The sequence below is a fragment of the Phoenix dactylifera genome, chromosome 17, assembly GCF_051530095.1.
Source record: "Phoenix dactylifera cultivar Ajwa chromosome 17, Ajwa_hap1_PhDact_Kaust_v1.1, whole genome shotgun sequence".
Classification (NCBI taxonomy): domain Eukaryota; kingdom Viridiplantae; phylum Streptophyta; class Magnoliopsida; order Arecales; family Arecaceae; genus Phoenix; species Phoenix dactylifera.
This window is the reverse complement of record NC_143206.1, coordinates 11815355-11876302: the sequence shown is the minus strand read 5'-3', so window position 1 is coordinate 11876302 and position 60948 is coordinate 11815355. Positions and strand designations below refer to the sequence as shown.

At 36.3% G+C, this 60948-nt stretch overlaps 4 protein-coding genes and 2 non-coding genes across 12 annotated transcripts; 3 read left to right on the top strand and 3 right to left on the bottom strand.

The window, feature by feature from the left end:
* Positions 1-265: 265 nt before the first annotated feature.
* Positions 266-18072, bottom strand: LOC103711717 (kinase family with ARM repeat domain-containing protein). Of its 5 annotated transcripts, none has more exons than XR_015974362.2 (12): positions 17899-18072; positions 17653-17742; positions 17069-17121; positions 16757-16832; positions 14608-14669; positions 14454-14532; positions 14301-14360; positions 12552-14180; positions 11169-12038; positions 9835-10970; positions 9689-9761; positions 266-315 (listed from the first exon to the last, which is right to left on the bottom strand). XR_015974362.2 is itself a non-coding variant. In XM_008797973.6 (11 exons), exons 1-10 carry the CDS (start codon positions 17944-17946, stop codon positions 9849-9851), a joined length of 4089 nt encoding a protein of 1362 aa, XP_008796195.2. In that variant the 5' UTR covers positions 17947-18072; the 3' UTR covers positions 9321-9761; positions 9835-9848. The 5 variants fall into 5 exon arrangements, 1 of the variants encoding a protein (XP_008796195.2); XR_016398881.1 differs by lacking the exon at positions 266-315 and adding an exon at positions 332-350; XR_604818.5 differs by lacking the exon at positions 266-315 and adding an exon at positions 711-824.
* Positions 18073-25201: 7129 nt separating this feature from the next.
* On the top strand, positions 25202-30695 carry LOC103711716 (superoxide dismutase [Cu-Zn]). Of its 3 annotated transcripts, none has more exons than XM_008797971.6 (8): positions 25202-25310; positions 26409-26496; positions 26618-26719; positions 26835-26930; positions 27169-27200; positions 27276-27351; positions 30245-30298; positions 30474-30695. In XM_008797971.6, the coding sequence occupies exons 2-8, from the start codon at positions 26421-26423 to the stop codon at positions 30494-30496; spliced, it is 459 nt and encodes a 152-aa protein (XP_008796193.2). In that variant the 5' UTR covers positions 25202-25310; positions 26409-26420; the 3' UTR covers positions 30497-30695. The 3 variants fall into 3 exon arrangements, with proteins under 3 accessions (XP_008796193.2, XP_008796194.2, XP_088569891.2); XM_008797972.6 differs by having other exon boundaries at positions 25211-25310; positions 26376-26496; XM_088713765.2 differs by having other exon boundaries at positions 25211-25310; positions 25487-26496.
* Positions 30696-34356: 3661 nt separating this feature from the next.
* On the top strand, positions 34357-36610 carry LOC103711715 (polyubiquitin). Its single transcript, XM_088713764.2, has 2 exons — positions 34357-34483; positions 35478-36610. Exon 2 carries the CDS (start codon positions 35478-35480, stop codon positions 36408-36410), a length of 933 nt encoding a protein of 310 aa, XP_088569890.2. The 5' UTR covers positions 34357-34483; the 3' UTR covers positions 36411-36610.
* A 2284-nt stretch (positions 36611-38894) lies between these two features.
* Positions 38895-38966, top strand: TRNAP-AGG (transfer RNA proline (anticodon AGG)). The gene has a single exon. It is a non-coding gene; the product is annotated as a tRNA-Pro (tRNA).
* Positions 38967-40423: 1457 nt separating this feature from the next.
* On the bottom strand, positions 40424-40495 carry TRNAP-UGG (transfer RNA proline (anticodon UGG)). The gene has a single exon. It is a non-coding gene; the product is annotated as a tRNA-Pro (tRNA).
* A 1331-nt stretch (positions 40496-41826) lies between these two features.
* On the bottom strand, positions 41827-51614 carry LOC103711714 (RING/U-box superfamily protein). The gene is made up of 8 exons (XM_008797967.5): positions 51472-51614; positions 47382-47813; positions 46900-47020; positions 46442-46751; positions 46156-46228; positions 43560-43650; positions 43396-43475; positions 41827-42148 (listed from the first exon to the last, which is right to left on the bottom strand). The coding sequence occupies exons 1-8, from the start codon at positions 51541-51543 to the stop codon at positions 42005-42007; spliced, it is 1323 nt and encodes a 440-aa protein (XP_008796189.2). The 5' UTR covers positions 51544-51614; the 3' UTR covers positions 41827-42004.
* Positions 51615-60948: the final 9334 nt, after the last annotated feature.

Below are 60948 nucleotides of genomic sequence, written 5' to 3'. Positions count from 1 at the left end.
TATTTCTTTATCATTTTTCCAATCGAGATGCTTAAGTTTAAAGAAAAATTCTCACAGTTTTTGTGAACATTAAATTGATGATAAGCATTTCCCCCCACAACTTGGTCGTTCTAATGCGATGCCTACAATTTTCCTTTAGGGCAGAGTTAGAAATGTTTGATATCAACACATAAGATAATCTTTAAAAATCCTTATGGATAATCACTTATTAATATTTTTTTCCATCATGAAGTGAAACCATGTTTGCGGAATTGCTTTTCCTCTGCAATGCTGTGTAAAGGTGAATGGGTTTGCATGACACCTATCTTCTCCATCCTACAAGATGCAAGAGACCGTTCAGAACCAGCAATCTACATGCAACACACAGCGACCTCTTTAACTATTGTCAAAATTATATTACTTTTGCCATAAACAAAAGCACTTGAAAAAACAATATCATTTCGCATCAAATTGAATTCTCCTGACCAGGGAATTTAACCAAAAAAGAAACAAGCATTTATTAGAAAATAAGATACTGTTTTCGCTCACAGTTTCATTCAAAGTAATCAGTATTTTCCAGTCAGGTAGAGCCAAATGGAACATAAGGAGATAACAGCAGAGGTGAACCTTAATTTGCTGATGTGATCCAATACCAAATTTATGATGGAGGGTGGCTTCCCAATTCGATAGCCAACATACGATTCCATAATGTAACTTTGTCAGAAAAATCTGGCGAGGTTTCTCAGATATCCTCTCATTAAAGGTGTAACGCTCATATCACCATGGAAAATCTCTCAAGAGGCTCAACATAGACAACAAGGTCAAGCTGCAGAATCTGGCTATACCTGCAGTTAAATAGAGGTAGTGTCTCGAGATTTTGATCGAGTGAAACTTCCATGCTATTAGAAACAGACAAGGCAAGAAGTAGATGGAGACATAATGGTTAGCCGAAACAATAAAATCCATAAAACAAGGGGTAATTTGCATGTTAATCATGCCTGAACCCCCAATTTTAAGTAGGGCACTAAGCTTATTGTCATAACCTGGGAACTTGAAGACCCTGTAATATGTCTTCCAAACAGAAAGGTATGTCATACGACCACTATTGGTCAGCAGCCAACACAAGACAATCAATTTCATAGGTAAGTCATTACCAGAGTAACAAATCCTGGTCACAGATCAGGCCAGGAAATGTCCTGATAGGACGAATCAAACACGAAGCACAAGCTATCAAAATATCAAATAAAGAAACAACAGATTCATAAAACTGTGATATCCCACCAAAAAACATGATCCTATGGTAATGAGTAGGGGTGCGCAGGGGTTTGGGTCAAACTGAGAACCAAACCAAACAGAGTCAGTTTTCTTGGGCCGTTTCGGCTCAAGTTTCTAGGATCAAGCCAATTCTGGTTCCAATTTTTAAGAAAATTGATTATATCATTTTGGGTTTGGGTCAAGTGTTCGAGTAAAACGAAACCAACCAACCCAATCCAAAAATACACTAAGGCACACGCACGTACTAATATATATATATATATATATATATATATATATATATATATATATATATATATATATAAAGTTATTTTATAATAATATATTAATTGAAGATAGTATGATATTATATGATATATGATTGATTTTCATAGATTCATTGCTCATAGTTTTGGTTAAATATTGCTTTTTTGAATAGTGTATTGATTTATTATGGTTGTAATTTATAATATGTTACATTCTAAAGTTATAAATCTAATTAATTTTGTTCTTGTAAGATACCTTTGATTATATTATATATTGCTTTTTTTGTAATTTAACTTCTATTATTCATTTATATTGTTGAATAAAATCAATAGTTTATTTACTATTTTCTGAAAAAGGGATAATCCGAGAAGCAGGATATGCTGAACCGGTACCGGAAGTCGTACCGATCGGCGACCAGACTGGTCCAACTCATTCGGTACCGTCTCAGTACCGGGCCCGTACCGAGAGAGCCCAGCCGAAGCCGGAGAAGTTGAAAAGAAACAGCGAGCGAGCGGGAGAGGGAGGGAGAAGGAGGGCTGTGGACTCCCACGGAGAGGGCGGCGAAGGCCGCAAGGGCGCAGTGGAGGCCGAGGCCGCGTCTCCTGTTTCTTTCGAAACAGGGGACGTGGCCGCAAAAAAAAAATGTGGAGTTTTTTAAGTGAATCGGTAGAGGGTTTGTCGACTTCACTTAAAAATCCCAAAATTTAAAAGTTTAAAAATTTTCAAGTGAAGTCGGCCAGTGGTTTGCCGACTTTACTTAAAAAATTTTATTTTTTTCTGCGGCTGCAGCCTCCGCCGGGCCCCCGCGACCCTCCGCAGGCGTCCGCAGCGGCTGCTTCTCCCTCTCGCCCTCGCTCGCTCGCTATTTCTCCCTTTCTTTTCTGGCTCCGGTGCGTACTAGTTTCTACGGCGGAACCGTACCGGTAGGCTACCAGATAGATCCGGTAAGGGCTGAACCGGCCGGTACAATTTGGTTCAGCATACCATGCCGAGAAGTGACCTGAACCAACCAAATTTTGTTTGGGTAAGGTGGATTATTAGTTCCCACATTGGCTGTTCAATTCCAATTTCAAAATTAAGAACCTATTGAAATTAGACCGATCGTACATTAGCCTATAACAAGAACCAACACAATCCATGTGCACCCCTAGTAACAAGTGAGCCATTTTGAATGTAAGTTCATCTGAACGTCACACCATGAAATGGTAATGTAGCCCACAAATAAGGAAAGCAACCACTCTGCTTTCCTCGGATCCAATTGTTCCTTAAATCTCATCAAGTGCTTTTCCATTTATCTTAAACACAAGCAGATAAGAAAATTAAAGACGAAGCTAGGGAAATGGATTGTCAAACCAAGGACAACGCAATGATTGCTTCATCATTTAATTTCCAGCATCTATAATGCAGATAATTGATATAGTCAGTTGATTGATATAGTTAGTTGACATGCGCTAATGCTTTAGAGGAAGATATTAATATCATAACGGTAATAAATAGGGTTCTATGAAATTACAAATATATTTCATGGTTCAGAAGAATATGGATTTGGAATTGTTCGAAAAAATGAATCAAAAATATAATTTAAAAAGTGAATGGATGAAGATGATATAATGTAGATAAGAGAGGACAAGCCGATGAAGAAGCCATCCCACAGACATAATAGCAGAAACAATACTCCAACTTCTATATAAAGTACTACAGACTGCACATACAATTTTATCTGCAACCAGGTTACTGAAACTCAGACACGACAGATTTCAGACTTGAGTCACTGAAAATCAAATATAGGAGTTTAATCTTCCCTAAAGAACATCTCTCTCAATAAATCTTTTGTAAGGAACATACATATAAAGTGCTTGAAAGAAGTACTTGGAGGCAGTTGCCAGCCTTCCACAAATGGATATCTGATCTGAAACTCCATTTACTAGCTCTATGTTAATGTATTTTCCAGAAGTGAGCAGAGACCCTAGTAAGCCTTAATAATTTCATATTATAGCTTATTTAGGGAGTTCAAGAGACCAAATATCATCCAAATTCCCGTGTAAAATATGCTGCCAGCACTCAAAGTCCCACACAGTATGATTGAAAATGAAATACTTCACTGTAGAGTCTATGCTGAAGAAGTTTCAGTCCTTAGCACAAACGAATATGTTGATAACCATGAACTGTTTATATGTTGATAATATCTTAATTTTTGGTACTAATATGAATATTGTAACTGATATCAAGAATTTTTTATCTAATAATTTTGATATGAAAGATTTAGGTCAGGCAGAGGTAATTCTTGGTAACAGGATAACCAGAATACCTAATGGTATAATCTTTGATCAATCACAATATATTGAGAAAATTTTGAAAAAATTTGATAAGTACAACTGTAAACCAGTGAGTACACCTTATGAGCATGGTTTGAACTTGAAGTGCAACAAAGGTGATCCAGTGGCCCAAGAAAAATATGCTCAAATTATTGGGACACTGATGTATGTTGCAAATATAAGTAGGCCTGACATTTTCTATGCTATATGAAAGCTCAGTAGGTTTAATAGTTGCCCTAGTCTTAGTCACTGGGAAGCACGGGATAGAGTACTTAGATACTTGAGAGATACCATGTCTTATGGTTTACATTACTCAAGATTTCCTGCTGTACTTGAAGGATACAGTGATGCTAGTTGGATCACTGATTCAGTGAACCGAAAAGAAACTAGTGGATACATATTCATGTTGGGTGATGCAGCTGTTGCTTGGAGATCATCCAAACAAACTGTGATCACCAGATCCACTATGGAGGCTGAGATTGTAGCCTTAGATTCTGCAACTCAGAAGCAGAATGGTTTAAGAATCTTATGTCAGAAATTCCTATTATGGAAAAGCCTATACCTGCTATCTCTTTGTTATGTGACAATGAAGCTGCAATTAATACTTGTAGAAATACTGAATATAACAAGAAAAACAGAAAACACATTAGTGTAAGACATAAGACAATTAGATACCTAATTAAAAATGGTATCGTAACTTTGGAATTTGTTAGATCTGAAGGTAATCTAGCAGATCCTTTGACAAAAAGGACTAGCTAGAAGCAAAGTTATAGAAACATCAAGGGGGATGGGACTGAAACTCATAAGGAATCATTGACAATGGCAACCCAACCTATTCTGACTAGAGATCCCAAGACGAAAGGTTCAACGGAAAAAACAAGTTGTTTAATGATTAGTTAGTACTATTATTAAATGACTTTATGTCATTTGGTCTCTTCCTATGATGTAAGTGCTAAACACAGCAGAGATATACGGAAGAGTTTAAAACTCTGAATGAGTCCGAGTCTATGGTAAGGTGCTGTGCTGCAAGCACCCTTGGAGGATTCACCTATGTGAGTGTGACTGTGTGACCGCAGTCTATGGGGATAAGGGTTTAACCCCTAGAACGCTCATGAAACTAAGATATTGGTGCATGAGGCCGAAAAGCACCACCTATGATGAACCCAGTATTTACATTTGTCATGGGTGAAGTATATGGAAATATGAACCAAAGGATTTGGTTCAAAGCTTTTTAGCTACCACTATTCCTTTCAGATATAAGTATATTTTCATTAGGTAAAGGTTCAAAGCCACAAGCTACCTTTATTGAAATCGTGACATGAAAAGCCCGGTATGACTATTTTTTATAAAATCTTGAAAACATTTTAATCAGGTTGGGGATTGTTGGATTAATTAATGATTAAATGTTTTATTTTGTCACCATTCTTTGGTGGTACGGTTGGTTTGTGTGTGGGGTTGTTCTCACAAGGATGTGAGTTCGAGTCCTTCCCGCAGTTTTTGTGTCACCCCTCTTCCCGCATTTTTCCTAAAAGCCTTTGCTGCTTTTACGTCCGTGCAAGGAAGCTTGCACAAACGTAAAAGCAAGTGCTTCCTTTGCTGCTTTTACGTCCGTGCAAGGAAGCTTGCACGAACGTAAAAGCACTTCGCATCCCTCAAGAACGCACCCCACGAGCGCGAATCCTGGGCCTTGCGCGCCTGCACGAACGTAAAAGCGAAGGATCGCGACCGTGGTATCGCGCCTCACGCGACGTCCGTGCAAGGAAGCTTGCACGAACGTAAAAGCAAGTGCTTCCTTTGCTGCTTTTACGTCCGTGCAAGGAAGCTTGCACGAACGTAAAAGCACTTCGCGTCCCTCAAGAACACGCCCCACGAGCGCGAATCCTGGGCCTTGTGCGCCTGCACGAACGTAAAGAGAAGGATCGCGACCGTGGTATCGCGCCTCACGCGAAGAGTCGCGCCCCACAGGCACCCCTTGTGATACGTCTCGTAGAGGTCTATAAATAGACGACCTCTACAGATTAGTAAAATATAAAAACATCAGAAGCAGAGGATTCCTAAACTCTCTTCTTTCTCTACTCTCTCTTCCTACCAGTTAAAATATTTCTTCCAAATTTTTTTAAACGGGCTTGCTGCGTATTGATTCTGGGTTCGAAGCCTTCTTTGATCCGTGCAAATCATCGAGGCAGAAGGAGCGAGAGGCTGTTGTATCTCAGGAGTAGAACGCCATCCAAGCCTAGTGCACTGTAAGGCGGCGAAATCTACTTCAAGGAAAGTGACCAACATACCACGCCTCAGCATCTCGAGTTCCAATTTTCTACTTTTTCTTTTTAATTTTTTGTTTTAGCCTATTACTGCCTATTATTTATTGAAGTAGAATAGTTTAGTTTTATTTCTGCTTCAAATTTATTTGCAACATCTACAACCACACAGCAATACTAATTGGGTTTTCCATAACAGGGAAGGGAAAAAGAGAAGGATAAAAAAAAAGAGGGTGACCAAGATGGCAAAACTCCAAGGAGTTGTCTGATGTACATTAATATACTCAAAGTGGAGTCCCACATGAGAAAGTTGTAATCAATTTAGATAGTGAGTGCTTAGGAAGGACCTATGATATTGATAACAAATTTTGTGAAGAAAATCTAATAAAAAACCTTTTGGGAAGGAAATAATTTCCCTCTGACATGTCAAGACCACCACAGATGTGATGTTTGTTTCCAAATGGGAGAGTTTTGACATTGGTTTTCACAGAGTTTCTCATCATAGTCAAATTCATTATAAGTTTTGCTATAAATAGAAATTGTTTTGGTTGCTTCAGCTGCACGAGACTCAAATTTTGATTCTTAAGCTGATTTGCCTCACTTTTTAAAGTATAACTGCATCTAAGTAGTGTTATGAATTAGATATAAGAACTTTAGGGTATATTGTAATTGCTTTAATAAATACTTTCAAAATTCATAGTTCAAATTGATTCTAGGATTGACATAATCTCTATCCTATAAACTCTATATAGACCATTGTCCAGGTTTTAGACGAATAGAATGAAGAACATTTTTTTAAAGAATTATATGAGTTTTACTAAATATCTCATTTTTTTCTTGAACCCAACTGATCACTAGATGGCTTAACATTGCCTACACTCTTGCATGCATCCAAAAATGACAAAAATTGGCATGTATCCACATGTCAAGCCATTGAAAAAAATTCAAGTAGTTTATTTAACAAAATGTAAGCAATGAAAGATATATACCTCTAAAGCACACTTTAAAACATATAAGGTAGAGATTTGAAAAATGAAAAACTAAGGAAGTTTTTCATGCTTGGGGAATTTTTCATTTTAACTGGAAAAAACCACATCTTGTATAAAAAAAGTCCTCAAATACTAGTTTCTTGTTCTTGCCAAGTCATTTTTGGTCACTTGTTAGAATCTGACTTGGGCGTTCAAGAAACCCTGGTTGGAGTTCACCCAAGGCACTGCTCAAGACCAGGCAATTATTTCCCATTCTTCAAAAAGTGATGTCAGTTCTTCTGTTTACTAGAGCATTATTCTTTGTTTGTCATCTATATGCTTGTTAGATTAAAAATGTTTTCATATACTTCAATAAGAATATAATGGAACCTGTACAGAAGTCAGATTACTCATAGATTATCGTGTATCATCAATGCTCTCACTTATCATTGCCACCACCTCCATCATCATCTCAATCTCCTTATTTTCCATTTTCATCTTCAATTCCCTCCTCTAAATTATCACCCAATCCCACCACCTAGTTTCTTTGTGAGCCTGTTGCACCTATTAACTTCTCCACCTTCCCATTTTGTATATATGACATGGCTACAAATTCCACAACAATTTTTACCACTCTTATTGTCTTTTGAGGGCATACCTCATATAACTATACACACTTACTTTGTATTACAAAGTTAGCTCTATTTTCTCCTTGGATGGCCCTATCAGACCTAAGTTGGCACATATAAATTGCAAACTTACTTTGCCGCAACCATTGAACAATACAAAGTGTTTTTTGTAGCCCAAAATCTTCTCCAGAAAAATGGCATTGAGTGAGACATTAGCCCTAGATAAATACCACAGATAGAAGGTATGACACTCATAGAAGTTATGCAGAAGAGATTAATGCATAAGTATAGAGGTGTATAACCTCATATTCAGCAAATCAATGCAAAATATCAGCAGTCCTACATCAAAAGAACTTATCATGGTTAAATCATGAGCATATACATTTGTGAAAGGTAGGCATACAATATGATGCAATGGCATGCCCAAGCAAGGTGGTTTGCTGGCTTTTACAAAGTGGCGCTCAAAAACACAAGTACACATAGAAAATGGTGAGTACTCATTCTTATCACTTCATCTGCACTAGGAGACTAAAAACAAAGAGGATTTCTACTACAATATAGGGAGGATGACTATGTTTGATTCACAGGGCACTGTCAATTTTTGTTTACTTCTTCAAATCCATAACTCCATGAGATATTATAGGGTCCATAACTTCCTTATTGCTTGTCTCGCATCCACCAAATTTTCTGGTGAAACAAAAATCAAATGAACTATCACTACCTTCTTCCAAATCCATTAATGAACGCTTTTAAATTCCCAATCCCTGACTTCACACTCAAAATATGTGAACTTTCACATGCAATTTTAATCTCATCAGAAGTGTATCTGAATCACAGAGATAGGGATGCTAAGTGCATAATTTGCTCACACAATGAAGGGGTGTTTCAGAAGAGAGAGAAATCACTTGTCAAGATAGGAATATCAGATACTATGTAAATTTTCCATTCAGTTAAGATTGTGATTTGCAGGGAAGAGAGTTGGCACTAGGGCATCACCTTGGCATTAAGTAGGGTTCCCTGTAAATAATGGATATTTGTATGCTCAGAATAATCTGAGACAGTTGTATAAAATAAGGAAAGTTTTCAAGAGGGTGATATAAAATAGTTCTAAATGATAAAAAACCTACTTAAAATTATATTGAAAAACTTTGCAAAGGACACTATACATCCAAATGAGTAGGTGAACAAAGACATTAATATCTAAAACTTGTCTCTACAAGTTGTGCAAAATCTATATAACTCATATCCATTCTCAGCCATCACCTACAAGAACATGAACACTGTTGGGACCATCAAATTTTGCTGTACTTGAACCCCATTGCATATATACTACAGCACAATCTGAGATAGACAGGATGTAGACATAACCGTCACATTTACGCAAATAGTTCAAGCACAAATTAAGAGATAGCTGAAACAATTTCATGAAGGATAGGGCCTCATATAAGTGGAAAATATTGATAAATATTTAATTTTATTTGAACAAACCTGCTGGGAACTTGGACTAACAAAGCTTTCACATGCATGGAAAAAAAGTACAGCATCTAGAGGAATTATTAAAACCTGTCACTTTATTTACCTGTCTACTTCACCACCACTGGGGCATTTTTACAGCACAGAACATAGCATCAGGTCAGTCTTCTAATTATATTAGTAAAAAAGATATATAGATTGCACATTGCCTCTCATGAAACAGCCACATTGTTTCTTTCAATTCCATTACATATGTATTCAGAAAAATTAGGGCAACAATGCAGTGATAGTGGCAAATATATGTTGCTCGATAATACAAAATTACATGCAAACACAGATAATATCAACTAACATCTCCAGATCAACAGTACATTGAACCCAATCTGATTTCCAAACATTATCAGGGCCAGTGCACGGAACTCATTGATAACATTGACACTGTACAATTATAATATAATTAAAGACCGAAAACAGTGTTGCTTGATTAACCAATCAACAAAGAACATAATAGCCATCTGATACATCCATGAGCTTGTTGAACTCACCTGAAACAATGGCCAGGAAGCCAGAAAAGCTCGATAAGAGCAAGATCATTTTTTGTCAAATCTTCCCTGAATTCTGTAAAAGTGGTTACAAATATTAGATTGAACAGTTCATGTATAAAGACAAATCAAAATGTCAGCGACCTTACCAAGATGTATAAGCTCAAACACACCGAGGCAGTCTTTGCAACTCTAAGCCTAAATTTAAAGCAGCCTCTGCAACACCATGAATACTGGAGCTCTTGAGTTTCAAGACAATAGCTTCCATTCGCATGACTGCTGGAATAGATATTGACAGAATCATTGCCTGAGACAGGTATTGTCTACAAGAAAAGGCAAGACCGTACAGAAGACGCAGCAACTGCAAGACAGAGGAATCATAGTGCAATGATTCCAGAAGACTGCAGATTTTGGGAAGGTTTGTTAAAAGGCCCATTGTGGCTTCTCTAGGGGATGCCTTGAGTAGCAAAACCACGCACTCTGATGCCAAATCCATAATTTGTGCATCAGAATTCGCAATTAAATCTAGAAACACACCAATGTTGCTAGCAAAGTCACTGACATCCTTGATGCAGTGCTGCTGATCAACAGCAATACTCATGTCAAAGGCATTGTTGCCTAAGAGAGCTGGTTCTTTACAAAGAGCTATGGCCTTATTGCTACCAATGCCACGTAAAATGAATGCCTTGCAAAGACCCAAGGTGGGTTCAAGAAAATCCTCCATTTCCTTTGCATTCACAAACTCAAGAAGATTTCCAATTTTTCTGACCACTCGCAGATGAGATAGAATTTTAGTCTCCATTTCAGGAGCAGATGCTAGAGCCAGACAGAGCTTCACATTGTTCACATTTGCATTAGAAAGATCACCAAGCAAGAACTCAAAGCACTGCGATACTGTTTTCAAATGCAGAATATCTGAGACTTTAACATAACTAAATTCAATGAGCATGACTAACAGCTTCTGAGCATACATTGGAATGGGATCTTCATCTTCAATCAGTGTTGGGTAAAGAGGAAGAAAGTAGATTCGTGATATTGACCTCAGATCCTCCACTATATGCTCATGATCAGTTACTGTAGTATCACTGAAGATCACAACCATCACATCAAATAATATTTTCAAACATAAGAATCTGGCATCTCCATCTTTATTGCCCTTGTACATAATTGCTAGGCTTCGAAGAATTCGACTAGTAAATACCTTAGGATCATCAAGAATAACATAAGGCTCCTCTGTGACTGATTCAAGCACTCGAAGCAACGTAATTTGGAAATCATCTCTTCCCTGCATTACATTTAAAACATAAGTGAAATTCTGGTGGGCATTTGAAAAATTCTTGGGATTAGAAGCTCATCATAGCTTTTACTGTAATAGGTGCAGAAAAGATGTGATACAAAAATTAATGATAATAATTTGGAATATTGCCTGACAAAATATAGGCTTAAGAAACTGCAAAATCTGCAAGCTTAGTATGATTTGTACCTGAAAAGGTGCCTCTAAAAGTTTGATGATATTTGCCAACTGGAGCAAGACATGACTGCTCACCACCTTATGCTTGAAAGAAGAGCTTCCGAGAAGATGAAGAATAACCGGAAATAGATGAGCACTGTTCTTTGTGCTACCACGTCCAGTGAGAGCAGCAATCGGTCCATGGCGTTTACCTCCCATCATCTGTTGTATGTCTCCAGAAACAGTTTCAAGAATAGATGGTACAGTATTGGCAACTACTTGCACAGAAGCCAAGACACATTTCTGAATGAACCCGCCCTTCTCCTTCCCCAACCTATCAACCGCAGATAGTACCTTAGCATTGCAAAAGAAATGGGGAAGCCATCTACGGCTGTTCTTACATAGAAGTGCCCCAAAGATAAGTGCTTTCCCACGTAAAATTTCACTTCCCTGCTCAATAAGTGATACAAGACCTGGGACCAAGTGCTTTTCTTCCATTAATGATAGTAGATGACGGCCCATGTTTGTTAACGAATGGCTGCTTAGAATTGACATGTTAAGTAGATTTAAGCTAATCTGCTGCTCACGTGGGTTGCCCTTGATGAGCGCAGATGCAGTGTCCTTAAATGACAACCTCTCAAACACTAACTGTATGCACTGTGGGCTGAATCGAGCTAGACGGACTAAACAAGATCCAGCAATAAGCCTTGTGCTCTCCTGTTTCCCTGTTGCTTTATATATATAACAGAGATTTCCAATCACATCCTGGCTAACAAAACGTGATGTCCAGTCCCCTCCTTGACTACATATGTTCTCAATTGTTCTTAAAGCATACAACTGGGCAACATCATCTTCTCCTCTGCGCAAAATTGATGAAACCAAAGTAATCACAGAATTTGGGACCTGTTTAAGCAGCCAGTCTATTAGAGGTAGCCAAAATAATCATCATTCATCATACAAGAACTGGAACTGATAGACAGAGAGTAATCAAAACCCAAAAGCCTAAAGCCTACTAGACATGCATTCTTATTGTCCAAGATGTGAGCTCACAATTAATCTGCAAAGAAAGCGAGGCCCCTATAGCAAGCTGTTACTAGATGATGCAGGAAAGTAAAATTTAAAATATATAATCAATTAAATTAAGATCTAAATGACAATCCTCATCTCCCACAAGACTATTGTTGGATACCTCAGAAGTTCCAAAGCAACCATTTTCAATATGCAGATCATGAACCCAAAAAATCATACATCGAAAAGATAAAATATAAACAACAAGTATTCATTATTGCATGCTTCAGAAAATCTAATTAAAAATCACATAGATCTACAAACTAGACTGGAAATGAAAAAAGGCATTGTCAAAAGATTAGATGACAAGATTAACGATAAATTGCCTCAGCATCAGACATTTCTAACCTGCCAACTGGATGTAGACCGGTTGTCCTTCGACGGAGATTCAAGGGTATTGCTATCTTTCGCATTATTATCAGCCTGAGTAGATATGTAAAAAAGCAGTTCCCCTAAAGCAGCCATGGAGAACCTCCTTATTTTGTCATGTTTGTCCCTTAAGCCATCTGTTAATACATTTACAATTCCAGAATTGGCAAGATCAGCTTCAATAAAAGTGGAATGGCGAATCAACAAACCCATCACTGAAGCAATCTGAACACGCAATGCAGGTAACTTTGAAAGCCGTAGCATTTTTACAAGCAACGACATCACTGGCCCATTGGTTATGATATTCGCAGCATCAGTGTTTCCGCTTAAAATTTCTAAGTATCTGACGGCATTCTGTTTCTCTGAAACCTGAGAGCTTCCACTCAAACTATGAATTATGCGAGAGTTAAGTGCATTCATTTGCTCCGGAGGCAACTTAACATAATCTGCAGCAGGAACAGCTTCAAATGGCAAGGAGGGGATACCATCCAAAGCTTTATCACCTTTTCTACTAGGCATTACAGGTTTGACTGAGAGATCTGATGGATGCCAAAACACTTCTGATAAATCATTGGATGACCTAGATGCCTCTGAATCAGGGGCACTCCCAGAAGCCACTTTCACACGTTGAGCTTTCCTAAGGTTGGCACTGGGTGGGGTAGCAACCACTTCAAGCGGTTCTGAGCATGCATCCTGCTCAACTTTCTTCAGGTCATCAGACCCAACAATAATATTGTCAGGAAGATCATCCAGCAGTTGACTCATTTTTTGCTCTACCTCTTCAACTCTTTCATCAGCATTTTGAGTTCGCAGTTTCTCTGTAGGTGTACAAGCAGGATTCTCAGATGCATCAGATTCATCAGGTGTATCATCTTCAGGATTCTCACTAAAATCTAGTTCCATGTCATTGTTTTCAATTTTCACTTCAGCTTCATTCTCACATGTCTCGGGCAGCGGTCGCCTGTAGTTTTCCTTCTCATTCTCTCTCTGCAAATTCAACTTAGCCATCCTTGACAGCCTAAGAAGATTTACACCTTTTGCAGCATCGACTCTCCGAGAAGCTTTTGTAATTTTTCTGCCACCATGTGCATTCTTGGCTGGTGTCTCGAAAACCCCATTCCCTTTAGTAGAATTTTCGTCATGCTTCAAAACTCCATTTGTATTACTTTCACGGCGTTTGGGAGGAGTTCTCTGTTGGGAAGGTCTATCACCGTTTCGCTCTGAGAGGTATGGTTTAGAAGAAAGTTGAAGCATGTTACTAAAAGCTGGCTGAGAAGGAAGTGGCACTGAAGTGAACTTCGTTCTCCAAAAACTATGCTCACAAAGTTCAGGCCACTGTAACCTTTCAGCTGGATCTTTTATTAGGAGGCATTTAATAAGATTTTCAAAAGATTTGGAAGGGTTATCAGGGAGGGGTGGTGTAGGATCTGAAATTATAGATTTCACCAATTGGGTAAATTCATTTCCTACAAAAGGTGGCCTGCCAGCATAGCATTCATATAAGACACAACCCAGAGCCCAAAAATCAGAAGCATAAGAGTGGACTCCGCCATCCTGAAACAGCTCAGGAGCCATATAGCATGGTGTTCCTCGCTTTGACTGAGGCAACTGATGGACGCAACATTTAGAAAAAACAAAATAAAGATCATTTTCAATTCAGAAAATGTTATTTTGCAAAAGTTGTGTATGCAAGAATAGGTGGTTAAACGAAGGAGTTGAGAAACCAACCATGGCAACAGAGCTCTTCTCTATGTCACTTAATCGCCTTGCTAATCCAAAATCACAAAGCTGAGAATGAAATATATGAAAGAAATGTATGAATATATTAAAAAATAAGTATCTAACATAGAATAATATCATTAGCAAATCAAATTTTAATACCTTCATACGTCCATACTCATCTAGTAAGATGTTTGATGGCTTAACATCACAATAAATGATCCCTTTCGAATGCAAGAACCTAAAAAGTATCAAGATTTAAAATGTTATCGCACAACTAAATTTATAAGTAGCAAAACATGTGTGTAGCATTTACTGAAGAGCTTTGACAAGGTCACACGCCAAGTCATGTACAGAATCTTCAGGAAATCGGCTATCCTGCAGGCAAAGTACACAAGTATGAGCACGATGATTTCAAATATCAAGAAAACAAGGACCAAGCCAAACCACACTTTTATTTCAGGACTAACAATAAAAGTATTATCGGCATCCTAACTCCCAACAGCTAAAGAGATGCCACCAAGTATAACAAAATTGTTTTATCAAGATTGTTGAAATTAATCATTGAGAACAGCAATCAGGTTAAGAAAACTACTAGATGCACAAAATGATAACAAACTATTTAAAAATAATAATAACAAAATATCCGCAAATAATAAAGAAGATGCAACTCATACATATGGATGCTTAATTTTTTCCCTATAGTTCTGTAACATAAAACCCCATTTTGAAACAAACTTGCATAGCATCCCACTCTCCAACAACAAGCACCAATATTTAGTACATTAAAACCTGTGCCTTCGAAAATGGGCATACAACGACAAATTATGCCCTTTATCAACTTTTTTGCAGAAAATATTATATATGTGTTTGTGTGTGTGTGTGAAGAGAGAAGGAGAGAGTTAGGCTAGAATGCTTTCAATATCCTTACCCAACAAATACTTCCTACTGAAGATCAATGGGCCTCACCAAATGAAAATTCATACCATTGATTGTGATCTAACATATCTAAAATGGCTACAAACCAAAAGTCATGCACTTTTGGTGTCTTTTACCCATGCATCAGATAGATGTAAATGGACAATTTTAACAATATAGCACCATATTTTGTTTGATCTACAATCTAGAAGCATCCAAACTAGCTATGTTATGATATGTATATGTTATAAATTTAAACAAATTGTATAGCCTATAATATATTTGCTCACCATCTATATTGCTATCGTTCATTTCACGCTCACTTGATGAATAGGTAAGAGACCTCCAGAACAAATATTTTTTTAGTTCCAAGCAGTGGTCAAAATTCACATGACACTAGATAACAAGCATTGGTGGGTGCAAAGTGGATTTAGGAGAACTTAATTAACAAAGGATCCTTGCTCAAAAACAAGCTACATTGGAACCAATACCTAAATGAATCCCTGAAACCCCAGCAGTCTTAATCACCAAGACTGACACAAAAATACATCCATAAAATTAAAAAAAAAAGGATAAAAATTGTTTAGTCAAATTCAGTCAAGATTCAATATAACAACACTTAGACTTCAAAGCGAAGATCACTATGACCATATAATAGCAGGAACGAATGAAGGATCACATAACATAATAAGTGTCAAGTAATTTCCACTGCAAATCAAAAACTCTGACAAGAAATCATTGAGTCCTCGATAAAAACCAAATTAAAATCATAAATTCTATATCGATACCAATGATCTCTAATGAACACATAGCCTGATATCAATATGCAAAAACTGATGAGCAAGAAAGGAATAAAATAGACAAAACTCAGGAATTCAATCAAAAAGGAGATTCGAATAGATTATAAAGATCACTAATAGTACACATTCGGATCTTTGGAGGTTTTGTCACCTTGAAACTTGATTACTGCATATTAGAGCTCATGCACTGTCTCATTTGACATCAGAATATAAATGTAAGGCTACAAAGGAATCACATTAAGAATACAATGAACCACTATTGGTTGTATGTGTCCCTGTAGCATGTAGAAATTCCACGATACATGTGTCAGTGCATTATTATCTGTGTTTACCAAACGGACTTATTCAATTAACTAAACCTTCATTAGGCTTCATAAAAAGATTGAAAAGTTGATGAAGAACTTGTTCGTGGTGGCATTTTTTGTTTTATGGATCTGTTGTGGTGAATCAAACTGTCTTGTTATTGCTAAACCTAACATTTTTACATGTTTTAAACATAATCAGCAACTTGGTCTACATCCCACTCTAACAAACAACTGTGTTTATCAAATCAGTTTAACCTGAATCTGCACATGTATACTGTGTATAATATACAAATGTTTCGCTTGCTGGAAGATCAGAAAACATGAAGAATATAAATGAGTATGATACATGATGCTGCAGTAGCAGTAAATAGGACCAGAGTCGACCTCCATATAGTGTCAAAATAATTAAAGTATGCATGCATGCAGAAACCTATTTAAGCACCTGCTTCAATAAAGTCATGAGGTCTCCACCAACACAATATTCCAAGACCAGCCATAAGTGGGCAGAGGTCTCATACCTGAAAACAGTGCATGCAGAATTTTATCAATAGTATCGGAGGGATGATAAACATCTTTATTCAACACAGGAAAACAAAGGATTGATGCAGAAGGATTGCAGCAACTTCTATCTTATACTGACAAGTAGGTCAACTATGAATTTTGCCAAAACTAATACAGGTTCCATAAGCAAAAGCACAGTACAAATACTGTGCCCTTTCTTGGGCTTGCCACCTAAAAACTCCTCATGTCTTACCAAGAATAAAATTTCAGCACGTTTGGATGATCTAGAGAGTGAAGCATCCGAACCTGTAAAGATACAAGGGGGAAAAAAATATAGAAACTCAGATCACTAGCACAACCAAAACATTGTGAAAGTAGCAATTACTCATTAAATTAAACATACCTACCAAAGTAGTATAGTATAGATCTAATCCAGGAAATGTTTGATACTATGCGATGTTATGAAACAGGAAAGGCATTAAACCCAAAAAAAAGGTTAGTCAATATTAAAAGTAAAGAGCGTGCATGCTTAAATTGTTTATTTTACTTCGTATCTTGTTAAAGGGTATTTGCTAAACAAGGGATCTTGCATTACATTGATAGAATGGCACAATCAACTCGATAAAGAGATAAAGAGATAAAGGGAACTTCCACGAGAGAGATGAGGGTAAAGGGAGAAGGTTAAGTATGAAAGCAAGAACAATTACCTGATCTGAAATTCTGAATATTTATGAAAAAAATTGCCCTTGAATGCAGATAAGCTTTATTCTATTAGATCAATTCGAACTGAGGAAAGAGATTGGAGTTCAACAACAAGTAGGCAGGCAGTGGACTCACTTCTTGAAGGACCTTCGATCTCTGGGACTTCTCCACGCTCTTGACGGCATAGTACTCAATCGTCTTCTTCTTCCTCCCTTTATAAACCACCTGCCGAACGTTAAAAAAAAAACGAAAATCAGCAACACTTCTCAGACGAAAAGATCAAGAACTCGATCCGAGCTCCCTCGATCGGCTCCCCAAGAAACCCTAGAAATTGTAATCGATCGACGACGCGAGAGAGGGAGAGAGACTGATAAAAATTACCGAGTGCTTTCCGCGGCCGATCGCCTCGTAGACGTGGTAGTTGTTCATCTCGATTAGGGTTTTTCACTCGCCTCTCTCTCTCAACCTCGGAGCTTAGAGAGAGAAATGGAGTAAAGAAGTGGGACTTGGAAAAGGAAGGAGATTGGGTTTGTTGGTTTTAATTTCGGGAGGGTTTTAATTATTGTCTTTGTGGGAAGAGGCGGGAGATCGATAAGGTGGCCGAAATTGAAATCGAAAGCACCGTTGGGCCATGGGTCAACGGTCCACCGAACGGTCCAAGATATGATCGCTTAATATCTGCCGTTCATTCGATGGGGCTTTTAAATGAGATGTCACCTCGACGGATAGGATGGGAGCGGCCGGCCTGATGTCCAATTGTGGCAGGGCTTCAGGGGTGCGTTTTTTTGAAATGGGGTGGTAAATTGATTGCACCTGGGATTAAGCCCAGTGTTTATCTGGCAGAAGCTTGCCTTGGGAAAACGGATCTACATAGATAGGATATATATATATACACACACATATATATACATGTATATACATACATATACATACATGTATGTATATATATTAATAAATATGAATATTAATATGGGTATTAAATAGGTATCATAATTGGTATTCATATTTATTCTAAATATATATAAATATGAACCGTATTCATATTTATTCTGCAAGGATACAAATAAAAGTCAAAAATTAGTTATATGCATATTTTTTCTATCTAAATATGGATGTAAGCCGGATATTATTTAAATATAAATCTTACTTTTAGTGAAATATATTAATTATATAATTATTAGGATGGAATCATAATTTATTATGCAGATCACATGCAACATATAATAAGGATCTAAGCCATAAATTTTAAATTTATATGGAGATGGACTTGATTAAGAGTCCAAGTCATTGGTCCAACCAAATTTTTATTAAAATATTAAAAATAAAATAATAATAATATTATTATATAAAAAATTAACATTTTTTACATCAAATACTGTTATCGCGCTTTAATTACAGCATAGTAAAAATAATAATGAATTATTTATTTTTAGATAGTGTGTAAGAAAAATCATATATAAATGCAGAAACATATGAATAAATTTGGTATTGAATTATTTCATTGATGAATAATAAATGTTTTTATAATAAATAAATCATTTGAATTATTTTATATTGAATAAATACTTTGAATTAATATTGAAATATTGACCAATTTGTTAGTCAGTTGAATTCACATGTATAACTTGCATAAACGTGATAGCTGAAGGAGAAATTAAAATCTCTTGAACTGTCTCGTGAATTGATTATATCATAGAGAATAAGATAAATTGTACTTATTTTCCATTTTTATTTTATATAAAAGGATTTATTTTTATAAAAAATGATCAAAATATTGATATTGGTATAGACATCTAGTGATTATTTAATGACCTTAATATATATGATTAAGAAAAATAAAGTTTCTAATATTAAACAAAAATACATGAACCCGATGACTAAGCACTTGCATGCAAGTCATTAGCCACGGGCTCAAATTCCAGGAGTCGCATTTTTATTTCAATATATATTTTTACAATTGGAATCCTTAATTGGCCTATTTACAATCTCTTTAGCCTCGGAATCAAGCCCGACATGCTCCTTCAAAGTAATAGATTGTTCATGCCTAGTAGCTGAACAAAACAACCAATAGAAATGAGTACTATCACGATTTTCCCCTAATTTAGAATAGCAAAAAATATGTTCTCAAGGATTTAAACGTCAAGACTTAGCTCAAATGGTGTTACCTATGGCCTCTGAGATTGTAGATCAAGGTTTGATGTTCTCAAGGATTTTTTTAATAAAAAAAACGTATAGAAGAAATAATCCACTAAGTGCCTATTTAATTAGATCATTAGGTGCTTACTTGGATGGTACCAACTATTGCCATTCAGGCAAGGGGGGGTGGGGTTTGATTTTGCAAAGTAATCTCCAAGGTCTGTCAAAATGAAATGGCAATGACTCATCTCGGGCAAGAACCAACTACTAAGCAGTGGTTCGGCCTCTATTCCATCAGTTATGGTGAGGAAAAAGGGAAGGCATACCTTTTGATAAAATCCTTCTTATTTTGGTAGGCGTTTGTGATAGATAAAACTACTTTTGCTATTCTGGGTTTTGAAAGTCTTAGAGAAAATCTCATTTCTGCATGTGTCGTAGTTAACTTCCGAAATCAAGGCACGAGATATGCATAGGATTCCAAAAGGTGGGGATTAACCCTTCCTCTCTATTCCAAAAATAATTATGAGACATTCAAATCAAAGATCCATATTGTTGATTCTAATTTATACTACCAAGAATATATAGAAGAATAAAAAGAAAAATATATGTTATGATGGTCTCTAACTTATATATAAAAAATGAATGGTAAAATTATACGAGTTTATGGTTTGCTACGATCTGAATATTGAATTCATTGATTATATATATACATATTTTAGTACATATATATCATGATCAACATGATAGATTTTTGATTTAAATACTTTATTATATATTTTTAATCTAAATGCTTTATCATATATTTTATCACACTAGTATAGTGGAGACCATCCATTTTTGTATCCATGTAATGCAAAAGCCAGAGGCTACCGAAATATATAATTTTTAATTTTTAGATATTTTTAGTATTATAAATCATGATCGATAGTATGAATCATTGGCTTGGATGCCCATCTTTAATTTTAGATTTTAGAGAAATAGATATTCTTTCATCTCAGGATGATATAGTCCATTGTACACATGCATATGTATATATGTGCATATATATTTGGGCAGCTTTTGCCAATGTACTTACTTATCCGAGACATGCACAAATCTTGAGGCAATGCAGATTGGTAGGGATCCATACACACCTTTCATCGCCAATTTGATTAATCTATTTACAAAAATCAAGAGCAATACTATAGCATTTCCCCTAATATACATATATATACATGTATATACATACATATACATACATGTATGTATATATATTAATAAATATGAATATTAATATGGGTATTAAATAGGTATCATAATTGGTATTCATATTTATTCTAAATATATATAAATATGAACCGTATTCATATTTATTCTGCAAGGATACAAATAAAAGTCAAAAATTAGTTATATGCATATTTTTTCTATCTAAATATGGATGTAAGCCGGATATTATTTAAATATAAATCTTACTTTTAGTGAAATATATTAATTATATAATTATTAGGATGGAATCATAATTTATTATGCAGATCACATGCAACATATAATAAGGATCTAAGCCATAAATTTTAAATTTATATGGAGATGGACTTGATTAAGAGTCCAAGTCATTGGTCCAACCAAATTTTTATTAAAATATTAAAAATAAAATAATAATATTATTATTATATAAAAAATTAACATTTTTTACATCAAATACTGTTATCGCGCTTTAATTACAGCATAGTAAAAATAATAATGAATTATTTATTTTTAGATAGTGTGTAAGAAAAATCATATATAAATGCAGAAACATATGAATAAATTTGGTATTGAATTATTTCATTGATGAATAATAAATGTTTTTATAATAAATAAATCATTTGAATTATTTTATATTGAATAAATACTTTGAATTAATATTGAAATATTGACCAATTTGTTAGTCAGTTGAATTCACATGTATAACTTGCATAAACGTGATAGCTGATGGAGAAATTAAAATCTCTTGAACTGTCTCGTGAATTGATTATATCATAGAGAATAAGATAAATTGTACTTATTTTCCATTTTTATTTTATATAAAAGGATTTATTTTTATAAAAAATGATCAAAATATTGATATTGGTATAGACATCTAGTGATTATTTAATGACCTTAATATATATGATTAAGAAAAATAAAGTTTCTAATATTAAACAAAAATACATGAACCCGATGACTAAGCACTTGCATGCAAGTCATTAGCCACGGGCTCAAATTCCAGGAGTCGCATTTTTATTTCAATATATATTTTTACAATTGGAATCCTTAATTGGCCTATTTACAATCTCTTTAGCCTCGGAATCAAGCCCGACATGCTCCTTCAAAGTAATAGATTGTTCATGCCTAGTAGCTGAACAAAACAACCAATAGAAATGAGTACTATCACGATTTTCCCCTAATTTAGAATAGCAAAAAATATGTTCTCAAGGATTTAAACGTCAAGACTTAGCTCAAATGGTGTTACCTATGGCCTCTGAGATTGTAGATCAAGGTTTGATGTTCTCAAGGATTTTTTTAATAAAAAAAACGTATAGAAGAAATAATCCACTAAGTGCCTATTTAATTAGATCATTAGGTGCTTACTTGGATGGTACCAACTATTGCCATTCAGGCAAGGGGGGGTGGGGTTTGATTTTGCAAAGTAATCTCCAAGGTCTGTCAAAATGAAATGGCAATGACTCATCTCGGGCAAGAACCAACTACTAAGCAGTGGTTCGGCCTCTATTCCATCAGTTATGGTGAGGAAAAAGGGAAGGCATACCTTTTGATAAAATCCTTCTTATTTTGGTAGGCGCTTGTGATAGATAAAACTACTTTTGCTATTCTGGGTTTTGAAAGTCTTAGAGAAAATCTCATTTCTGCATGTGTCGTAGTTAACTTCCGAAATCAAGGCACGAGATATGCATAGGATTCCAAAAGGTGGGGATTAACCCTTCCTCTCTATTCCAAAAATAATTATGAGACATTCAAATCAAAGATCCATATTGTTGATTCTAATTTATACTACCAAGAATATATAGAAGAATAAAAAGAAAAATATATGTTATGATGGTCTCTAACTTATATATAAAAAATGAATGGTAAAATTATACGAGTTTATGGTTTGCTACGATCTGAATATTGAATTCATTGATTATATATATACATATTTTAGTACATATATATCATGATCAACATGATAGATTTTTGATTTAAATACTTTATTATATATTTTTAATCTAAATGCTTTATCATATATTTTATCACACTAGTATAGTGGAGACCATCCATTTTTGTATCCATGTAATGCAAAAGCCAGAGGCTACCGAAATATATAATTTTTAATTTTTAGATATTTTTAGTATTATAAATCATGATCGATAGTATGAATCATTGGCTTGGATGCCCATCTTTAATTTTAGATTTTAGAGAAATAGATATTCTTTCATCTCAGGAGGATATAGTCGTGTATATACGTACATATATATTTGGGCAGCTTTTGCCAATGTACTTACTTATCCGAGACATGCACAAATCTTGAGGCAATGCAGATTGGTAGGGATCCATACACACCTTTCATCGCCAATTTGATTAATCTATTTACAAAAATCAAGAGCAATACTATAGCATTTCCCCTAATCAAAAAGATATGTATTTCAAAAATAAAAATATAAATTATGAATTTGTTTGTTATTTATGGTTGCTAAATTCTAATGGGGTAGATAGAATTTCAATTTGCACCAACACTCGCATCCCTACGTCATTGCGAGCCACTCACTTTTGTTCTTAAATTAGGAAATCCCAATCTTGAGAGGTATGGTTACCTCCTCCAAAGTAATGAAGCCAAACAGTTAGACAACAGAAGAATACTTTCAATTTATATTATTTCTCAAACTTAAAAAAAATGATGCCATCAAGCTAAAATTTGAAGATAAGTGGCTAATCCCCTAACTTTTTATTATCTACTCATCCCACATCCCCACTGTCTTACTCAAGTGGCAAGGGCTAATACCATCCAAACAAGATCTTGGGCTAAATTCATCAAATAAAAATATTAAGAAGAGAGGACAAAAATATTAATATAATAGCAGAGTGGTGCTATGGTGTACCTCTTCATACATGCAAAAAAAAAAAAAAAAATTCAAAATAGCATAAAAATGATTAATATTACTTACAAAAGTTAATGCAATGAATAGGGATGGTTGAATGATGTGTTATACCAATTTATAAATTCAATCTTTCTCCTTATGCACTAATAGACATCCCTAGCATTCTTTTCATAAAAATAATTTTATTATTAACCTAATTTACATTTCTTCTTATGCATACTCGGAAAGGCTTAAAGTCTAAATCTGCATGTCTACATTTCTGAGCTTTTATGGTTTTCCTAATGGTGGTTGTGCTCAAAATGCTAAAAAAACAAATTTTAGATGTAGCCATTGCACCAATCATGTAAAAAATTTTTGCATCTTGCATCCATTCATTGATTTATGGTGAATCATCAATTACTTCTCATATGTATTGCATATAGTGTCTTATTTTTATAAAAATAAAATAATATTTTTTTTATTTTTAATACTATATTTATTTTTTGCATTAAAGTTGGCAACTCGGTATCTACAATGCATGTGTGAGGAAAGGACTTGAATTATGAATGTTAATATTATTCATATAATATATATAAACTATAAAATTAATATGATTTTAGTAAAAAAATTATATAACTGAATATCAACGTTCTAATAATGAAAAATTCAAAAATTAAATATTTATCTGATATTAAATGGCCTAATTATTTTGTGATTGAAGAGAGATGACTGAATCAAGTGTCAAGAAAAGAAAGGCAGAGAAAATATAGTGAATATGCTATTTTATTTATTCCTTTGAAAATATTGTTAGGTTGCATTTCTATCTTAGCCAACTCTTGAATAACTAGAGACCGAAAATCTTGAAAAAAATCTGAAAAAAATAAATTGAAAAACAAGATTTATAAAGTAATATATAAAATTTAGAATTACTATTTTTTAGTGTAACCTAAATAAAGAAATAAACAAAATGAATCAGATAAGAATAAAAAACTCCTAATGTTATTTTTTTCGTGCTACTATAATAAAAAATTATAAAAGTTGTAGTTTGTGATCTAGGTATATTCTTAAACATGCTTGTAGGGGTGTGTACCAATTAGATCGGATTAGTTTGGAGCTATACTCAAAATTAAATTGGTCCTCTAAAATTGAAACTGAAATGAGATAAATAAACTATAAAATTTGCTCGAAACCAATCCAAAAATTTGGATTTGGTTTGGTTCATTGACTTGATGTTTAGTAGGCTAGGCTAAATACACTGTATTAAGTGTAAACATAAAAAAATTTATTTTATATAGAGTTGGTATTTAGTGGGTTGGACTAAATTTAAATATAAAATTTTATTATATATATAAAATTACTGTACTGGTATCTTAGTCGCCATTACTGTACTGCGGGTGCAGCGAATCTTTCTCACCTGCGGTGACCATAACCCAAAATCGTCGGTCCTATCCACTACATATACGGTTTGGTGGGCTGGTCAACATACCTTCCCTCCGCCCGAACCGGAGAAGAAAAGGAGTCCTCAGTCCTCTCTGTCGTCCCTCTCCCATTCTTGTTCTCTTCTCCTCAGAGGGGTCGCCTGAGGTAAGTTCATCGTTTTAGGGTAAAGTACATCCATATTAGTGTTTTAATCCCGCGATCGATTGCTCGGGAACAGTGACTTGGATGCTCTGTTTCTCGTTCGGCTGGATATTGATTTTATGGTGTCTAATTCTTTGATCTGATCTGATGCTTCTTTTATCTTATGATTTTGGCTCTAGCTTGAGTTGGGATGCTTCATGACGATTTGATGGCCACAGATTTGATTTCATCGGATTATAGCCGCCCAAACCAATATGGATCGGGTTCAAAGCTGCTATCTTTTTATTTGATGCACATGGATCTCGGATCTTTTTGTTTTTGTTTTTGTTTTTTTTTTCTGTTAAATTTATTTTTTGTTATTTTTTTGTTCTAATCTGTAGATATTTAACTATTCAAATCCTATGCGATGTTTGTATAAAGGATTATGCGATTTTTGGTATTACGTGAATGAATCTCCCACTTTCAACTACATATAATCTAGATTCTTGGCTGCTTCACAGCGTATTTAGTCTAGACTTCTTGAGCGCCACTTTGTACTGTGTATGGCATAGAGTTTAGACTTAGTGTGTGCCACTTGCGCTGTATTTATTCTAGACTTCTCGCATGCCCCTTCGGACTGCATTTAGGCCAGACATCTTGCGTGCTACTTCATGTGAGGATGTTGATGTGAAAATGGTGTACCTTGCGTCTCCATCTGGAGTGTAAAGCATGGTTGTGTCCTCCATCTTGAGTGTAAATTTTGTGCTGAACAGAGAATCACACTAATGTTAGGGCTGACTTCACTGTTCACTCTGCTGTTGAAGTTGCATGTTCAACACTGTGGTCAATTTTGTGGACATTGAATTAGCTTTCAACATTGCCTTGCTGCAAGGTCAATTCTGTTTCTTAGGAGATTGCATCATCTTATATGTTCAGATTTTGTCAAAATTTTATGCGTTTCATCTTATGCTTGTAGATTTGTTTCCCAGACATAGGAAGCATATTTATCTTTGTTTATGCTTTGCTCATTTGGTTTGTCAGAGTTTCTCCCTTATGCTCATCATTTTCATAATCTTGTCTTAAATGAAGATATCGTTTCATTTTTGGGCGTTTTATCCATAGATCACATAAAAAATGGTGAAGGCCGTAGCTGTACTTGGTGGCAGTGAGGGTGTCAAGGGCACTGTTTACTTCACCCAAGAAGGAGATGGTACATTTAACAATAAGCTAGTATATGCTGGTGTTTTCTCATATTATGTGTAAAAATTGAGACAAAATTATAAGTTATCCTAGTTGTCATACATGTTGATATGATTTTGTTCATGTTCTAGGTCCAACCACAGTGACTGGAAGCCTCTCTGGCCTCCAACCTGGGCTTCATGGCTTTCATGTTCATGCCCTTGGCGACACTACAAATGGCTGCATGTCCACTGGTATCTATCTTTGTTCAGGGACAGCTTCTCATGAAATTTAATTAAGGACATTTGTAGAAATATTCATTTTGTTGGTCATTGTATTAATTTATTTTTTGAATTTTACTTAATTCAGGACCACATTTCAATCCTGCTGGAAAAGAACATGGGGCACCTGAAGATGAGATCCGCCATGCTGGTGATCTGGGAAATGTGATTGCTGGCGATGATGGTACCATTTTTTTTTTTTTTATGTTTTTGGCTAACTTTTTGCTTAGTTCAAGCAACATGGGGCACCTGAAGGTTATCATTCTTCATAACATTCCGAGTTGACACAGGCAACAATCATGGCAGTACATGAACACGTTTTTTATCCTTTGGCTCATTTATTGGTCTTGCTAGCCTATCTGCTGTCTATTGAATAATTTTATCCTTAACCTCTTTATGATGGTTTCTTTTTATTGTTTCAGGTACTGTTAGTTTTACCATTACTGACAGCCAGGTGAGTTAATTATACAACTCTCTTTTTTGTTTATTAAATGCTTTTGGAGGTTCTTAACTGTTTTTCTCATTGCAGCTTCCGCTCTCCGGGCCAAATTCAATTATTGGAAGGGCTGTAGTGGTCCATGGTGATCCTGATGATCTTGGAAAGGGTAATTAGTATTATTTTTTTGAAACTTTTTTTACTTATAATAGTCTTGCATTTCTCACATTTATTCTATTACCTGACTAAGTTTTAAGTACAACTGTATTTTTTCTGCTAATCATCCATAACTATAGTAGCATGGATGGGCTCAAAAATAGTGAAAATCTGCCTTGCTTTTGGCTCATCATTAAGTGTTGGTTTTTCTAGCTTCTTGTAACATCATGAAGATGGAGCAACACTTTTTTTTTTTTTTTGATAAATGGTTTTAGTCTGTGCTGTCTTAAATCCCGCATTATACATACATATTGCACATACTCTTCATTGCTTGAGAATGTTTGCAATCATTGGCTCTGGGGATATTTGGAAATGGCTGGAGGGAGATAGCTTCACAATTTGACTTACAATTTCATGATTACACCAGGAGAGGTGCTATGATGCCAAGCCAAATGTGAAATTGGAATGCAATGGATGCTTGGTCATGGCACAGAATCAGCAGAAATACTAAGCATAAAATGTCATGACAGATTTTGGCACTCCTTCTGTTATGTCAGGATGATACCACTAGAAATGACATGGCATGTGGCATTGCTCATCTGAGTGACTTAAACTTTGCTCCAGAGAGTAGCAAGTCTGAGAAGTGCCGAAGAAGGGATGTTTTTGAGTATTTCTGCAATTAAGCGTACATATATGGTAGAAATATGCCTTTTCATATTGCTTTCTGTTATAAGAGTAGTTCAACCAAATAATGGGTTCATGATTGTAGTGATTCATTCCAAATTCATTTACACATGCCTTTTCCCAAAGACCACTTAACTCATGTATTTGTAAGACAACCATCATAATACATGTTTAGTGTGATATCTTTGAGAAGCCACAATTTTTCCCCATTGACACCCACACTTCTTTGGATTCCAAGCTTATAAAATCTCCAAAATTTTCAAATCAAAAGTGGTTAGATATGTTTTCTGTCCATCATCACTTCAAAGAGTTCATTCATTCTCTGGAGTTGGCACCCAATGACATAGCCTTTCACGCCACAATGACTATCTTTCATATCCAAAGTTGAGAAATGTTAAGTGCAGCTTGATCACAGTGTCTAGTGCTTATCTGAAGTTATTACCCTTTCAAAATTTATATTTATACCCATGAAAAGTAAAGAAAAGAGGAATAAATTATCTTAACCTTTGTAATGTATGTCTGAGTGGTGGATAACCTGCAATCCACAAACACAGTTCCAATTATTACCACATTTTGCCCTGCAACCTTATATCCGATTCCATCTCCATATTCATTTTCATCACAGTTTTTTTTCTCATGAGGCTCACAACTGTGGTCCTGTTTTATTTGGCATGGTGTCTGACATTGGTATTCCTACTTTTGCTCTTTCACATGTTAAGAAAACTTGAAGTCCATGTATGTATTAAGAGTGCTTTGTCATACTTTTGAGATATAGGTATATCTGACAGTCTTTGTTAGGCACATGAGGTGCTAGTTCTCATCACATGCCAGGTGCGTGAATTCAAGAGGTGAGAGTATATGATTGGAGATTGTAATTCCATCAGGATTTTTGACTGTGAGACTTTTCATCTAAAATTGATACCACTCAAGTCAAGGGTAATACATCTGCTTTTTTTCCCCTCGTTTTCCTTTTTTTTTGGGGGCCTCAAGAGGGGTATCTAAAGAAGAGTGTATTTAAAGAGTTGTGGCTCACATGCCTTACAGATTTTTAGCCACACATGGGTTGCATTATATATAGTGAACTCTAACGCATATATCCCGATGCTTCTGAGAAGCTTCTAGGACTAAGAGATTCATGATGAGGGTATTTGTGATTTATGATTAATGTAGACAACTTGCTCCATCGTATTTTGAATATATTATGGATTTATGCAGTTTGACACATGAAAGAACCTTTATTTCATGAACTTTTTTGCTTAGGCACATCAAGTGCTCCAGGACTATTCTGTTTCCATCCTTATGCTCTGCTTTCTTTTGCTGTGACTTACTTGTAAGACCACATATTGCAGTTACATTTTTATCTTTATGGAACAAAATTCTTACATTGGCTCTTTTATTATGGAACAAAATGTTCCTCTACTATTAATGCCTCTGAAACATATCTTAAGCTCAATGGATTGTTCATGACCCAAGAATTCATACTTCTGTTCTTCCTTTTTAGAGCTATTTGCCTTGCGATTGAATTATCGATGAGTTAACACCTAGCCTTAAGAGTAACCCAACTAGGATGATAAATTCAAAATCAAACTATTAGAACTTATTATAATTGATCTGAACTCCACTAATTTGATAATCAGACTTTGATTCTTGATTCAAAAAACCATCACAGCAAAAATAGCAAAAACTATAAAATCGAATCTGCAGGGGCTGGAGTTAGCTCTAAAATGAGGTTATGCAACTTAAGAGAGTATTTTTGTTGGATTTGACCGAAAAATTGAATTATAAAGACATGATACAAAGCAAACACAATGAGATTACTTGCTAATGCTAAAAGTCAAGCAATTAAACATATTCCACTATTCTTTACAGTTCTTTGATGTGTGCTTTGGACTCTATTCACATTCAAAAGCAAAATTTTCTGCTCGAGTGTCTTCTTCTTTAGAGTGGATACATCTTGAGTGTTGCATGTAAATTTGCAAGGGTCATCCACGTCATACTGCCATCTGAGAACGTAGCCTTCTTCAATCATTGTTATGAAGATTTTCTTTCTTCTCAACTGGTTTCTATTGACCAATGGAACCTCATATTATTCTGTGTGAATGTTAAAATACTGGCTAGTCTTGAGTTTATACAATGATCAGAGTTTTGTAGTTTTTTTTTTGTCTTTTTTTGTCCACACTATAGGAAGAAATATCTTAAACAAACTCTTGATGCTGTTTTAGGTGGACACGAGCTTAGCAAGAGTACTGGAAATGCTGGTGGAAGAGTTGCTTGTGGTGGGTCTCTTGGTTACTTGCACATTTGTGGCATTTACTTCTATCGTGCTTCATTTCTCCATTTTTTAAGATTCTTTTATGCGTTTTCCTAAATATTTTCTTTTCTTCTGATTGATTGAAAGGGCCTGTCATCTGGATGGTGCCTAATGGTGTTCCTCTTAAACTTTTTTTACAGGCATTATTGGACTGCAGGCGTAAATGTCTGGTTCTGGATTTCCATAGTCGGTTTGAGTTGGAACAGTCTTACCATGTACTTGAAGCACTAGCTGAGTCTCTCACATGCTGAGAACATATACTTATGTTGAATAAGAAACCTTATCTGGGTGTTTTAGTATCTTTAAGCAGTTGCTACCATGGACCTTTTTCAAGTATTTTATTCTTGATCGTTCCTCTCTTACCCTTTTCCTCCTGCTGATGGTATAAAATTCTGCTTAATGTTTCAAAAATGAGCATGGAATTTTTGCTTTGGTATTTGAATAGAGCTCTACATGCTTATCTCAAAAGAGATGAAAAAACAGTGGCTACCTACCTATAGGGCTCATGGGAAGGCCTCTAATTTGTCGCTCTTCGTATGGATTTGCTGAAGGATTGAGGTTCCTTCTGTAATTCTGCGGTACAAGGAGATTACAGCCTCCCCAGCTGCTGTCTTGTATTGGATGAACACTGCGATGCATGAAGAAGAGCATATTGATAGAGGACCACTGCAGGAAGAAGAGGAAGAAGAAGAGACAAGGAGGAAGAAGAAGAAGAAGAAAGGGAGGCTAAATTTTATTCAATTTTTCAATGCCGTAATTCATGAGAGGGATGACCTTTATATAGGCCTTACATCAGGTCAATCAATTAATGATATACCAAACTTGGATCCTTACATCAACTCAATCAATTGATTAAGTCAATTGATTGATTACATACCAAAATCGATCCAATTACTCGATTCAATTACATGACTTAATAGCTAACCCAACTGACATGTTTAATAATAAACAACTGACCAAATTGCCTTGACTAAAAGTAAATGACTAAATTGACTCGATCAAACAAAAGCAAATTGCAGAAAATAAAAATGATGCAGACTATATTGGATCCAATTTGGAGCCCGACTCAATTTGGTGGCTCAAGATCATCTTCCAGCCACAATGAAGTCAATTCATGGTGCGAACGTGAGCAAGTGGCTCTAATGGTGCGATCGTCTGAACGAATGTCTCTGATGTTCCCATCACATATTGTTTGAAAAGGTGACATCTTTCATAGCTTTGATCTACTAGATCTCACACTTTCTATATTTCTAATCATTTTTCATTTGGGCATCTATTTTTATGCGGATTGCATTGCTATGTTATATTTGATATGGTTAATAAATTCTATCTTCCTATTTGTTCGATCAGTGGCCCAAATGAAACATTTCTGTTGATTCAATTCATTGGCCTCTTTACTTTGCACTGATAGAAATGAGGGCTTGTGTGCGTGACTAAGTGACAAAGCTGTCAAATAGTTCTTGGTATATCTTGCTCTTATTTCGAGTCATAGATGCGGTAAGCTTTCAAATCAGATGTAATCAAGGCTCAAAATGACTAATTTTTGCTGCGCACGAACCGATCCGCGGGCTGAAGGCAGGGGGCTTCCCTTTTCATCTACTTTTTGCCAATTTATCCTTTCAAGACGGTATAAAGTTCTTTTGAAATCTTTTAATTTTATGTCTTATTTTATGTTTGACTTTAGCTCCAGCTTGATAAGGGTTTAAATAATTGTTTTATGATCAAGGTTTTAAATTCCAACCAGCTGAGCTATCAACAACTCATAGTCATGGATCTATTGCATACTTGATCCAGATCCATTGGCTTACAAGCTAGGATGGTTTCACAAAGATAGATCACTGACTTTTTTTTTTTCATGCAAAGTATGGGCTTATTGAAAATTTAGGCAATCTAAATTTATAGTACTCCTAAAAATAAATAGTTTCAATTTTGGTTGTACCTAGAGAAATATCTAAGCTAACCGTCCGATGAATTATATTTCTTTGATTATATCTTTTATTGGATAATGAAATTTTCTTATTAACTCATTTGCTTTATATTGATAAGTGTGAATAATCCGTTATTTATATCATTATTTTTTGTTTATATTGCAACCGATCATCATAATTTTCGTTAACTCCTATTCATCAAGTTAGTTGCATATTCCTTTAACGCCTTCTCATAACCTAAATATTTCATTTCATTATTGCATATTAATTTTATTTAAATATATTTATAAATATAAAGTTACTTCATTAATTTTTGCTTATGTTCATTTATTTAAAGCAGCCATCCATTTAAATAAAAAAAGTTTTTTTTTCTTAATTTAAATTAGCACATTCCTCTTTCTACCATTTGTTCTACCAAAGTGATAATAAGAGATGATTTCATTAATTAGTTAGGTTTAATGGATCAGGTAAAAGAAATGTGGAGGAAGAGAGAAGATAAAGGATCACATATTTGCGATCATTTATTTTGCATTAATTAATATAAAAATAGTGAAATGTGAATTTTTACATGATCTTCATATGTAATAATATGTGCGACGTGAAATTCTAGTACATTCGAAACCAACCAAATAATATGATAGAATAGATTTGCCATCCATGAAGCCGACGACCCCTGCCCTACTCTGAGCTCGATAATTTACCTAATATATAATCTATAAAATAATCTTAATAACCCTCACACTTGGTATAATGCTAATCAGATCTTGACATTAAATCACACATGGAAGGTTTCAAGAATATGAAATAAACTAAATATTTCAAATAATAGTATCTGTCTAAGATCCAGGCCCAATTCCAATCCAACCCAAAGTTGAACCCAAACCACCTATTCCCTATCTGACCCGTTCTCTATCTGATTTTATTCGACTTGGACTCGATCCAATTATTGGATGAAACAGGGTTGTTATAACTGCAATAGGTATAAAAGTTTGTTCCAAAATTATCCAGAAGCTTCTACTTACTTCCAAAGGAATCGCTCTCCAACTGGAATCTTCCAACGGGTATAATGCTAATCATATCTTGACATTAAGTCACAAATGGAAGGTGTTGATGGAAACTGGACCCGGGGGTGACTGCGAAACGAGAAGGAGGAGCTCCGGCAGGGGATGCGGTGGTGGACAGCTTTCTCCGGTGGTTGGGATTTCCGGTGCCGGCCCTCCGATGCTTAAGTCAGAGGGTTTTTTTGGTAGAGCAAGCAGAGAGGTTACATAAAAGAAAGATCTCTCTTCAGAAGGAAGAAGTCCTCATTTTTATAAGAGGAGTGTATGAATTATCTGTGACGTGACTGTGCAAATTAATGAGTTACCGTAGTGATTGGACGTGATCGTGTGAATTAATGAGTTACCGTAGACGATCCAAAATTTTGGACTGGCTGGTGGTTCGTTGAGATCGTGCGCATTTAATCGTTGGCAGTCGTTGAGGCGGAGATCGCGGGATTGGACTCCAGATGAGGAAGAGGGGGATTTGATTTTCGGTGGAGCGGAGGGGTCTGCTTCTTCCTTTGACTGGATCTTCTTTGGGCTTGAGGTTGATCGAGCTCAACTTAATCGAGACCAAAGCTGCAAGCTTTGAGGCCGGGCGTCTTGGGGCCGGGCGCCTTGGGGTCGGATGCCTTGAGGGTTACCGCCGTCGTGCTCGCCATCAAGTGCCGACGATATATCCACGTGTTTTGAGCAATCAATTTTTTCCCCAAAAGAAGGTTTCAAGAAGATGAAATAAACTAAATATTTTAAATAATAGTATTTGTCTAAGATCCAGACCCAATTTCAATCCAACCCAAAATCGAACCTAACCACCTATTCCCTATCTGATTTTACTCAACTTGGACTCGATCCAATTATTGGATGAAACAGGGTTGTTATAACTGCAAATCTGCAATAGGTATGAAAGCCTGTTCCAAAATGATCCAGAAGCGTCTACTTACCTCCAAAAGAGTCGCTCTCCAACTAGAATCTTCCAACAAAAAAGTCTCCGAGTCCAACCGTCCAGGGGAAGGAAAAGGTTGCAAATACACGTGTCAGAAGATCATCGCTCCGATCCGACGGTCAGCCGTTGTCGGTGGCTCCAGGGAGCGCCTATAAATTGCGAGGTCTCTGGTTTCCTCTTACGCCATCGATCAAAAATCTCTTCGAGTTGAAGCGATAGAAGCGCGAGAGACCAAGGTAAGCCTCCTCTTCTCCTGATCTCTCCTTTGTGAGTTGAGATGTGTAATGATCTTGGGATTTGATTGGATTGGTTAGGTCTTTTAGTGTCTCGATGATTCGTTGTGGTCGTTTCTTTCTGCCAAAATAAACAAAGATAATCTGATAATTGGTTTTTCTTGTAGAACATGATGTTTTATTGGATTGCTGGTGTTCTCTTGGATTTTTAAGGTTTTGGTTGTTTTCTTGTAGTCGTTTCTATCTGCCGGAAGAAACCAAAAGTAACCAAGATTCCGTTTTGATATGATAACGTTTTAGGAGAACATGAATCTAGATTAATTTTTGTATCTTGGTCTCGCCTTATTGATTTTTTTTTTTTTTTTGGTAAAGCACGGGGTTTTGATTGGTTTGTTGTTGTTCTTTAGGGTTTTGATCGATCTTTTCTGTTGTTTACTCTTTCTGTGAATTGTTTTGATAATTTATTTTTTAAGAACGTTTGATTAGATGAGATCGTGGTAATTAGATATTGGACAGTCTTTGTTAAGGAATTAGATCGTGGTTTCGTGGTGTCATCTGGGTAATTTTTGCACTTGCGTAGTTCAGATAAGTTTCACTTATTTTTCTAGAGTATAGGATTTTCTGATGCCTATGAATTGGATATGTATGTTTCTTTTTATTAGCAATAAAAATTTTGGATGATAGATGGGAATCTGTTTTATGTTCAAAAAATTGTCTTTTTAATATTTCACAAAGGTTATGCATCTGACTTTTGCTTTCACTTTGTCCATCTATAACTTGCCGCCTTTCTAACTTGAGGTTTGATTTCTCTTTCGCTTTATAAATAATATGATATTGTCATTAAGCCATCTTGATCTGATATTATCTGTCAAATTTTTGTACCCAAAGATGAACTAATTGGGTTTTGGGCTGGTCTTCTTGTTAGTTTTCATTGAAATTTCTAAGTTGTTCATGTCATACATATATGATTATTGACGCTTCATGCTTGTGATTTCAGATGCAGATCTTTGTGAAGACCCTCACCGGCAAGACAATCACCCTTGAGGTTGAGAGCTCAGACACCATTGATAACGTGAAAGCTAAGATTCAGGATAAAGAGGGGATCCCACCTGATCAGCAGCGCCTGATCTTTGCTGGGAAGCAGCTGGACGATGGCCGCACCCTGGCAGACTACAACATCCAAAAGGAGTCCACGCTGCACCTGGTTCTCCGCCTCAGGGGCGGCATGCAGATCTTCGTCAAGACCCTTACAGGGAAGACCATCACTCTTGAGGTTGAGAGCTCAGACACCATTGAGAATGTGAAAGCCAAGATCCAGGACAAGGAGGGCATCGCACCTGACCAGCAGCGCCTGATTTTTGCTGGAAAGCAGCTCGAGGATGGCCGCACATTAGCAGATTACAACATACAGAAGGAGTCCACTCTCCACCTGGTCCTCCGATTAAGAGGCGGCATGCAGATCTTTGTAAAGACTTTGACGGGGAAGACGATCACTTTGGAGGTGGAGAGCTCCGACACCATCGATAATGTCAAGGCAAAGATTCAGGATAAGGAAGGAATCTCTGTGGATCAGCAGCGTCTTATCTTTGCTGGAAAGCAGCTCGAAGATGCACGCACGCTGGCAGATTACAACATTCAGAAGGAATCCACCCTTCACCTGGTGCTGCGGCTGAGGGGTGGCATGCAGATCTTTGTGAAGACTCTTACAGGGAAGACCATTACTTTGGAGGTGGAGAGTTCTGACACTATCGATAATGTGAAGGCAAAGATTCAGGACAAGGAGGGCATATCCCCGGATCAGCAGCGCCTCATTTTTGCTGGGAAGCAGCTGGAGGATGGTCGCACTCTTGCAGATTACAACATTCAGAAAGAATCCACCCTTCACCTTGTCCTTCGTCTCCGTGGTGGTGGTGATCTCTGCTGGAAATGAATATGTGTTGGGTTCTTTGGCTGCAGTTTACTTGTAAACATGTAGTTGTTTTGTAATTGCTGCTCTGGATGTAGTTTCGTAGTATGTGCCTATCTAGTTTGGCGTGGAAATTTGAACATGAAAGGTGGCTCTCTATGAACTGTTCTATCAGATATTGTTAGCTTTGTCTAATGAAATCCTTCCATTAGGTCCCTTTTAAATTTTTCCTGCTAACTGGAATGCTTTTTGTGTTCAAGTAATTTTATTACTCGACCGAAGGTGCTTTTAACTGAAGTGATATATAAAGCTAGGTGATATTTAGTTGGGTTGTTTTCCATCTCTATGCTTCTGCTCGCTTCTCTTAGAATGGCCTAGTGTTCTGTGCGCTTTCAACAGATAGCAGGAATGATTCCTGTTATTCTTGTAAAGGACGTGAATATATGTCGAAAACCACCTTCAGAATACCGACTGTTTAATGAGCAGGCTGTGACTTCTGGAGCCAGAATAGCCACGCTTTGGAGCAGCTGCTTCTTCTGGGATGGGGTTTCAGCATGTCAGGGAATGTGGGTGGAGGAAGTGCAGCATTAGAACCTCGGTCAGGGTCTGGATTCAGCACTGGGTTTAGCGGTGAGTCTAAGAACAATGCATACGACGTATGTAATGACTATGGTGGATGCAAGAGTTTTGGGTAGACACTGAAATAAAGTTTGAAAAGGTGAAAATTCAGGAAGTTAATATGGGAGAGCAGGTTTTGCAACCTTGAGCTGGAAATTCGAGTCGGAAGAGGGACACGGATACAGCAGTAGAATCTAGTGATGGAAAGAGCAGCGATAGCAATGATGTAGTAATTGTAGGAGATTGTCATTCTGGGAAGCTGAAGGCTGAATATTAGGACAACTGGTAGTTTTTATCCAGTAAGACCGACAATGAAGAATCAGAAGGATCCATGCACTGAAGATAAGTATTATGGATGACATTGTGATTCCAAGATTCAAAAGGTTAAAGAAGGGTGGAACATTCTATGATGCGCATCAGAAGAATAATGCAGTTTCTGGAGGGAATGCAAATAAAGTTGGAGCGCAACCAAATGAGAATGCTGTCTCCAGATGCAAGAAAGATGAGAATGTAGAAGGTGATATATACTTCCTGAAAAAAAACCAAATGGAATGTATTCAAGCATGTCGCCATGCGAGCTTTAAAAGAGAATCGGGTTAAAATTTTCGAGCTGGGACGCGGCGGCTAACAGCAATGTTGGGGAGTCCAGAGACACCGGTGGGGCCCCGGAAAGAGAACAAAGGGTAGGTGAGATAGAAGAAGGCTTGAATCCTGGCGTGCAAGTTCAAAGGCTAATCTTTTGTGTTGATTCAAAACCATTGACGATGAAGGCACTCCGATTGCAGAAATTATTACTTTCTATGAAATTGATTCCAGAAATTATGTTGCCTTCAAGCATAGTTGGTGACTCATTCTTATATATTGTTTCTTGTTTTAGACCTAACTTAAACAAAAAAATATTGGCAAATTTATTATGGTTTTAGTTTCTCCTGGGAAGGACGTTAAATAAAATGACCAGGAGAGCTTTAAATTTATTGAGATGTTTAAAGAATCAGGCGATTCCAATAATCACGTTTTATTTGAATAATGTGAATTTACACCTCAAGCTAATACCAGTCAGTTTCAATTTACAAACAAAGTAAATTTAAATTACAAAAAAAAAAGATTCGAGAACTTACTTGATTTGCATCGACTTGGCTAAGATTAGTATATTAAATTGGATATAACTGATAACATTCAGACCTATTGTATGTTTCTCATCAGTTATCTTGTCAGATGGAAATGTTCAGATGTCCAGCAGCTGCGCTTCTTTTCTTTTCTTTTTTTTTTTTAATTTTTTTTTTTTCATCATAAGAACCACAGAGAATTACATTCACATTCATGAGTCCCGACAGAGAACGGTTGAGTCAATAGCAGTTTATATGACACCCTTGGACCTCAAATTGCCATATCTTTGGATGAGACCAACCTTGGATTCGGATCAAATATCAGCTTGGTGGCAAGTGTTTCTGTAATAAGGAACACTGTAATACAAACTTCTTTGAACCCTCTGTCCACAAGACCAGTCACTTGAGTCAACTATGATAACATTATAGAAACACCTTCTTCTAACAAAATGAAATACATATTTGCTTTCTAGATATTAAATTTACTTGATTGTATGATCCTCATACATCAATTGCTGGAGCAGTCGGAAATAGGTTCTATTAAGTTTAGTTCAATTGAAAGTTCTTGATTCATCAGCTGTGCCATCGATCGGGCCTGTGATTTCGAATCGACAGTTTCATTGGGCAATTCGTGAGTTGAGTAAAGTAATAGTAATAAGAACGGTGTCGTGTAACTTCATTCAAAAATTAAATTATATTTAAGTAATTTTGGAATAAAATAAAAGAATTGGATTTGAAAAGAATTTCAAGTGTATTACTATGAACTTTTTTTAACCTCAAATCCGGGCATTTGGTCTAGTGGTATGATTCTCGCTTAGGGTGCGAGAGGTCCCGAGTTCAATTCTCGGAATGCCCCATTATTGTTTTATTTTTTTTTTAAAATTTTTATATCCATTCCTATCCGTTTATTTTTCAGACTGTTAATTGGTTCGATGCAGTTTCTGCTCAGACCTTCAGGTGCTTAGATATAGCTTTAGGTAAACTGTTTTATTTTATTAAGGTTGCTACAGAGCTATGTATTGACGGGTCATAACTCATCCATCAATAATGCAAAAACTACTAAGTTTAACCACTCAGAAGAGTTTCTTTGGAAGAGTTTTGAGTCCACCTCTTTTCCCTTTCGCCTTCTTCTTTTTCATGACCTTTATGGGTGCATCCATGCGCATATAGCATGAGGCACTGTTGTATCAAAAAAAAAAAAAAAGTATTATGCTTGGGACATTGTACCTATAATTTTTTTTGATCCCTCATACTTCATTCTCTCCTCTAGCTTCTCTCTTTTTTTTTTCTTCTTATTAGCTACCAAATGCCACCTGCACTGCTGTTGGGGATTATCCCAGTGGCCATGGCCCTTTTTTTTTTTTTTTTTTTTTTCTTTTTTTTTTTTGGTAAAAGCGGCTACTCATATCATATAGTACGAACGTGAGTACAGCCCTCCAAATCACGGAAGAGTAAAAAGTACAACTGTGAAGGGACGTCTACATCAGACGTCCACAAAAAATCACCTGAGTGCCGAGCGACAAAGGAGGCGACCCAGTCTGCTGCCCGGTTCGCCTCCCTAAACACGTGTGCTGCCTGAAAGTCAGCCATCATCTGAGCCATCCTACGGGACTCTCGAATGAGGGGATGGCCATCCCCAAACCGATCCACACCCCGAATCAAATCAATCACCACCGATGAGTCACCCTCGAGGTACACCCGCTCGGCCCCGGCTATCTGCCTCGCAAAGGATATACCCTCCCAGGCTGCTTGTAGCTCTGCACCAACCACTGTAAAACCAGGCGTACGCCGTCCTCCTGCTGCTATCAACCTACCACAATGATCCCTGATCACGAATCCGACCCCTCCACACAAACCATCTACCGATCTACTCCCATCAAAGTTCACCTTGAGATAGCCATGGCCCTCTTAAGTAGCAACTAGAGGTTCTGGTTCAATTCATAGGTGGTGTCTCCCCAGAAATCTGAAGCTGGGTGATGAGGTTTGTCCCAAAAGATAGATAGCTGATTGAAGGTCATGGAAGATGTGAAAATTGATTTTAACAACAACAAATAGTGGAGTGAAAAAAATATCCAACTAAACCAACAAAAGATGCTCATTCAGGCAAACTTATGCTTGTGCCACCGAAAATTCTTGATGAGAAAGAACGTCAAATATTATTCAAAAACATAACAAATCCAAAATTTTTCAAAGTAGGACTCTTTTTATTAAAGTAAGATTTTGACCGGAAAATAACACAAAAATTAAGAAGAGAGGCAGGGATGCAAAGGGGGAAAAAGGAAAAATAAAAACAAAAAAAAGAGGAGGGCAAAAGGGGCATTCCGAGAATCGAACTCGGGACCTCTCGCACCCAAAGCGAGAATCATACCACTAGACCAAATGCCCTTCGTGGTACAAAGAAGGCGAAACACGCCCTTTAAATAGGCAATAATGTGAAGGAAAATAAGAAAAATATACTGCTGAATCGGAAAGAAAACGCTATGGAAGAAACTGAGTTGTAATATTTGATTGAGTTGGTTGACACATTTTAGTTGTCAAATGCATTTTTAGTTTCTAATATCAAATGCATCAATCTCATATTAACCTCTTTAAAATTTGTTGAGCCATTGGAAATAATTGGAAGTCCTAAAACGAAGGAGAACAAAGTACCAGTTCACCTTATTATTATTTCATGCAAACCAGACTGGAACTTGCATCCCTTTTCTTAGAAAAGGTAAAGCTTTTAGTGCTGCAACTAACATTTATATTGCAATGGGAAAATTCAAGCCTCTGAAAGCCAGCAGGTTTATACATTTAGCTACATCAAAGTTGACAAGCAGGGGCAGATGTTTTCAGTTCAGAGCTTTCATTGAATGGTATTGTTGTTCAGAAATTGGAGTTTGAAAGGTATGGTAGTATTCTAAGAGTTTTCTTTACATATATTATCTTATCAAGTTGACTGCATTTCTCATCTTTCCCATTCTATCATCCGCAGACATCATCTTCTTTCTGGATCATGTTAAGTGGCCCTTCTTAACACTATGGTTAACAAGCAAAATCATACTTTTCTTCCTGCAAAAAAGTGCATATAGCTTTTGTTCAGCCCCTTGGATTTCTCCATAGCTCCAATTGCCGATATATACAATCTTCAGAAAGGTTACCACAAATCAATTACACGTGCGCGCGCGCACAGATACATGCGCACACACAAACAGGCACGCGTGCACACCGACAGACACGCGCACACACAAACGCACGCACGCGCATTTCCTCAACTCCCTCAACTCCCTAAAATATATATAAATATAGTCTCATCAACCCTAGTCCCATGGAATATCAAAGGGAAGCTGCAATTCGCAATCTCAAGCTGGCCCTAGCTGTTGGTTGACTTCATTTTACAGAAGTAGAATTTGATTTGGGGGTGCACACCAAATGCATCCCCATGAGTCTTACCCTTGTGATGCACTGCTGTGTTTTTTTGGCAGGTAGAACAATGTATGCTTAAATGTTGTGAAAATGTTCAGCAATCTAACAGTGCTGTAAATTGCCAATGCATCAGTCCAATGCAATGAGAGTAACCCCCAATCTAGAGATGCCAGTAGTTGCTACAAGCACAGGTTGGCATACAAAATTCTTCCTTTTTGCATAATTTCGGCTAAATAATCCAAGGAAAGAATTGCCAGATTGTGATCGCATACAGATCAAGAACTAATAAATTGTTTGGAGCAACTGAAGTGTAGAAGAAATATTTGTGCACTAATATAAAGTCTATGCTTCAAACGTCCATTAACGTCTAGTTAAAGGAACAAAATTTGATATTTGAAGTACTTGTCTGGTCTAGAACAAAAACACTATCAATGAAATATGTGTCCATGATGAAAGATAGCAAACTTATATGTTACAAAGCTCCCTCCATTACACTGGGTTAGCATTCATCCGGGCTTGCATAGCACGAGTCCTCCAAGCAAAAAGTTGAAGACAAAATGAATTCATTCCGATCGCAATTCCAAACCCCGAAAACGATGCAAACAGGATAGCGAAAACTGCTTTTAATTTGAACTGCACCGAAGGAGATAAGAACTGTTAAGATAAATAACTTGAGGCTGGATGTTGCAGGATAAGACAATAAGCCAACAAAGGACCCATATCTGGTTATCTTTCAGGCAACTTAAAAAACTTCAGTCTTAATCAGATGGCCGTGATGAGAGTTTGATCTCAGAATGCAAAATCAGATTTCCAGTTGTCATTATTAAGTTAAAGAACTATTTCTATATACATATTCAGTAAATTTGGCCAGACACACATAGTATATTTATTTTGAAAAGATAAATCATAGTATTAACTAAAAGATATATATCCATGCAAAACTCCTGATTAGCTTATCAGCACAGATGAATACCACTCTAGGGAATTGTTGCACCATATATTTGTGAAGTTTCCAAAGGCATTTTCATTTCCCTAAATTATTCAACAAGAAAATATTGCATGCGCAATTATTAAGATTTCTTATCCATGCATGATTTAAAAAAGAAAAAGAAAAACAAAAATACAATCCAAGCAATTCTATTCTAAGAATAAATACAAAAGATTATTCAATAAAATACCATATTGTACGTAGAATAACAACCACTTTAATCTATTTTTGACTCAGAACTCGATCTATTTTTGGCCTATTATATATCTGGCGCATATCTACCCATTCAGTGTTGGCTTCACAACTATGTTTTGCCCTTCATTTCTTTTAAGTCTGCATCTTTACAAATTATTTTGACTCAGAATTCAATCTTTTTCCTTTATGGGTATATGATGGATGTGTTTTTCATATATGGCCCTATTCATTCATCTCAATTAATATATCTATGATTCATGTCATGAATAAACAAACAACAAAGAATGCACTACATTTGTAGTTTGCTAAAACGCCATCACTGGAAGTTTGTAAAACATGATTTGAGTACATCCAAGCATGACTATAAATTTAGAATTTATAGTTGACCTGAGTTGATTTAAGGACATTAGTAATATCACCGGGGCTACAGAGAAGTGCAAGCAATTGTTGGACAAGAAAGATCAATAGGAGTTACAATATGTATGTACAGTAACATCTAAAATTGATCACACGTTAAGTGGAAAAAATATTGAGAGCCACTGTTGAAGCATCAACATCTTTCTGAGTTAATATAGTTTATAGCCAGAGTATAACTAATCCTTTCTACTATAAAACAGAGAACAACAGTGAGAAACAACTGAATGGAACAATCAAAATTTTGAACTTCAAGTAAATGGGATGTTATCAAACTACTCACCACAGCAAAAAAGAGATGGAGAAATATGACCACAAGTGAGAACTGAAATGCTGAATATGCCCAAACATACTCTCTGCGTGCTGCAAAAATAAAAATAAAAATAAATTGTGGTCTAAGAATTCAAGGTAACTAATTATTGCAATTGCTCTGATAAACTTGATTACCTAAGACAACTGAAAGCACTGATCCCAACAGGCCCAAGGTTAATGAAAATGGTGCAGCAATCATAATTGCATGAGATCTCATCTCATTAACCTATGATAGAGGAAAAACCAATTATCAACATGATGTCAAGAAAGAAAGGATGAAGAAGAAGTATACATGACAATACATATAACTAAATCTAAAAGTCTGGATGTATCATGCTATAAGAGAATGAATGGTAAACAGTAGATTCAGAAATCCAGATTTAAACATTTGACAAAGACAGCATTTTGCAGTCTCTGTTTAGGAATTCAATTAATCTCACTTCAGTTGCATGCCCTTTAGATGGCAAATACTGCTTTGAGTGAGTGAGACAGAGAGAGAGATGCCCTTTATCCAACATTAACCTTTGGATAGTGCATGTGCCATGCACCACAATTCTGCAAGAATATTTACCTCGCTGCCACCATGGCATGACTTCTGATGCACATGAATAGATAGAAAATCAACCTGGCTACTAGCTCTCACATACACACTTTTATATACAGAGAGTTGAATAAGAATTTTATTAGGATGATTAAAAGCATAAGCCTATTAACACAAAACCAAAGATGGAGCACCTAAATTGAAAATCCACACCATTAAATATGATTTACAAGACCTAAAACATATAGGCACCAAAAATCAAATGATTTGGAGATTTCCAACTTATGCATCAAATGGTCATGAAATTGGCAATGGAAATGCAACAGCTCAACATGCTGATATGATTTGTGGTTTTGAAGAATCCACTTTTAAAGATTTTTTTTAAAAATGATTTAAGATCTTTAAAAGATGATTAATGGACCAGACATCGATTTTTGTGACCTAAGATACATTTTAGCACGTTGACTTTACCAGTAACATCCATTTTGTCTATTACCAAAAAAAAAAAAAAATCCAATTTTGTTGTTATTTGATACATAGGTAAGAAGCTCCAAAAGCATATAATTTATTTTGATATTTTAAATATTAGGGGTTATAATTAACAATGCTGATCCTCAATCTTTTAGAATTTTAAATATGAGAGATCATAATAAATCAGTTATTTTTTTAATTAAAAGCCAACATGTTTATATTTTAGACTCTTCTCACTTATTTATTTTATTTGACAGCAGTTTATCATTAATACATAAATTCGAACATAATTGACCTTTTCCAAACAACTTTAGCAATTATTAAATTTTCAACCTTTCTGAAAGCCAAATTCATCAAGTATCTCATGCTGAAATTCTTTGGAGAAACTGACTTTGGCTAAAATTTAATTCTGACACTTACATGAACTAGAAGGTTGGGCCACTATTATGCTTAACTTATATAACCATCTTTGATGGTACTTGATATTTTTATAAGTTGCGGAGTTGAGGCAATGCTTTTAGCAGATGTACTAAAGCTTAAATTGAATTTCTCCAATAATAAATTTCCTCATCATTATGTTTCACAAAAATGCATCTTTTTTTTTTTTTGCATAAAAATCTTTCTCCAAGTTTTCTGCATTTGCAATAGCAGCATATGTAAATCACAGTGATACGAACAACAGGTATTTGTTTCTTCCATAATAAAATTTCAGTTGATAGATCATTCAGCCAACCCTTGTATTACCTGGTGGTATCAAGTGCTACCGCCTCGGCATCCATGGAAGACAATAAATTATTGTTTCCTAGACTGACTACCAATAGATCTCACTTCTACCAAAGATAAATCATATCTGTTCAGTTGCCTTCGTTCTGCATCAATTAGAGATCTAGATCACATAATTATCACCTAATATAGCTAGATAACCCAGCATATGGATGCTCAGCTCATCAGTGCTCACTTTCACTCAACTGCCCTAAAATTTTGTGCAATGGGATAAAAACTGGTATCTAATTAGCCTTCCAAGAGAATGTAAGAATGTAAATTTTCAAGTCCTGGAGTTAATCATATGCATCTTAAGCTCATATCCACTGAGAGGTTCTATTTTTTCCCCTAATACATTATTGTCAACCTCAAAAGGTTGCAAGGCTACTGTCAATTAGTTGTATGCACCCTCCATTTCAACATTTCCTCACATAATGTGGTTTTGCGGTTAGAATTGGAGAGTTCATATAGGAAAACTATGAAAAGAACCTTCTATTAAGAAAGAGCAGGATTCAAGAAGGTGATAGAAAGATCAAGAAGAGAGGTAAGAAAAAAGAGAACAGTTACAGAGTTCACCACATCAAACTCGGTAATTCATAAATATTGAAATCCCTAACTATCGGCACATGAGCTTTCTCTTTTCAGTTTAAATCACTCTAGTAAGTAACAATAGTAACCTTGACAACCTTTAATATAGACCTACGACTTAACTAAAGGAATCCCATCATGTTTGGCTAGTGCTCTTATTTCAGAAAAATATCAGTTATAAAATTATCTGATAAATGTGTTTTTTTTCGTGGTGCAGGTTTTGTTTTAAACTGGTCCAGTAATCATATAGGATAGGAGAACATAATTTAAAGGATCACTAAGTGACATATTTACATTTACAAGTTAACAGCTTCATGATTATTATCTCCTTCAGAGTTCTTTCCTCAAACATAGGCAGATATTGCATACCAGCAGCTGCTCAAGGAAGAAGAAATAACACATTGTGCTAATCAAGACCAGTACAATCACATCCTGCCAGCTTCTGGAAAAAAAAAGACAAATAGAAAAATTAATTCTTAAAATATAATGGAAAACTCAAGTCTGGGAAATGGACAAACCAAAATTTATTCGTTTAAAATGCAGTAGCATAGCTGCTTAATACCTAGTACCTGGGAGTGGCTTGATTTTGAGCTCATTTTACAGAAAGAACGAAATAATAAAGGGGACCCATGATAACAGTATAGAGCATTCTTACCTGCTTAACAATAAGCCTGATCTAGTATGTTGCTGACCACCGTCCCTTAGAGCAGGTCTCTGCACCCGTAACAATGTTATTGGTAAATTGAGTACCTCTTGACTACAGACCTCGCAAATCTTGTTTCCTCTTATACTAAACCACTTCACTGCACATTCTTCATGGGTAAGCCTTAAGGCACCTTTGCAGCTGCACTCCATCTTGAGCCAGCTCTCTCCTTCATGTAACCCGCTCAAACAGATCCTGCAAACAGCTTCCTCCTCAGGAATCTCTTCATCATTATCCTCCACATGTACAGGGCCAAGCTGACCTGATTTTTCAATAAAAGCAAAAAGTAAAACTACAAATGAGAATAAAAAAAATACATACTTCTCTTAACAATAAACGATGGATTTGAGATAAATTAGCATTTAGAGTCGTGCATCAACCATCACGTGCAGACAGGACTGTTAAATTACCATCTGGAGGTTCTGATGGTATAATCTCTTTGGGACTAGGGAAAGATGCAGATCTCACAATTACAATATTCCGCATAGGTACTGACAAGGACCTTGAAACCTTTGTTGGAATTGTCCATTTCTGCATAAATTCACTCAACGGTCAAATTGTTCATTTCATTTACACATGTACATATTGAAAGGAATCCATGATCGATATATTAACAAATATGCAGTAAAATTGGATAGGAGACCTAACATTATGAGAGAAGAAGGAAAATGATTGGTAGGGAGAGTAAGTTTACAGTCTCCTTGTGATGAATATACCTAGGAAACATTTAGAGATAGCATAACAACTTGCTGTTACATCTACGTAGGAGGATATCTACCAAGAAACTTCATCATTTGGAAAAGAAGTCATGCAACAGATAGTTATAACACTAAATCTGGAGTGAACCATCAGAAGCAAGCAACACAAGAATGTTTGAGACGAGAGAACTTACCTGGGGTGTCTGCTGTTCATTAGTTGTCTTTTCTTTAGGAGAGGCAGATGAAAGTGGCAAATTTGATGCTGGTGTGGCAGGAAGTGATGCACATCTTTTCCATGAGAATGCCGCAACAAAGTTTGAAAGGACAGCATTTTCAGGACCCACTCTGCTGTATGATTGTCCACCAAGTTCTGGATTTAGGAGGGAGCTTCGCTCACCATCTAGTATGACCGTCTTGTTTTTAAAACTTAAGCCACGAGAAAGGCCTCCACCTGATGAACAGCCTCTAGAAAAACTTTGTTGTGTCTTGATCATATGTTCATCATAACTATCACCGCCAATATTTATAGGTCTCGAGGGTATTTGAAGAGTGTGACTTGTCAGTTTCCAACTAGGGTCCAGATACGTAACTCCTTCATGTATCGGCACTAGGTTCTGGTGTTCAACCTGCAAGTGAAAATCCCAGGTTGCTTCCAAGTTCTTAATATTTTAATTTCAAGATCAAGTAGAAACAGCAACAGTATTGGAATATGTCATGATGGGAGCTGACGGTTGTGTACATTCTCCTTGTTTTCTGCTCTGTCTGAAAGACTTTGAAACTAACAGTTTCATTTCCAAGAAGTTGGGAATTGCATGAGAACTGACAAATTGTTCAAGTCAAAATCAGCAGTGCAGAGATAAATTCATCTTGATATTTAATAGTTGGAAAGGAGAAAATAGTTTTGTGGGCTTATCTTCTTGTTTTAGCTGGACTTTTAATATATATTTATCAAACCATGACTAATATTGCATTTGCCTCAAAAACTTTATGCATCACCGTTTGCTGAACCAAAGAAAGACATCAAAATGCATAGGTATTTCAGCCTATATAGGATGGAAATATTTTTGATTTCATTTAGAATACATGGTTTTCATAAAGTGAAATTAATTAAAACTTCATATTTTTTGTTAGTCAACATTGCCATTACCTAGTTATGGTCCCAGGTGTCCCAGCAATCTGGGGTCCTGAGAAGGGCAAATTGGGGACAAACATAACCTTTAGCATTTCCTTGACCCAAGGTGCCAGCCCCAGGACTTGAACCTGCACCACTATGCTTGTTGGCCCAAGCCTTTTATCCTTGCACCAAGAAATGACCCTTATTAGTCACACAACACCCACAACTAGAAACCTTCTTATAGCTATTTGTTTCTTTCTTTAAGAAGAAAGAGTCGTCAAGACAAGTTAACTTTGAAAATCCATTGACATTCTCAGCTTCTCTCTCAGATTTTCATAGCACCATGAATCATCAGGACAAGTTAACTTTGAAAATCCATGGACTGAAAAGTTTTGGCCAAGCCGATTAATTGTCTTAGTGTATACAATCAAGACAAGTTAACTTTGAAAATCCATTGACATTCTCAGCTTCTCTCTCAGATTTTCATAGCATACGTAACCAGCAGCTTGAATTCCGTGGATCCTACAAGTAATCAGAAAAACTGCTTAAATTCTCTAAATGTTATCAGCTGAAAGAGCCTTATCATCTAGCTGGTAGATATCACAAATCCCTTTATCATGGTAACATGTATAATGAATGATCCCCTCCATGAAAAAACATTATCAAATCCCAGGTACCAGAGTCATATGCCTGAGAGGGTTAACATCAATTTCTTATAGTCTCATGCATCAACCTCCTGCCCACAAACCTTGAACATAACTCAGTAGGTACTCAGGCATGTCACAAGCTCCTAGTGTCACTCTCTGGAAGGTATCTCTTGAGCATATCTAAAGTCCTGTGGTGACTCATGAAAAGCACCAAAATTATTGATCAGTAATATACTGGCAGATTGGATAATACAACCTTCAACTCCCACACCAAGATAAAAACCTGCACTTCTACATGTAATGTTCCTTTCAAATTAAAAACTACTGGGTCCAATTGACCGTTCAAGTTTCACACAGTATGTGAAATTCCACATGAAATGGGTAATTACTCAATCAGACACCCCAGCAAGAAACTCTTTACAGCATCATTATCTTTTCCAATGTGAATGTCTATTTGTCCAAATTAAATAGTGCCTCACGACCAATTCAATACAACAAAGTAGGAGCATCACATGCATTGGAGTTGTCCAAGCAGAACATAAGTGAGTGATATGCAATGTTAAGGTGGTTTAGAGTCACTCTTCTAGAAAATTGCTAATGACAAACTCATATACAGAGCACAAACTCAGGTCTTGTTACCATTCATCTACAAGCCTCACAAATATGTGTCTATCTATAGATCTCCTTATCATGAACCTTGATTGGTTTTGAAAAAACTGTACATGTTTCCATTGACTAAGCCAAGATCTTGACATCCTCCAAAAAAAAAAAAAAAATTTGCACCACAAGGTAGGGAATCTCCACACTTTGAAAAAGCATAACAAAGACTCATAAAACTCTATGATTTGCCTTTTTAAGGTCATAACTTATGAATGATCCCTGAATCTCTATTAAGATACTTGAAGTGTAAGCTTTCACAAGCTGCATTGAGACGAACAAACTATGTATTTCTTTTTAAGCATTCGTTCTGTGAAATTTTGGTGATTTCATTTAACATAATGCAACCTCTGAGACAAAACATTTCTATGGCCTTATAGCTGTTGTTCAGCATACTGATGAACCTGAAACCTTAAAAAGAATGACATGGACATCTTATTAGGACTCCAAGTGATGAGAGTGGGATTCAGCAACCCACATACAGGAAATAATTATGTTTTCTAGACACTGTCTTGACATCACAACTAAGGGTTTTCATAGTATCTCTGAAAAAGAAAGACTAGTATATAGTTTGAAAACAAGGATTTGTACTATGCATCCTCTTTTGCTGTACATTTAGCAGTGAGCATTTTGAAATCTTTTTCCCTGGACAGTTTCACAAAGAACTGTCAAACTTAAATCATTCTGAAGTCTGAACAATATTCTGCAAAAAAAATAGTTGAAGAAATTCGATACTCCGTATTTAATTTTTCATATATTCAGTTGAATTGCCCTGCCACCTTCTGTTTCATTTTCCTGAGTGAAAAATCTCTCTCTACTTAACATTTATCAAGATATGTATCTCATTTAGTATTTTTCTCCTTGTGATCTGTAATAGACCAAAACTGTAATGTTTTCTATTCACTTACACTGAATTTTATCTAAATTTTGGTAGATCAGTTCCTTAGTAGTCCCCTTGATTTGATCAGTCTTCTACAGAAACAACACATATATCCTCCATGTTAATTGGTGCAACCCAAGATACCCATCAATAAGAAGATGCAATGGGATGTGACTTTTTCTTGAAGATTCATAAAGCAAATCAGGGAATAGATTATTTCAACAACATAAACCAAAAAACCAACAATTGTGGGCAAAGAGAGAATTTTGAAACTAAAGCACATGTAATCTCTCAATGCTGATTAGACTGAAGTTATTAACTTAGACTCCTGCTGCGACTAGAACTCTGAGCCTTGGAGAATAACTTTCTTAAGCCATGCAAAAGACTTTTTACATTCTATTTCACTTTTGGAATCATGAACTTAGGCCTCAAATTTCACCAACTTATATTCGTTTAATTCCTTTTCCTTCTCTCTTATCTTTCGTTTTTCTCCCCATAAACCTCTTCTGTCCAAGTGGATACTCCTGCAGATGTAAACTTTCAGCTAACGATCAACAAAACCCCCCGAAATATTCTCAATTCAACGCCAATCACAGCCCGTATGCAAAATTCTACAAAAAGGAAAAAAAAAAAAAAAAAAAAGATGGCAGCAAGTAGATCCAGCTGCACACAAATCCCGCAAAAATCATTCCTTGCAGACCACAGATCAAATTTCTCCAACAAAAAGACAGAGCCCAAAATCATACCCAAGTTTTAATCTTTCCTCAGAATTTCAAATAGGCAGCTTAATTACAATCCAAATCAAGCAAAATAACTGCTTTAAACCCAAACAATCATCCCATCCAACACTAAAATATCAAATGCGGCGAGTTCCATGACCATTTCTCTAGCAAAAAACGGCGACATAGAAAGCGCCGCTGCCCAAAGCACGCAAGAATACAGAAAGAAAGAGGCAATTAGAGTGCGCACGAGAAAAAAGGTTCGACCTTTGGAGAGTGGACGGAGGCGGAGGAGGAGGAAGAGGGCTCGCCGACGCCGGGCTTTGCTTCGCCTTCCATCTTTCCTCGAGTGAAGTGAGAGAGACTGGAGAAGGCGAGCCGAATGCTCCAATTTATTTACGGAGTACTGTAATAAAAACAATATAATATTAGATTATATGTGTTAATTAATGGAACAGGTGATAAAAGAGAATTAATGACGAAGGAAACGAGTTAATGATCTAGTACCAAATTAGACCCAGAACTAGACCCCCGAGTTGGACTCTGGCTCCTTTGGATGTGACGTGTAGGGTACGTAGTCTCCCTTTCCGGTGGCAACACAATGACTTCGTGAGGTTACTCAACCTGCATCCTTTGCATTGGTAGAGCTTACATTCGCAAGGGCAAATTATAATTCATAACCACAAATTTTTGTACATAGTGATGGTAAAATGAAGCGAAACTCAAGCTCGATGTCAAACTTTCTCCAACACTACTAACTATAGAAGCAATTATGTGACATGGTCATACGTCGCGGGTTATAAAAATTTAGCAGTTTTATGAATCGCAACTTTTTAGTTGTTGAATGTCAATGGAAATGATGCTACAACCCGATCGAGATAGCTTGTGATATAATGTTTGTCTTTTTCATGCAATCCTTTATTAATTTAAAATGTAGCATATAATTAAAAAAAAGATTTACGTAAAAAAAAATTAATAATTTTAGCACTGATTTGAACACAACATAACTATAGCTATGCTTAAAATCTTATGTCACACACCCACTTCTATCCAAGATTCCAAGCCGGACCGTTTTTGTAACTCACAATGGACAAGTACATGCCTTCAAAGCTTGACAAGTTTTTTTTTTTTTTTAATACAAAAGCTTGACAAGTTGGTGAGTCGAGTAGTCCTCCTTTTCCCGGCCAAAAGGAAACGGTGGTGCCGAGGGGGACCTTTCGATGCAAGAATACGGGGCCCACAAAGTGTTTTAATGAGACAGCTGACGCTGGGGTCCACAAGTTTTCTTGATTACCGGGACGCTCCTTCCACAAGATAAGAGTCCTTTTAAACGGGTCACTTTCCTGTGTCCACTTTCCGTGCGAGCTTTGATCAAAGAATCCGCTATTAATTGACTAGGCCCACCAGAAACTCGACACGTAACACAAACGTAGTGTGCATTCCCGCGAACGGAGACGCACGTTTTTCGATGTTCGCGGTGCGACGCTCGCACGAGCTCGCTATTTCTAAATCCTGTTTGGTGACCGACAGCGATCTGCGTGAGTATTCATGCTGACGGCCACGGCGAGTGACGTCGGCGTGAGGCCTCCGTTGTGGAGATCCTTAGGAGCATTTTTTGCTAACCGATCTCGCGGGTAGAGTTGAAAACGAAGCCGCGGGCTGTGAGAAGAAACAAAGAAATTATGCGCTGAGACACGGGCCCACAACGATACGCGCACGGACATGTGCATAAAGCTTTCATGGCTGAAGCTTCGAGGGAAGTTCTTTGGGTGTGATGGCTCCTTAACTTTTTTTGACACCGGAGGAGACATCGACCGTAGATTTCTAGTCAAAGGAATTATTAGTTCGATGAGATGAATCAAAATTATTTATCTATTATTGATGAGTACTAATCTTATCATTATTGTACCTTTTTTTTGGTGAAATTATTATTGTACTAGTTCATAGAAGTCTCCTCCTTTTAGTTGTTTGCTGAATCTCTCATGATTAATTGTTGATTATTTGGAAAAGGGAGAGACTTCAGCTAGGAGTGAAGTATGTTCACATGAAGTCTGAAGCTGGGAAATGAAGGTTGATTACCTTAAGAAAAGCCTGAAAATGGGTCACATTGTCACAATTAGCTGATTTCAATTTGAGTAGTCTTATACTTTCTCATTTGATCCAGGGGCTAGCTCGGCTGCTAATAGGAAAAAAAGTAGAAATGGTTTCTAGGTGGAGCCGACCATCACAAAAATTTGAAAGTTGGTCATAATGCTGGGTTGCACGTTCAAGAAAAGAGTCTTTGGCTGGAAGAAAATGAAACCTTGCACCTGAAGTAACACATTCATAGATCAAGATGATAATCAATTTATCTAATGGTGTAAAATTGATCCTTCTTACATCCTTCATCCCTCTAATGCAACATAATTACTTTTTTTTGCTCTTTCAAAATAAATGTAGACGTGCGCGATGCATGACACTAGCAATAAAATTCTTGTAAAACATTTTGATATTATTTCGTCCCATGATAAAGTTACATACGCATGGAGATCACACCAATTTTTGCTTTGAAATTTGGATAACAATGAGCTAGCATGGTAATGTGGTTAATTTTTGTTTTTTTTTTGTTTTTGCCTTGTTGAGCAAGACCTTGAGCTTATTGGTTCCACATTCTAACTTCTGATTGGCCCTTCAGAGTTTTGCCGATTCATTAGCTGTTTGGCATCATGGTTTATATAGCTAATTGGCTAGTTTGTAAATCAAACCAATCTTATAATATTCTGAGATAGTCCATGCTGTAAACTTCCATCTCTCACAATGAGGTTGAAATGGAGTTAGGGAAGACAACACTGCTATCTGATAGCTTTTAAATCTAAAGCTGCTTCTCCTTGTTTTTATTTTGTCTACAAATAAGTAAAAATTCTAAACTAAATTCACAAACAAATACATGTAAATCCATGATTGCAAGATGACTGTAGCTACTAAATGAACAATTAAAACTATCACCCACCATTGGATGTATGCCAGGGTCATGCTTCATAATGGAACCTAGTCATGCTTCAATCAATATACTCTTTTCTAGCCAAAGTACGAAGTACAACCAGCCAGTGCTTTTTGACATCTATAACAAGCCCACAAATTCATATGAAAATAAGAAGGAAATTTCTTGAACTGTGAATGCGAAAGTATTTGTATTGCCTTCCTCTAATAGCACCTGTAATTGTTAGCAGCCCTATCTTTGCATGGAAAGGTACCCAAATAGTAAAATAACATAAAACCTTAGAGAATCTTCCTCCTAGCTTCATAAAAAAAGTCCTCATGCCTTAGTACCTAACAAATGCCATCCAAACAAATCCACCTGGCAGTACAAAATGCATGTAATGCTCTCCACCATACCATCCTAGAAAGAAAGTCTTCCTCTCAATCTATCAAATAGGGATGCAAATGGGCCATCCTGCAGGCCAGCTTTGTAGAGCTTTTTTCAAAATCTTCAGCCCGGCCCAGCCCATTTGCATCCCTACTATCAAAAATAGCTTGACCACTACCATGTTTCTTTCAAGATGCATATTAAGTTCCTTTTTTTTAATCAGGTGGAAGAATCATATAAATCTAGTATTGGTACATCCCAAAAGATCAAAAAATAAAATATCATGAAAAGAAAGAGGAAAAGTTGGATAGTCTACCCATAAGGCTCCACCTAAGTATTTTGCCATATAGAAAGCAATCCAATCCGCTGTATTATTTGCCTCATGATAAATATGAGTAGCATGGAAAGAAGTATAGCTCTCAGCTATCCTCTAGATATCCTAGAGTAAGGGGTGTCCATCCATCTTGAGATTCTGTTTTCGTTATCTATCCAATCACCATCATTGAGTCACTTTCTAGGTAAATAAGATTGGCCTCTAGGTAAATAAGATTGGCCTGAGAATGAACTTTGCATAGCTCAAGCTTTCCCATACTGTTCTCAACTCAACCCTAAAAACAGAAATATTATGAACATGAGTGCCACTAGCAGCAATGAATTTGGAGTTGCTAGCTTCACTTCTAGGTAGTTTCTTTTATTTGTTGTGTCCCTTACTTTTGCCTTTCATAGTTTTCTTATTCTATTCTCATACACAAGATGTAAGATAAAGAGAAGAAGAGGCAGGAAAAAAATAAAAAGAAAGGGATCAAAAAAGAAAAGAGGGGTGAGGGGATGGAGTGGAAATTTTTGTTTTTCACATGTTTTGGAAGCTCACATGAAACGCATCCTATACCCACTTCATAAACAATTTCTACTATATGTGGGTGCGAATGTGCATGTGCAAATTGTGGTGGTGGTAGTGTTGGTAGCAATGTGGCAGAGGGTGACCCATTTTCTTGCGGAGGGTGATCTATTTTCTTGTATCTGAACCGAAATTTGCTCCTGCACTTGCACTCACTTTAAGTAACTAATGGCGGGATCAATTGGGATTTTGGAACAGTAAAGGTACTTCTACATGGCTTAACTGCATTAACTAAAAATTCTTCACATGTTCCTTGTGATTAATTCCGAGTGTTCTATTTAGTGATAAAAAATCCAGGTGCATATATAGTAATACCTACATATTCTCATCATGTTTGTTGTGATCAATTCTGAGTTTTATGTTTAGTGATCGAAATTCCAAATGCATATACAGTATGATCTCAAGCAATATATGTACTAGTTTGCTTCTTTTCATATTTTCAACTAGTTATGATCTTTTATGCCCAGATTAGGACAATGAAGATGCATTAATGCTTCGCACAAATGTGAATCATGCATTTTCTTATCTTTCAAAATTGTCCTGGTCAAAAATCATTATTGTCCATGTATATTTTATCATATCATTATTTTTAATCATGCAACTATGCAAGATTGTCTCCATCTAGAAATGTGAACATGCCAAACCAGAATGTGATCATGCCAAGCTGCAAGTATTATTTTTAATCCTATCAAATTCTTAGATATATTACAACTAGAATCAATTTATGGACATCCCTATCACTTATATGTCTTTTGACGGTCACGTAAAACCTATTCCTATGCCATATATCTCAACTCTTTTAGATAACTAGTAAAAATTTTAATATATATGTTCATACAACCAAATTGACTCCAAATAAGCCAGAATTGGAGTACCACGGTTCTTGCTCATCTTCTCTAACTGTTTTAGGTTTACATTTTTCTCCATTGATACTTCATACAAATTATAGGGGTTTGGTAAATTTCCATATAGTGACTGCATATGTTGATATGTACAGCTAAATTAAAAGCCTCGTGGATTACTGACCTTGATACTAGATGTCTCAATAGATGGCTACGATATTTTTTTTGATAATATATTAGAATAAAAAAGTATTTTATCTTGTTTCTAAATTTTAGGATGATAAACTCTATGGCCACTTAGGAACCTTGAAAAACCTTTTTTGATGGATCAATTTCCCTTTCACATCTTTCCTACAGTGCACACATTAGCTCCTAAGTGAGTTTTATATACACTAGTTTTTGTGATTTCAGGAGAAGCATGTACATGTATTTTTGCAAAATACCCAACATTTTGGTGATGAATGAAATGAGCATGTTGACTGCAAAGCTAAAAAATAGTTCTGGGTCCATCCAATCACAAGCATTTTACGTCATCTGGTCGTTGAAAGGGAGAGCCATCAAATCAAGAAAGTGGGGCTTCTTACGATTTGCCCAATGATTGAAGAATCCTTGAAAACTTCTTATCATTCTTTTCATACTCATTGGGAAATAATTGGCTTGCCAGCTTTTTTTATTATTTTATTTTTAAGGGACGACTGACTTTGCCAATGCTTGGACTAGGTTCCAATGTCTAGCTGGCAACAAATAAATATTTAAATATTAAATAAATATTATAATTATTAAAAAGATATTTTATAATTCAAGCACATGATCGAGATTGGCAGCGAGTGAAATACCTACTTGCAGATCCAATTGAGATGTAAGACCTCCTAAAAATAGTTTATCTTTGCGTGCCAAGCGCACCGGATTTAAAAGAATAGTCGATCTTATTTCTAGTATTCTGCTCCATCACTAATACCAAAGACAACATGGTGATAAGGAAATCTATAGTTGTATTGAGCATCGGTTGTACAAAATTCTGGTATATTTGTCTAGGTTGATTGTTTCATAAAAAATATTATTAACAATTTTAAGCAATAATTACAGTTAAAGCTAAATTACCTTGCATGGTTTTTTTTTGTGGGCGGTCTTAGGAATAGTTCTCTCCGAATACAAATGTTGATGATGTCACAGACAGTGTCATGAATTATTGTTATTCTTTTTTATGATAATATAAATGGATGCTATTATTGTTATTCAAGATTTTTTTGCCGTAGTTTATATACCCTCTAAATAATCCAACGAGTCCGGCTCTTTTTCATTATAATTTCTATATGACATCCGCATATTAATATATGAAAATAAATAAATGATACAGATATAAAAAACTAAAAAAAAGTTGATATAGCACAACTGCAAGAAAAGAGAAGAAGAAGGAAGAACAAGGGAGGGAGAATGAAGAAGAGGTTATAGAGACGCAGAAAGAAGAGAAGGGGAGGAGGAAGAAGAAGAAGAACAAGAAGGAGGCTAGGATTTTTTCAACCAATCATCAATTACCTCATACGTGAGAGGGGTGATCTTTATATAGACCTTACACATTGACCCAATTACATAAACCCAATTGACTAGTCTAATAACAAAATAATTGACCAAATTGATTCGACTAAGACAAAAGCAAATAGTGCAATAAAAGAAAATGACTCGGACTCAAATGGACCCAATCCGGGTCTGACTCAATCCGGAGGCTCAGGATCATCTGAATGAAGGGCTCTGATATCCCCATCAAAAGTGCTTAGACAGGCAAAATCAACCATCGGGGTTTCCAATCGATCTATATATGAATAAATTTTAAAAAATAACATCTAGAAAAAGATTTCTTCGATCGTTATTCTGAGTAGATGAAGCAGCATATCATACATATGCAAGAAGAAGAAGGGTGGAAAAAACTATTTGTTTTGCATAGTAAAAACAATGTAAGCATCTAATTTATTTAAAAATGAGGGTCCTGCAATAAATCCTCTGTCTTACTATAGGTGTCATGGTAACTTTTATCAAGTCCGAACGATTGTGGACTACCAGATCCATTGGTTCGCTATATTCACCTCAGCCCGCAACTCGTAGCAACTCGCCATACGTACATGGTAAAAGATAAAAGAGATATAAAGGAAAAATGGTCTACCAATTGTTACTATTTGGATGGCATTCTGGAGTTGGAGATTAGGGTAATTTATTTGGCTTATCATTGCTAGCTAGATAGAAATGCTCGAGTCTTAGAGGACAGAGGTGCACACCCGAGAGTGGTGATGGACATAGCCCAACTCATGCGGCAGAGGTCTTTGGTATCACTGCGTCATCGTTCCTAGGGTTAGCAAGAAAAATCTGGAGCTTTCACTTCGCTCGTGTAGCGTCTAGGTGTGTACTCATATCCTGGAAGCTCCCATATCCTGGTTTCCTTAAGGTGAACTTCGACGACAGTGCCCAGAAGGGCTGCGGTGCCGGCTTTGTCATCAGATATCAGCAGGCTAGATTAGTGATGGGCGGGGGTCGGCGTATCTTCAATCAGTTTGTCGACAACATCAAGATTAGAGCTGCTTGGAAAGAAGTCTCCTATGCGAACAGGTGCCGGGGATGGACTGTATTATTCTTGAGGAAAACTCCCCTATGGTAATCGAGAGAATCCAGAATTTTGGACATGTTGATTGAGAAATGCGATTGTCTGGATGTTGGATTAGAAGTCAGCAAACATATAACGTGCGCTCAAAAAAAAAAAAAAAAAAAAAGCATTAAATGCATAACGTTCGTCCAATTTTTTTTTTTTTTTTTCAGCTGCGCATAAGCCACTCTCCATGGATAAAAAATCACCTGCCATCATCACGCTTGGAACCTGCAACATGCCAAGAATAGTCCTTCATAGGCTTGGTCCAATCACCCGCAGCGTGATCTGTGAGCCCACATGACATCATATTTGTCACACGGATCGCGCCTCCAAGCAAGTAAAAAGAGAGTATCTTTGAAAATTATCTACACCCACGTGAGGGAGGTACGGGTTCGGGCGAGGGAGTCTTGGACTCCCCTTTCCATGCGGAGTTTAGTCCAAAAAAAAAAATTATGGCGCATCACGTGGCACGTACGGGAGGCCGTTGGATAAAACAAAAACACGTACAACTCCATGTGAGGAATCGCGAGCTGCTAACCCTCTATATTGCTATTTTTCGTTAGCTGAGTTACTTAAACTAGAGCTCATCATGACCGGACTACGGACCTAAACCCCATTCAACCTCGTTCAGAATAGAATTATAAAAAATATTATTTATTTTTTTATTCTATATAAAAATTTAAAATTTATTCAGCGAATAATCGATTTGAAACTATATACACACTTGCACGGATCCTCATATACTTCCTTAGTTCAATCCCTGACATTCTCGTCTGGCTAAAAGTTCAAATCCATTCAAATTTAATCATAAATACCTCTATCGGTCTATAGTCAGCCCTAATGGATCCATGCTGTAGTGTTCCCTAGTCTACATAGGCTATTGGCTGGGTCTGCTTTGATACCATTTGTCTTAATTCAAGACCTCACCCAAAATTGCTAGCCGAAATTTTTTTGGATTTTTCGATTTTGTATAACTATCCAAGATCTATCCAGTGAATAACTGATGTGAGACTAAACACACGCTTGCACAAGTCCTTACACATTTTTAGCTAGATTTTGAGCCGGACCTATATAAAATTTAATATTTTTCATGCCTAAGCTTGGCCTATGATCCGCTTTACTTTAAGTTGATGATAAAAAATAAAGTCAAGAGGAGATACAGGAAGTCAAGTAGGGAAGAAAGGAAAATATAGCAGAAAACGTTATAAGTTATAAATATGCCATCCTCTATGCTTCTCTTCGAGCAATTTGTAATCTTTTAACTATAGACCTCGCAACCTTGCTATTCATTTAAAAAACACTTGAATAGCTAGTGGTCCACCATACTACTACTATTACTCATGGAACCTAAAGATCCAGGTTTTAATAATTTGCTCATTCCTGCAGTGACTTGTGAAGTCCGATGACTGAAGACAATTAATCCTGATTCATTTATAATTTGATTGGTCGTAGATAACACAAACTGACTCAATTATTAAAAACTTCATCTATTTTGAACTGATTCCGGCTGCAGGTACAGGTTCAAATCAAAAATTACCACTCATAGTCCTCCTAAATATTGCACAAAAAACTGCTTTAAGGTAGGATGCCAATTACTTCCTAACTGGACCCTTGGTTTGATGGCAGAGCAAACAGAAATGCATGCTGAGCTTCAGCTGATGGCAATGTATTGTGACAAAATTTTATGCTAGCATATGAAAAAAAAAAATGAAATGCCATTTTTTTTTTTTGCTTTAATGGGTTGGTTGTACCATGGGTGTACGAACACACCCAATAAAATCAGAAAATACAAGCTCACAGAGTGCTCGAGGCAACTTTCTCTCTCCTGACTGCAGGATACTTCCTGAATGTGGTCAGCTACATAAGTCGCCACCCAGTCAGCTGCCCCGTTGGCCTCTCTAAATACATGCTTAATCTGAAAGGTTCAATCTTTAGGCGACTTAGGCGGTCGCCTATGCTCCAGCCCAAAGAAGGCCCACTGCAGGAAAGGCCTCAAAGATAAAATGAAAATGAAAAAGAAAAA

Excerpts from the sequence above, each read along its gene's own strand:
- LOC103711717 (XM_008797973.6), bottom strand. The coding sequence starts at position 17,946 with ATGAACAACTACCACGTCTACGAGGCGATCGGCCGCGGAAAGCACTCG. Across the intron at positions 17,122-17,652 it reads GATCGAAGGTCCTTCAAGAA|GTTCGGATGCTTCACTCTCT; the intron begins GTGAGTCCACTG and ends GTATCTTTACAG. Across the intron at positions 14,670-16,756 it reads TCATGACTTTATTGAAGCAG|GATAGCCGATTTCCTGAAGA; the intron begins GTGCTTAAATAG and ends CTTTGCCTGCAG.
- LOC103711716 (XM_008797971.6), top strand. The coding sequence starts at position 26,421 with ATGGTGAAGGCCGTAGCTGTACTTGGTGGCAGTGAGGGTGTCAAGGGC. Across the intron at positions 27,201-27,275 it reads TTACCATTACTGACAGCCAG|CTTCCGCTCTCCGGGCCAAA; the intron begins GTGAGTTAATTA and ends TTCTCATTGCAG. Across the intron at positions 27,352-30,244 it reads TCCTGATGATCTTGGAAAGG|GTGGACACGAGCTTAGCAAG; the intron begins GTAATTAGTATT and ends ATGCTGTTTTAG.
- LOC103711715 (XM_088713764.2), top strand. The coding sequence starts at position 35,478 with ATGCAGATCTTTGTGAAGACCCTCACCGGCAAGACAATCACCCTTGAG.
- LOC103711714 (XM_008797967.5), bottom strand. The coding sequence starts at position 51,543 with ATGGAAGGCGAAGCAAAGCCCGGCGTCGGCGAGCCCTCTTCCTCCTCC. Across the intron at positions 47,021-47,381 it reads ATGAACAGCAGACACCCCAG|AAATGGACAATTCCAACAAA; the intron begins GTAAGTTCTCTC and ends GAATTTATGCAG. Across the intron at positions 46,229-46,441 it reads TCAGGCTTATTGTTAAGCAG|AAGCTGGCAGGATGTGATTG; the intron begins GTAAGAATGCTC and ends TTTTTTTTCCAG.